Below are 62613 nucleotides of genomic sequence, written 5' to 3'. Positions count from 1 at the left end.
AATGGAAACCCACTCCAGTATTCTTGCCTGGAGAATCCCAATGGACAGAGGAGCCTGTCCAGAGGTGGGCTACAGTCCATGGGCTTGTAAAGAGTCAGACATGGCTGAGGAACTAACACGTGTTTGACTCCAAGGAAGGCGTGCTTATGCATAGAGAAAAGAAAAGAAAAAAAACAAGAAGAGGCATTTGAAAATAAATGTTTTTTTAATGCTAAAAATAGTACAAGCTCAGTAGAAAAAATCTGAAAAATGCAGAAGAAAACTTAAAAACTTAAAACCAACCATTCATCAAAAAGTTAAACATGTAATTATCACATAATCCAGCAATTCTATTCCTAGGTATATGCCCCCCAAAAATTGAAACCAGAGACTTAGATACCTGTACACTAATGTTAACAGTAGCATTATTCATAAGAGCCAAAGGGGAAAACAATCCAAAAGTCCACCAATGGATAGACTGATAAACAAAATGTGGTATGTAAATTGCATATAATGGAATATCAGCTATAAAAAGGAATGATATTTTGATGCATGCTATAACATGAATGAATCTTAAAAATATTGTGCCAAGTGTCTTAGTCCATTCAGGCTGCTAAAACAAAATACCATTGAATGGGTGGCTTATAAACAACAGAAAATTGTTTTTTACAGACCTGGAGGCTGGAAGTCCAAAATCATGGCAGCTGCAGATTCCGTGTCTGCATGCTAAGTTGCTTCAGTCACGTCCAACTCTTTGCAACCCTAGGGCCTCTAGCCCACCAGGCTCCTCTGTTCACAGGGTTCTCCAGGCAAGAATCTTGGAGTGGATTTCCATGCCCTCCTCCAGATGATCTTCCCAATCCAAGGATCAAGCACAAGTCTCTTGATTTTCCTGCATTGGCAGGTGGATTCGGTACCACTAACACACCCTGAGTGGGAGTCCAATTTCCTACTGATAGCCCCCTTCTCACAGTAACTTCACATGACTGAAGGGATGAGGGAGCTCTCTGGGGTCTAGGATAAATGCACTAATCTCCTTCATGAGTGCTCCACCCTATGATCTGGTCACCTCCCAAAGTTCCCATCTCCAAATATTACCACATCAAGGGTTAATATTGCAATATATGAATTTGGGGAGGGATCTAAACATTCAGTTCACTGCTCTAAGTGAAAAAAGCCACAAAAGGAAAATACTGTTTGACTCCACGTATATAATAAAGTACCTAGAAGAGGCAAACTCATAGAGACGGAAAATAGAACAGGGGTTACCAAGGGCTATGCAGAAGGCTGAGCGCCGAAGAATTGATGCTTTTGAACTGTAGTGTTGGAGAAGACTCTTGAGAGTCCCTTGGACTGCAAGGAGATCCAACCAGTCCATTCTGAAGGAGATCAGCCCTGGGATTTCTTTGGAAGGAATGATGCTAAAGCTGAAACTCCAGTACTTTGGCCACCTCATGCGAAGAGTTGACTCATTGGAAAAGACTCTGATGCTGGGAGGGATTGGGGGCAGGAGGAGAAGGGGACGACAGAGGATGAGATGGCTGGATGGCATCACTGACTCGATGGACGTGAGTCTCAGTGAACTCCGGGAGTTGGTGATGGACAGGTAGGCCTGGCGTGCTGTGATTCATGGGGTCGCAAAGAGTCAGACACGACTGAGCGACTGATCTGATCTGATCTGATCTGATGCAGAAGGGAGCATGGGAGCATAGGGAGTTATTGTTTAAAAGGTATAAGAGTCTCGGTATGAATTCTGGAAATAGTGGTGATGATCACACAGCATTGTGAATATACTTAATGCCACTAAGTTATTTACCTAAAGATGATTACAATGGTAAATGTTATGCTATATATATATTTAACACAATAAAAAATTAAAACATCCCAAAATCATGCTGCCCAGAAGATAAAATATCCCGGCTTATTTTAATCCATTTTTTCCCCTGCAGTTCTGTGTTTTATAAAGATTAGTTTATAATATACATGTAATAGTGAGCTTTTTGGTCTTAGATTTTACTGTGACTATTTCATTAATTAAATGGAAATCACCACCTTTAGTGATTTCGTAATGTAACATTACATGGTTGTGCAGGATTCCCCTGTTTTTGGACAGTGGTGGTGCAGTGGTAAGGAATCTGCCTGCCAATGTAGGAGATGCAGGATACGCCGGCTTTGATTCCTGGGTTAAGGAAGAGGCAGCCCACTCCAGCATTCTTGCCTGGAAAATTCCATGGACAGAGGAGCCTGGCAGGCTACAGTCCAGAGGGTTGCAAAGAATTGGACACGACTGAGCACGAGGATATTTCTAATTTGTCATTATTATAAATTATGCAGGAATGAACATCTTCATAGGTAAATATTTGCCTAAATTTGGTTTGTTTCCTTAAGCTAGACTTTTAGAAGAATTTCTTTATCAAGGGTGTGAATTTTAAATATCTATTTATACCTAGCCCCAGAATGCATTCTTAAAAATATAATTTAAACTTTGAACAGTATTATTGGGTGCATACAAGTTTTACTGTACCCTTATCTGTATTAAGTAGTATCACATGGCTAATTTGAAAGGCAAAATTGACCATCTTCCAATTTATATGAATTTGGTTACTAATAGGTTTAAACATTTTTTATGTTTACAGTCATGGACATTCTGTGAGTCTTCTGTTTGTGTTCACCTGATTTTCTCCTGGGTTTTAGAGTTCTTATATATTAAGAATAATGTCCACTTACAAACCGAAAAGACAACCTTCAGAGTGGGAAAATATTTACATATGAAACAATTGACAAGGGATTAATCTCCAAAATATACAAACAGGTCAAGCAGAACAATAAAAAAAAAAAAAAAAAAACAGCACAATGAAAGAAATGGGTGGAAGACCTAAATAGACATTTCTCTGAAGAGATACAGATGGCCAACAAACACATGAAGACGATCAACATCACTAATTATTAGAGAAATATAAATCAAAACTACAGTGAAGTATAACCTCACACTGATCAGAATGACAATCATCAAAAAAATCTACAAACAATAAATTCTGTAGAGGATAAAGGGAAAAGGGAACCCTCCTACACTGTTGGTGGTAATGTAAATTGGTACAGTCAGTATGTAGAACAGTATGGAGGTTCCTCAAAAAATTAAAAATAGGGCTGCAATGACCCAATAATCCCACTACTGGGCATATACCCAGAGAAAACCATAATTAAAAATATACCTGCATCCCAGTGTTCATTGCAGCATTACTTACAATATCTGGGACATGTAATCAACTTAAATGTCCATCAGCAGAGGAATGGACAAAGAAGATGTCATACATATGTACAGTGGAATATTATTCAGCCATAAAAAGGAAGGGAATAGTGCCATTTGCAGAAATGTGGATAAACCTAGAGATTGTCATAGAGGGAAGTTAGAAAGATAAAAACAAATATAGCATAATATTGCTTATATGTGGTATATGTGGTGAAAGTGTTTGTCACTCAGTCATATCTGACTCCTTGTGACCCCACGGACTGTAGCCCCCCAGGCTCTCTGTCCATGGAATTCTCCAGGCAAGAATACTGGAGTGGGTCGCCATTCCCTTCTCCAGGGCATCTTCCCAATCTAGGGATTGAACCCAGGACTCCTGCATTGTGGGCAGATTCTTTACTGCCTGATCCACCGAGGAAGAAAACTGGTACTGACGAACTTATTTGCAAAGAAGAAATAGAGACACAGAAGTAGAGAACAAACATGATACCACGTGGGGAAGAGGGGTGGGTGAGATAAACTGGGAGACTGACATATATACACTGCTATGCATAAATAGATCACTAGTGAGAATCTACTGGATAGCACAGGGAATTCCAGCCAGTGCTCGGTGGTGACCTAAATGGAAGTGAAATCTAAAAAAGAGGGGATATAGGTATACATAAACGGAGTCACTTTGTTGTACAGTAGAAACCAACACAACATTGTAAAGCAACTATACCCCAATAAAAACTTTTAAAAATTAAAAAAAAGAATAATGGTCACTTATCATGTTGTAGCAATTATATCTTCTCCTAGTTTGTTGTTTACCTTTTGGTTTTGGGTAAAGCTATTTTTTATGTTAGTTTAAGTTTTTTAATGTATAACAAGTATTGATTTTCTCTTTGGATTTTTCCCATCACTTTTATGTTTATAAAGTCCTTATTGCTTTTGGAAGCACACGCATTTTTCACCTATATTTCCTTTAAAAATTTAAACGGTTCTAATTTATACACGATGTTAGTTTCCTTGGGCTTCTGTAGCCAAGTACCATGAAGTAGGTGGTTCATTTTTGTTTGATTTTTTTGGCGTTCATGGCATCATGAACCATGCAGGATCTTAGTTCCCCAACCAGGGATTGAACCTGTGTCCCCTGCATTGGGAGCTCGGAGTCTTAACCACTGGACTCCAGGGAAGTCTCAAGAACTGTCTCACAGTTTTGGAGGCTAGAAGTCCGGTGCTGGTAGGGCCACACACCCTCCGAAACCTCTAGGGAAGAGTCCTTCCTCGCCTTTTCCTGTTTCTGGTACCCCAGATGTTCCTTGGTTTGCAGCTTTGCATAACTCCCATCTCTGCTTCTGTCTTCACATGCCGCCTTCTTGTAAGGATACCAGTCCTACTGAATTAGGGACCCATCCTACGCCAGTATTGACCTTATCTTAATTAATTACGTATGCAATGACCCTATTTTCAGAAAAGGTCACATTCCAAGGTGCTGGGGGTTAGGATATATATGTTCAACCCATAACACTGAACTCTTTCATCATCTGGAATTTACTTATTTGGATGACTGGTGTGAAAGAAGGTATAATTTTTCCTCCCGAATAGTTAGTTAACCAGCTGTCTCCATACTATTTATCAAATGATGCTGCCTCTTCTGACAGGATTGCAATCCCCTTGACCTGTCTTCCAATTCTTGCATTATTTTAGCTTCATTGTGTATTTAATAGCTGGTGGGATAAAATTCCTTTTCATTCCTCTACACATTTTTTTCTTAACTATTCTTGACTCTGTGTTTCTTCTGAGTAAACTTTAGGATAAGTGTGGCATGTTTAACAAGAAAATGACAAACGTCCTTGGACTTTTAATTGGATTGTGTTTAATTTATAGGTTAAGCCTATGGTACAGTCACTCTTCCCACTTAGGAACATGTCATGCCTTTTCTGTCTAACTATTTCATATGTGTTAGAGAAGTTTATATATTTTTAAGATCTAGTTTTCCTGTTTCCCACACTTGTTGGTAAGGTCAATCTCGGGTATTTTCATTACTGTTATTGTTTTTCAACTGATTTCTCTGCTCCCTCTATCCATCCACCCTCATTGTATTTTCTAATTGGTTGTGGCTAGTTGATGAGGAAGCTATTGAATTTTGCATGCAGCCACTTTATTAAATACGCCTGTTAGTTCTAATAGCTTTTCCATTTATTCTTGTAGGCTCTCTGGAGTCTTTTGCACAAACCAATTCAGATGAATAATTAACTCTGTAGCTGAATCAATGACCTTCCCTAAATTGGGTCTCTTATACATTTAAGAGTTTGACTGAAAGAGAATGCTGTGTAAATGCAGTGTGAATAGGGGTCTTAGAAAGTTCTGGTAGTCTCTAGAAAACTTACATTCTTTCATTCATAATGTCACTGCTCAAGATCTGGCCTAAAAAGTTATCAGAACTGCGAAGGAAAGAATTTAGGAATCAAGACATGCATTGCAACGTTTTTTATTTATCACCGTGAACAGGGAGACAACTAAATGATTAATATTTGCAGGTTGGTTAGGTCAATGCTTACTTTGTTTCCACCTGTCTCCTAATCCTCTCGTTCTACCCACTCCACCTCTTGCTCAGCTGCAGCCTCTCCAATCCCACAGAAAGCTCTGATTGTATTTCAGAGTCTGTCTACGGGGATACTTGCCCTGCTCAGAGTTCTGTTCCCCCTCGAAACTCAGCCTCTCCCTCCTCCAGCTAGGTCAGGCTGGTGGGAAACTCTTGAGACAGGGATCTGTGTCTGATTATTGGGGAGACTTCGAGAGCAGCATCTGCCAAGGAGTGAGGGAAGAGGAGTGAGCAGGAGGCGACTTGAACTGTGATATAGTTACAACAGAGTCACCAGCTAATCCCGTGGGGAGACCTAAAGCTGGGAGGGCCCTTCAGGGTTGTTCCAAGTAGAGGGAAGGGGGCTCTGGCATCCCCCACATGCACCAGTCATTGGGAGGGGGCTGTGCTTTGAGTGGGGGGGATCTTTGGGGGAGGATAGCTCCTGGTAAGACACCCAGCTGTGAGCAGTCACTCTGCCAGCTGGGAAACAAATGCCTTCATCTGGAAGGAGGCGCTGGATGCTTCATTTTATGAGTCAACTTGACTTAGTCACAGGGTGCCCAGATATTTATTTGGTTAAGTATTATTCTGGGTGTGTCTGTGAGGGTGTTTCTGCATGAGAAACATCACTGGATGTTAATTTCCAATTAACATCATTGGAAAAGCCCCTGATGCTGGGAAAGATTGAGGGCAGAAGGAGAAGGGGCCGACAGAGGATGAGATAGTTCGAGGGCTTCATGACTCAATGGATGTGAGTTTGAGCAAGCTCCAGGAGATAGTGAAAGACAGGGAAGCCTGGCGTGCTTCAGTTCATGGGGTCACAAAGAGTCAGACATGACTGAGCGATGACAACAAGAAGACTAAGCAGATTTCCCTCCCCAGGGTGGGTGGACCTCATCCAATCTGTTGAAAGCTGGAATAAAATAGAAGACTGAGTGATAAGAGATTCTTTCTCTGCCTTCCTTTGAGCTGGGGTATCAGTATTCAGCCTTCAGACTCAGCCTAGGACTGGAACTTGCACCACTGACTGGTCTCTAGCTTGCTAACTTCAGATCTTGGACTTCTCAGCATCCATAGTTGCATGAACCAATTTCTTACAGTAATTGTAAATGAGATAGATACTATGGCTGTATTTGTATCTATACCTGTGTCTACGTCTCCTACTGATTCTGTTTATCTGTGGTGCACCGTAGCACTCATACACCTGCTGTGGTGAATGCGAAGGACTTCCCTGGTGATCCAGTGGTTAAGACTCCTCCTGCCAAGGCAGGGGACATGGGTTCCATCCCTGATTCAGTAAGATCCCATATGCTACAGGCACCTAAGCCCATGTGCCACAACCACTGAGCCCATGCTCTAGAGCCTGTGCTGTGCTCTGGAGCCTGTGCTGTGCAGCAAGAGAAACGACCACAATGAGAAGCCTGCAGACCACAAGTAGAGAAACCCTCCTCTCTGAAACAAAGACTCAGCGCAATACAAAAAAAAAGTATTAAAACAAAGAAGGCTGCCAATTCTTTGCTGCTCTGTCCACTGAGAGGTGGAAAGTATTTTCATTTCTTCTATATGAGATGGCTCAGTGACAGCTTTTGTATTAGTCAGGGTTCTTCAGACTGGAGACAGAGATCTATCGATCACCAAGACGCATTACAGAGAATTGGCTTATATGATTATGGAGGCTGAGAAGTCTCACAGTCTGTAATCTGCAAGGTGGAGACCCAGGAAAGACGGTGGTGAAATTTACTTCAAGTCTAAAGGCCTAGGAAGCAGGGGAGCCAGTGGTATAAAGCCAGTCTGAGGGCAAGAGAAGATGAAATGAGATGTTCCAGCTCCAGTAGTAAAGCAGAAAAAAAGCACCAAATTCCTCTTTCTTCCTTCCCCCTTTTTTCTATTCAGGTCCTTTACTGAGTCCACTGATTCAAATGCTAACCTCATCCAGAAACCACCTCACGGACATATCCAGACATAATGTTTAATCTGGGCCCCCATGGCCAGTCAAGCCGACACGTGAAAGTAAATTAACCATCACACACAGCCTTTAAAACAACATTATGAAATGCTCAATACCATAGAGAATGTCTTATCTACTGTTAAGAAAAACAAGCAGGGCACAAAAGTAAGACGACAATATGAGCTCAACCGTATGAAGGCAAAGAAGCAGCAGAGAAGCTTGGAAGACAATATGCTGGAGGTTTACTAGTGGTCGCTTCTAGGTAAGGGACACTCCACAACCATTTTTGGTCGTCTTTATATTTTTTTGATTTTTTCATCTTTTCTACAATAAGCATGTATCATGATAAGGAAAAGATTTCAGAAAGCAAACTCTGAGGGCTTGGAGAGTATTGGTATCTCTTTGGTCCCCAGAAAAGTCAGTGTAAGGGGGCATCAGGTAGCCTCCAGCCATGACCACCTGGATGTCCCTCAGCTGGGCCAGCAGCCGAAGCCCCCTCCTCAGTGTGGAGCAGCCCCCTCAAATGGGAGAATCAAGCTGCTGCAGGGCCAGACTGGGGTGCTGGAGACTCCTATAGGGTCCCCCCTACTGTGACCCACCATAGGAGGGAAGGGCAGTCACAGGAGGCCTGGGCTTTGGCTCCCTCTGCACCACCTCCCTTCACACAGCTGAGGGGGATGCCAGGAGCTGCAAGGTCAACTCTGTGAACGCACCTGGGACACAGCTCCATCCTGTGCTCCTGTGCAAGCTGGGGGAGAAGCAGAGAGAGACATGGAGATGGTGTGTGTGTGTGTGCATGTGTGTGAGTGTGTGTGTGTGTGTGTGCGTGTGTGTGTGTGTGTGTAGGATGCTGACTCTGCAGGAGAACCCGTGCAGCACAGGAGGCCCTTCTCTGTGGTTAATTCCTGCAGCTGTCACACCAAGACCTGGCCTTCCTCTGGCTCCCTAAGTCTCCCTGATGCGGAGCTGCCAGGGAGAGCCACAGGCCGCAGGAGAAAGGCCATGGATAAAATCTAAATAAAATAGAACCCCAACCCCTCTCCTCTCTAAATTTCCAAACACAATTAAAAACCAAACACTTCTTGGTGACAAATACCAACCTTGACAAAAATGATCTGTGGGCAACTTTATTTTTAATTCACCATGGAATAATTTCTTTCTTTTTTTAAAATGAAAATGAAAGTCTCTCAGTCGTGTACTACTCTTTGCGACCCCATGGACTATACAGTTCATGGAATTCTCCGGGCCAGAATACTGGAGTGGGTAGCCGTTCCCTTCTCCAGGGGATCTTCCCAACCAAGGATCGAACCCAGGTCTCCTGCATTGCAGGCGGATTCTTTACCAGTTGAGCTATCAGGGAAGCCTATATTTTTTAAAAATATTCATTTGATTTTTATTTATTTGGCTGTGCTGGGTCTTGGTTTCCCACAGGCACATGGGGATCTTCAGTCTTCGCTGTAGCATGCAGATTCTTTTTAGCTGTGATATGTGATATGCGGGATCTTTTTTTTTTTTTTTTAGTTGTGGCATGTGGGATCTGGTTCCCTGACCAGAGATTTAACCTGGACCCCTGCACTGGGATAGTGGACTCTTAGCCACTGGACCACCAGGGAAGTCCCCATGGGCAACTTTGGAGTTACCTGGTTCCCAGTCTCAGACGAGTAAGAGTAGAAATGGTTTTCTGCACCAAAGGGGCAACCAAATGGGAAAGAAATTTCACTTGCCCCCAGGAAAGAGAGAGCAGCTTCTGGATGCTGCTGCTGCTAAGTCGCTTCAGTCGTGTCCGACTCTGTGCGACCCCACAGACGGCAGCCCACCAGGCTCCTCTGTCCCTGGGATTCTCCAGGCAAGAGTACTGGAGTGGGTTGCCATTTCCTTCTCCAGCAGCTTCTGGACTCATGTACAATGAATGAATACCTTTCCACCTTTCCCCTCCCTCCAGTCCCGACCTGCCATCAGGCTGTTGTCCTTCTACCCCGGCTTCCCAATGGGATCACAAGTGAATTCAGAAGCCCCAAGACAATACTCTTTAAACGAACATCATTGGTCTTCCTTAGGCCTAGTCTACTGGGGAAATAATATGAAAAATTTCTAGTCTGAGGTGTGGGATCCAGTTACTAGAGTATTAGTGCCTATAATATTTAGTGCCTGTGGCATTTAGTGTCCACAATATTTAGTGACTGTTGTATTTGGTATCTACCATATTTAGGGACCACATTATTGAGTGGCAGTAGAATCTGGTGACCTCCTGGAATTCAGTGATTAAGAATGCGCTCTGCGTTCTGACATATGACCCTGCAATCCCACTCCTGGGCATATATCTGGAGAAAAACATGATATGAGAGGATACATGCACTCCAATGTTCATTGCAGCACTGTTTGCAATAGACAAGACATGGAACCATCCTAAATATCTATCAAGAGAGGAATGAATATAGAACATATGATACATACATACAATGGAATGATCAGATCAGATCAGATCAGATCAGTTGCTCAGTTGTGTCTGACTCTTTGCGACCCCATGAATCGCAGCACGCCAGGCCTCCCTGTCCTTCACCAACTCCCAGACTTAACTCAGACTCATGTCCATCGAGTCAGTGATGCCATCCAGCCACCTCATCCTCTGTCACCCCCTTCTTCTCTTGCCCCCAATTCCTCCCAGCATCAGAGCCTTTTCCAATGAGTCAACTCTTCACATGAGGTGGCCAAAGTACTGGAGTTTCAGCTTTAGCATCATTCCTTCCAAAGAAATCCCAGGGCTGATGTCCTTCAGAATGACTGGTTGGATCTCCTTGCAGTCCAGGGGACTCTCAAGAGTCTTCTCCAACATCACAGTTCAAAACCATCAATTCATCGGCGCTCAGCCTTCTTCACAGTCCAACTCTCACTTCCATACATGACCACAGGAATAACCATAGCCTTGACTAGACGAACCTTTCTTGGCAAAGTAATGTCTCTGCTTTTGAATATGCTATCTAGGTTGGTCATAACTTTCCTTCCAAGGAGTAAGCGTCTTTTAATTTCATGGCTGCAGTCACCATCTGCAGTGATTTTGGAGCCCAGAAAAATAAAGTCTGACACTGTTTCCACTGTTTCCCCATCTATTTGCCATGAAGTGATGGGACCGGATGCCATGATCTTTGTTTTCTGAATGTTGAGCTTTAAGTCAACTTTTTCACTCTCCACTTTCACTTTCATCAAGAGGCTTTTTAGTTCCTCTTCACTTTCTGCCATAAGGGTGGTGTCATCTGCATATCTGAGGTTATTGATATTTCTCCCGGCAATCTTGATTCCAGCTTGTGTTTCTTCCAGTCCAGCGTTTCTCATGATGTAATCTGCATATAAGTTAAATAAACAGGGTGACAATATACAGCCTTGATGAACTCCTTTTCCTATTTGGAACCAGTCTGTTGTTCCATGTCCAGTTCTAACTGTTGCTTCCTGATCTGCATACAAATTTCTCAAGAGGCAGATCAGGTGGTCTGGTACTCCCATCTCTTTCAGAATTTTCCACAGTTTATTGTGATCCACACAGTCAAAGGCTTTGGCATAGTCAATAAAGCAGAAATAGATGTTTTTCTGGAACTCTCTTGCTTTTTCCATGATCCAGCGGATGTTGGCAATTTGACCTCTGGTTCCTCTGCCTTTTCTAAAACAGCTTGAACATCAAGAAGTTCATGGTTCACATATTGCTGAAGCCTGGCTTGGAGAATTTTGAGCATTACTTTACTAGCGTGTGAGATGAGTGCAATTGTGCGGTAGTTTGAGCATTCTTTGGCATTGCCTTTCTTTGGGATTGGAATGAAAACTGACCTTTTCCAGTCCTGTGGCCACTGCTGAGTTTTCCAAATTTGCTGGCATATTGAGTGTAGCACTTTCACAGCATCATCTTTCAGGATTTGGAATAGCTCAACTGGAATTCCATCACCTCCACTAGCTTTGTTCGTAGTGATGCTTTCTAAGGCCCACTTGACTTCACATTCCAGGATGTCTGGCTCTAGGTCAGTGATCACACCATCGTGATTATCTGGGTTGTGAAGATCTTTTTGTACAGTTCTTCTGTGTATTCTTGCCATCTCTTCTTAATATCTTCTGCTTCTGTTAGGTCCATACCATTTCTGTCCTTTATCGAGCCCATCTTTGCATGAAATGTTCCTTTGGTATCTCTGATTTTCTTGAAGAGATCCCTAGTCTTTCCCATTCTGTTGTTTTCCTCTATTTCTTTGCATTGATCGCTGAAGAAGGCTTTCTTATCTCTTCTTGCTATTCTTTGGAACTCTGCATTCAGATGTTTATATCTTTCCTTTTCTCCTTTGCTTTTCGCTTCTCTTCTTTTCACAGCTATTTGTAAGGCCTCCCCAGACAGCCATTTTGCTTTTTTGCATTTCTTTTCTATGGGAATGGTCTTGATCCCTGTCTCCTGTACAATGTCACGAACCTCATTCCATAGTTCATCAGGCACTCTATCTATCAGATCTAGGCCCTTAAATCTATTTCTCACTTCCACTGTATAATCATAAGGGATTTGATTTAGGTCCTACCCGGATGGTCTAGTGGTTTTCCCTACTTTCTTCAATTTCAGTCTGAATTTGGCAATAAGGAGTTCATGATCTGAGCCACAGTCAGCTCCCCGTCTTGTTTGGTTGACTGTATAGAGCTTCTCCATCTTTGGCTGCAAAGAATATAATCAATCTGATTTTGGTGTTGACCATCTGGTGATGTCCATGTGTAGAGTCTTCTCTTGTGTTGTTGGAAGAGGGTGTTTGTTATGACCAGTACATTTTCTTGGCAAAACTCTATTAGTCTTTGCCCTGCTTCATTGTGTATTCCAAGGCCAAATTTGCCTGTAACCCCAGGTGTTTCTTGACTTCCTACTTTTGCATTCCAGTCCCCTATAATGAAAAGGACATCTTTTTGGGGTGTTAGTTCTAAAAGGTCTTGTAGGTCTTCATAGAACCGTTCAACTTCAGCTTCTTCAGTGTTACTGGTTGGGGCATAGATTTGGATTACTGTGATATTGAATGGTTTGCCTTGGAAACAAGCAGAGATCATTCTGTCATTTTTGAGATTGCATCCAAGTACTGCATTTCAGACTCTTTTGTTGACCATGATGGCCACTCCATTTCTTCTGAGGGATTCCTGCCTGCAGTAGTAGATATAATGGTCATCTGAGTTAAATTCAGCCATTCCTGTAATACTGAGCCATTAAAAAGAATGAAATAATACCATTTGTAGTAACTTAGATGGACCTAGAGATTGTCATATTGAGTGAAAGAAGCCAGACAGAGGAGGAGAAACATTGTATGACATCCTTTAAATGTGGACTCTAAAAAGAAATGAGACAAATGAAATTATTTACAAAACAGAAGGAGACTCACAGACTTAGAATGAACTTATGGTTGGCTGAAGGAAAGGATGGGGCTAAGGAACAGTTAGGGCATTTGGGATGGACATGTGCACACTGCTAAATTTAAAATTGATAATCAGCAAGGGCCTGCTCTATAGCCAGTGGAACTCTGTTCAATGTTACATGGTATCCTGGAGGGGAGGGAAGTTTGGGGGAGCATGGCTATATGCAAATGTATGACTGAGTCCCTCCGATGTTCACTGGAAACTGGCTATATTCCCATAGAAAATAAAAAGTTAAAAAAAAAAAGGGGGTTAAAGTAAAAAAAAAAATGTGCTCTGAGTTTCCTTTGCTGCTTCTGAGCAAACTGCCCTCCCAGCAGTTCTTCTGTCTGCCTTGTCAGTTCACCCGCTCCCTGGGCCAATGCCCTCTGCTCATAAGCAATTTTTCATTCCCTTGGTACAGCTTCATTAAAAAAAATATACCTCTGTGCAGCACCCGAAAGATTTGTCTGCTGTTCTAAGTTCAGCTGTTTCTGAGTCATTTCCTCTACTTCTCTCTGCCTTCCACCCCTGCCTGGCCCCTCAGTTGAAGCTCTTCTGGCAGTGAAATCTGGATTTTTCCATCTCTGGCCTCAACCTCCAGAACCAGAATGTGATTTGGCACAAGTTTTGGGACAAGATGGGGTGAGTGTTTATCCAAAGGGTCACAGCAACTGAGCTCTGAGTTGGTGAGAGGAGGGCCACTTGCTGTGACTTCAGCCCTAGGGTTCATGGGGGACAGGTGTGGGTTGACAGGCTCCGACTCTGTGGGTGAAGGAGGGTGGGTGGCCCATGCCCATGCCTTGGCCAATGGTGTCACGCAGGGGCCTCTGGGAACCCAGAGGTCCTGACTGATACAGTGGACATAATAGCATCCCTCCCTCCAAGGGCTGTGGTGAGGTTGGAATGGGGCCCGGGGTCAGCTCATTGGACAGTGCTAGTTTGGTGGCCTGCATTCCTAGCTGCAGGATTAACTGAGCAGTGACAAGCGCAAGGCTCGTTGAACTGACCGGTGGAGCAGCCACGCCCCTTGGGGTAATTCGAGAAGCAAAGGAAAGGTTCTTTCCACCTTTTCTCCACCAACCAGAAAACTTTCCATTGAGAGCTGGAAGTCCACTGGTGAAGAGTTCACTGTGCTCATATCTCCTTCCCTTTCCCATTTGAAATTTAAAATCTATCTGGAAGGGAAACACATCAACCAACTGGTGGAAACTTTTTTTTATTAATAATTATTAGTAATTAACAAATAAAATATGCTTAATTCTACAAACACCGACTGAGCACCTGCTGACTTACTATATACGAGACACTGGGCCAGGCCCCATAAATTTGAGTGAGAAAGATATGGTTTCAGTGGGAAGGAGGCTCAAGAGGGAGGAAATATATGTATATTTATGGCTGATTCACATTGTTGTATGTAGAAACCAACACAACATTGTAACAACATTGGAGCAATTATGCTCCAATTAGAAATATATTTTAAAAAAAGAAAAATATGGTTTCTGCAACTTGACAGAACTTCCCACCATCCCTTCACTCCCAGAGCTTGAAGAGGGGGTTCCTGGGTCCCTGTTTGGGTCCTTGGAGGAGTCAGACTTGTCTCCTTGAGATTCCATCCCAGATCCTACCTTCTGGCTGATGCTCCCCTTTGAAGCCTCCTGCCTCACTGTAGCCCAGAGAGCAGACACTCATGCTTGGGAGGGGTGGTCCCAGTGTACCGATAGAATGGCCCTTTTCACTCTTCATTTTCTTGCTTATCCTTTGTCCTGTGGTTTGGGACACACTCAGAAGCGTCTGATAATTTCCGACTTCTATGACAACTTAAGAATTGCAAAGGCAGCAATTAAGCCTGGTCCCTGGGGTAATTTAGACTCTCAATCAAGCCTTTTAGGCTTTTTGATTAAAATAGAGACATTTAATATCATTAAATGATGCCCCCAAACATCCTCCAGCTTTACACATTAGTCTCCCTTTCTTGCCTTCTCAAAGAACACTTTTATTTCCTCTCTTGGGTCCTTTTCTCCCTCCCTCCCTCTCCATTTTCCTTTCTCCTTCTTCTTCATGTCCTGCCACAATCCTGGGAGACACCAGCGTGCAAGGAAATGACCTGTTGAACTCCTAGCCTCTCACATCCTTGACTCCTCACCCACAGGGCCCTCTCCTCCATTCCAGCCCCTGCTGTGGATCTTGGTTGTCCCCTGATAACACCTGCAGTCCATGTGGACCCTGGCTGCAGCCCCCACCCTTTCAGCTCACCTGCTTGGTCACCCGTAACACCCTGCTCCTTAGGTCCTTTGGGACCACCAGCCCATAATGCCTCCGTGCTGTCTCCATCCCCCGGTCCCCACTGTGTTCACATGCCTTCCTTTCCAGCTCAGATTCCACACTCCAGCTCCAAGCGCCAGACTCCCTCTCTCCCTTGTCCTTCCCTTGAACGCTCCTGGGAAAACTCAAACCGTCAACAAAGGTAGCCAACGACTTTCCATAACGCTTGGCAGGCAGGCCGTGAAGACCTGGTCTCACCACAACGGGGCCCAGCAGTCTCACTAGCCCATGTCCCCAGTCAACTGTTGCTTCTGTCCTCCAGAAAGACTACTTCACCTTCTCAGACTCTGACAAGCTGGCCAGCCCAGTGGTATGCCAGCAGCCTTTTGAAAAGGGGCTCTGGAGGGGGCGGGGAAAACCCTGATTTGTAGTGTTTCCTGACTCCTACGGTATACACACTCCCATTGTGGCCTATTTGAAGCTGCTGACATGATATCAGTTACCATAGATGTAATATCCTTAAGAGCTGAGTATGTGTGTGCTTAGTCGCTCAGACATGTCCTACTCTTTGCGACCCCATGGGCTATAGCCCACCAGGCTCCTCTGGCCATGGGACCCTCCAGGCAAGAATACTGGATTCCCTTCTCCAGAGGATCTTCCTGAACCACGGATCGAACCTAGATCTCCTGCACTGCTGGCAGATTCTCTCCTGAAATAGAGTGAAATAATTAGGAAGTGATGAGTTTATAGTATTTATCTTTAAAACTATAACTTATTTAATTGTAATATATATAATTTAATTTTTAATTATTTTAAAATCCACCTGTCTATTTTTTAGTCTTTGGTCATGCTGATCAGCAGATCTTAGCTCCTTGTCCAGGGATAGAAACCTTGCCTCCTACATGGGCAGCATGGAGTCTTAACCACACCCCCAGGAAAGTCTTGATTTAATTTTTAAAATATTTTATTTTGCAATAATTATACATTCATACACAGCTGTAGCAAATAATACAGAGAGAACCCTTATACCCTTCTGCTCTTCCCCCACCTTGGCCCTGCTTCTTCTTCTTCCTTCCTGTTCCGCATCCTGCCTCCCATCTGAGGCCAGAATACTGGATGCTATGAATTCTGGCACCGCCCAGTTCCTTAGAAATCTCTGCACAACTTTTATCTCTTGCCTCTTGGGGATCTCAGAATTCCCTACTACCCTTAGTCCTCTTTTGGGTTCTCCCTGCCCCCTCAAACAAACTTTTCCCAAGAATCATTTCCATGTCTTCCTCCTCCGTCTACTCCGGTCTTCAGGTCGTGGTGCCAACTCTGACCTTCTCAGGGTCACCTGTTACTGACCTCTCCCTGAACCCTGTGGATACATGCGTGTCCCCACTGGCTGGGCCCCCAGTAGTGCTCACATGGCTGATCAAGACATGCCCTCCCTTAGACCTCCATGTGCCCCTCACATCTAGTTGGCTTCTGATTTCTCCATCTCAGGCTCCCTGAAAGGTCTTTTCCTCATTTTGTGCTCAGGTACTGGGTTCCCAAAGGCTCTGGCTGGCCTCTCCCTCTCCTTGGAGTAGGGGGGCTCCCTCAATCCCAAGGCCCCAGTGACCTCACATGCTGCTGCCTTCAGGGTCTTCCTGCCAGCCCAGGTTGTCTCCTGAGCACTTGTCTCAGAGAGCTGGTCGTCCCCCCGAGTACCTTGCAGGCTCCACCTGCTCCAAGTGGATGGAAGACGGTTCTTCTGCCCCTGCTCCCCCAGGCTCCCTCCTCTCAATACATGACCCCAGTCTCACCTGCCCTGGCACCTCACCCTCAGTGCCATTTGCCTCCTCACCCTCAACTCCTTCCTCTCCTCATCCCTCCGTTTACGATCCCCAAGCTCTGTCAGCTCCCCCCCCCACTCCCCCTCAAATCCTGCTTTTCTCCTCCCTTGCTGCTCCTGGGTCAGGGTCCCACAGTCCCTTACCTGGGCCACAGCACCCTCCTAACTGGTCTTCCCAGCCTCCATTCAATGCATCCTCCACTGCAGCCAGAGCCATCTTCCTAAAGCACCAACGTGCTCATGTCACTCTCTAGCTTCAAACCTTTGGCTGATTTCCATGCTCCTCTGATCAAGCCCCTCTGAAGGAGGTTCCGCAGGCTCTGGTCTTGCCCAACTCCCCCTCTTGTCCCATGTGAGCTGAGCATCATTCAGGTGCTCAGTGGGCCTCAGGCTGTCCTCCTACCTTAAAAAAATGGAGATAATTCACATACCGTACAATTCACTATTTTAAAGTGTAAAATTCAGTGTCTTTTCATATATAAGTATCTCCTGCTTTTTGAAAGTTTGCTTTAGTCACCTCACTTTTATGAAAGAGTTACGTTAGTACCTGTTTTCACTAATGGAAAGCAATCCCAAGTGGACGAAAAGAGGTGGAAAACAAAAACGTGGCTCAGCACTGGTTTTGCAGCGGGTGGTTAGAGAGGAGTGTGCACCCTGAGCAGTGGGAGGGGCCCTGCCAACTCCCTCCTTGGCAGCTACACTCAGCATCAAGCTGCCATAGCTTCACATTGTGTCTGTGAGCATCTGTGCTTTAACCTGATTTACTCTATGCGTCCATTAGCTGGATGTGTCCTAAGGTAATCGTTTCTTTGCTTTATGCCATCTTGGCTAACAAAAGGTTTCATAGGAACACTTTACTTTTGGATGTTGGGGGACACCTGTATTCACAAGAGTGTGTGATCATCCTCACTGTTTAATTTTGCAACATTTTTATCACCCCAGAAAGAAACCTGAACCCCTCAGCAGTCGTTCTTTATAAGCCCCATCATCCCAACTGCTAATATGCTTTCTTTCTCCATGAATTTGTCAATTCTGAACATTTTGTATCAATGGAATCATACAAGCATCATGTTTTCAAGGTTCTAGAGCCTCTCTCCTGCACTGGGAATTTCAAAACACTGTTACTCTGTCTCCTCCTCTGCCTGGAGAGCCCCTGCTCAGCCTTTGGTTCTCAGTCCCCTCGTCTTTGGGGGAGCCCTTCTCTCTCTTTTATTTTTTAATTATTTACTTGACCATGCTGGGTCTTAGTTGTGGCGCTCAGGATCTTCAATCATCATTGCAGCATGCCAGATCTTTAGTTGCGGCATGAGAACACTCAGTTGTGGCATGAGGGATCTGGTTCCCTGACCAGAGGTCGAAACTGGGCCCCTTGCTTTGGGAGCATGAAGTCTTAGCCACTAGACCACCAGTGAAGTCCCTGGGGAGCCCTTTTCTGCCCCAGATACCAAACCCCTAGGTTTGGCTGAGACCCCTGCTTTATGCCACAGCAGTTTCCCTTCTCTTAGCATAATCCTCATCATGTTGTAATTATTTATCTGTTATGACCTATACTGTTATTATTACCTAATTTATTATTAGATTGTTATTACTTATCTGTTCTCACACTAGGACCACAGTAAGCTCCATCAGGGCAAGGATCGCTGTCCTGTTTACTCCTACAGCCCTAGGGCCTGGGACATAAAAGCCCTTAATGGACACGTGCTACATGTAAAAAGTCAGTCTAGGTCTCTGGGGTCTTTGGCAGAGTCTATTGATAAGTTAGCCTCACTGTGCAGCTGCTTGTTCTTACCCTGTCTTTCTCCTCCCTGACATCTGGATGGAATTAGGGGTGTGTAGGGAAGGGCTTTGGACAAGACCCCATATCTCAGAGAATCTGGGACAGGGGGAGGGAAAGCTGCCAGCCCCAGAGCTGGAGCAGGTTTTGTGGAGAGACGTTCAGGAGAGACAAAGCACGAGGGACCAGGCTGTAAGCTCCTGTGTTTGTTTTTGTCTCCCTGTCTGCTGTGATGGGAAGGAAGTGCCCAATATGTGTCTGGTGAATGAATTAATGGAGACAGACAGATCTCAGCTTTGGGATTTGCAGCTCAGAGCATCCTGATTCCCCCTGTGTTTCTGCAGAGCCAGGATGAGGTTCTACCCAGAGCCTGGCTTATTGCACTGTATTTCTCCTTCCTGTCCACACTGGCACTGTGTGGGCCTCAAGGCAGTGCCCCAGGAGGGAGCTGTACCCCGAGAGTTGTGTTGGGCCCAAGGAGGAGAGGATGGAATCCTACAGGCTGGGCTAAAGACTGCTGGATCCTAGGCTGAAAAGGCAGCCGTCACCCTGGGGAGGTTTACAGGATGCAGTCAGCCCCAAAAGCTGCCTTACAGGAGGAGGCATCTGCTCTTCACATCAGCAGTAGCTCAGAAAGCAAAGCTGGGGACCTTGTTTCCAGAAGGTTCAGTTCTGTGGCCCATTTGGATCTTGATCACTGTCATTTGGGGTTCTGTCAAATGATCACTGGGGGATATTTCTTTAAAAGGTATACATGCTGCTGAAGCAGTCCCTGAATTGGAGGGTGAGAGTGAGAAAGACGGGATGGTGAAGATCTGCATGTTTGGTCAGTTATTCATTCTTGAGGTTTGTATATCACTCTCACTCCAGTGGAGTTAGCTGGGTATTATCAGCCCTGTTGCAGATGAGGCAATGAAGGCTCCAAAGGCCTGGAGTTACTAAGAAGGCTGGGAACAGTATTCAACTGAGTGAGTGAAAGTCGCTCAGTCGTGTCTGACTCTTTGCAACCCCATGGACTATACAGTCCATGGAATTCTCCAGGCCAGAATACTGGAGTGGGTAGCCTTTCCCTTCTCCAGTGGATCTTCCTGACCCAGGACTCGAACCCACGTCTCCCACATTGCAGGCAGATTCTTTACCAACTGAGCTATCAGGGAAGCCCTTGTATTCAGCTGGTATGGAATCAAAGTTTCCAGACTCTAAGTCCTTTTCACTTCTCTCTAGCAGCCCCCTCCCAATGTTGCTATGAGAGGGGGGGACCCCCTTGTCTTCCAGTGGGGCAAGAAAGAGGGTCTTAGGAAGTAGCCCAAATTGCAGAAGTGCCAGCTGGAGGGATTGGTTTACTCAGCACCACCCCCACCCCCAGCTCCTTGCAGATTACTGTCTACTGGGCAAGTTGCTCACCTGGGCAAGTTGGGCTGGGGTTTTGTGAGCCTGGGAAGAGGCTGCAGCATAGAAGGAGGAGAAAGAAGAGATCCTAAGTGAGCCTACTCAGTAGAATGGGAGAGAGACAAAGCCCACCAGAAAGGGGGGTCCCCCACAGCTGGGGGTGCTGTGGTTGTGCCTGGAGTGAGCATTTCTTGGAAACGGAGGCTCATCTGCAGTCTTAGTTCAGGGCTCATGGGGCTAATATTATATACCAGATATAGCTGATAAAAAACCAGGGGGCCCAGTGAAATTTGAATTTCAGATAAAATGGATCATTTTTAACACAAGTATATCCCAGATAAACAATAGATAAATTTTTAGTATAAGTAAGTTCCCAATATTGCATGGGACATACTTATGCTAAATATACATACTGATAGACTTTTAGACCCGAGTGTAGGGTAGTATTTTTGTGGGCAGGATTCTTCCAAATGTCCCTTCAAATCTTCATGCTCAGATGAAAAGTCACTGGTTTACTGACTACTATTTTATTACTACTGCTTAGTTGGGCTGCTGACAGTAACAAGTCAGGTAACAGGACCTACTCAAAGTTTTAGTGAGAACAAAGCGTATTGCAAAGCACTGTGTTAAAGGGTCCGAAGTGATCCAAGTCCAAAGAGCTGGGAATGAGCTTCAGAAAAGGGAGCCATGGGCCTGGCAAACAGGCAGGGCTCTCAGGAGACCACAGGTGACTAGTGCCTGCTCTCCCCCGCCAATGCCCTTACACCAGCCCCAGGCAGGGGCAGATGTTTACTTGTCTGGGCAGAAAAGGGGGCCCAAAGCGCAGGTCGCCATAGCGCAGAGCTGGCCTGGGTGAAGGGAAAGTCGTTCAGTCGTCTCCAACTCTTTGGGACCCCATGGGCTCTATAGTCCATGGAATTCTCCAGGCCAGAATACTGGAGTGGGTAGCCGTTCCCTTCTCCAGGGGATCTTCCCAACCCAGGGATCGAACCCTGATCTCTCATATTGCAGGCCTATTCTTTACCAGCTGAAACACCAGGGAAGCTGGCCTGGGATATGCAGCTAAAGGGATCTGGGTGCGCCCTGGACAGTCTCTCTTTCTCTTCACTCCATCTGAGTCGCTGGGCTCAGCATCGTTGACTCAAGGGAAGAAGGAAAAAGAGAACGTGGGGGAAAGCCAGCAGACAAAACCAACAAGAAAAGGAAATTTGCTGATCGAGTGAAATTCTCTCCTGACACCCAGCAAGTTGAGCACGTGACTGGATGCCAGCGGGGGCCTGCGGCGGGGCATTTTTTTGCAGTAAACTTGGCTGTTCTCCTCATTGCCTCTCGAGGCCCAGGGCTGGAAACTGGAAGACCCCTACAGAAGATAGGCCTGAGACCCTCCAGGTCTATCCAGGATAGAGGAGGGATGATGGCAACCAGTCTCCTGTCTATGGCCAGAGAAACGGGCATAGGGTGGGCTCCCTGAAGAACAGGGGGCGGGGATCACAGAGGCATTTCTGGAAATAAATTCCATCCAGGACCAAAGGAAAACGAAAAGGGCAACTCAAAGTTTCAGGAGGATTTGGGGGTGGGCCGTCTCTTCCGACTCCACTCTCACCCTGTGAGGTGCCTAATCTCCCTCTGAGAGAAACAGTGCCCTCATCACCAGAAATGAGCCCTGGGAAGAGAGAGAGAAGATAACGTGTCTAGGAAAGCCCCTCTGTTTTGCTCCCCCTGCTTCCATGCCCACCCCAGGCAGCCCTGGCTCTTCCTAGCAGGGCACTGATTACGTACCAGACCCCATGAGAGCAGTTTTCCGTGCATTATCTCATTCATCAGCACAACCAACCCTGGGAAGCAGGCAGTTACCATCCCCTGGGCTGGGGGAGATGGAGTAACTTGCGCGATTCACACAACTGGCAAAGGCACCTGCCTGTGAGCCCAGCTTTTAACCCTCAACCATCCCGTCTCTTGTTGGACTCAGATAAGGCTTCAGCTTCCTTCTCAGCACAGCAGTGCGGATGGCCACTACCCACAGACCTAAGTTGGCACAAGAAATACAACTGTTTTCCAGATGTGTTATATTGGCGTGTTGGCTCAGACGCAAGTTGTGGCTGCTGGATGATTGGACCCGGGCTGTAGAAGGGCCTCACCTCTCACCTGTAAGTTTATGTATGGAATCCCGGAATAATAAACCGAGAATAGACCTAAAAAATGGACTGTAGCGTGTGGATTTTTCAGATGAGGAAGCTGAGGCCCAGAGACGCCCAGCCTTAAGATTAGAATCTGGTATCTGACATCCCAGTGTGGGGCCCTTGATTAACTCTTCCCGACGACCTCTGCACTGCTGTCGGTGAGCCCAGACCTCGCTTCCCGCCAGCCCCCTTTCAGCGGGGTTTGGAAGTCTGCAGGAAGAGCCGGAGCTCAGCGCCCCGAACCCGCGGCGGCGCGGTTTCTGGGGGCTCCTTGAGCCCGCGGCCAGGCGGTTTCTGGACCGGGCATTGGCCAGCGGGAGAGGCGGTGGAGGAGTTCCCGTGGCCGAGCTCGGGTCTTGATCAGGCTGGACGACCCCGGCCAAACGCCCCCTGGCGGTGAGAACCGAGAGAGGGCGCTGGGCCTCGTCCAGCCCCAGCATCAGGGCATGTTTGAGAGAGGAGAATGAGGCACCGTTTGTTGGGCAGCCACCAGGCGCTGGCCAAACATCCATGTCAGATCAGCTTAAAGGATTGACAGCCAGACAGCGGAGCCCCACGGCCTTCCCAGCCCAGGTCCCAGGGCAACCTGGTTCCTGTCTAGCCAGGATTAGATGGCCCCGAAGCTGCCTTTTCAGACACCGGATTACAAAATGTGGCAGGCCTCCCCTCCACTCACACTTCCTCATGAAAGCCCCTTCTCTGCTGTTTACCCTTATCAGATATTGTATTATTCAACAACTTTTTACATATAAAGAAATGTGAACAGTGATCATATAAACCTCAGTAGCAGGCATACACCTGGGTATGTGAGAAGGGGGTGCTCAGGCTTGGGGTGAGGATAGGAAAGGCTCCCACGGGTGGAACCTCCAGTGGTGACCAGGTCTGTGGTTTCTTCTTTCTCGCTACAGAGGGAGCAGGGAGTGGGCTGGAGAGCTGCTCTGACTTGCCCGGCTCACCCCAGCTAAGGGGAAAGGGCACCATGAACCAGATACCAGATATCCTGATTCAGGTCAGCCTGTGATTTACTGAAGGCCACTCCTCAAATTCCTCCCCCTAGATCTGTCAGTATTCCTAAAACATTGCTGTTATAGGCCCCCAACCCCATCTACTGCTGGAGGGTTTGGGGGTTCAAGAATGTCCTCTCTAATCACGCTGGAAGGAACTCTTCACTTGTCACGATTACTTGTGGAGGATTCTGGCACCTGCAGAGGTGAGGGAGTGGGGGAGTTCTGGCAGGGACACTGGGACCTCAGAGATCACCTTGATGTGTTTCCTACAGCTCTGGGAGGCTCTTCTTCCTTCTGTGCAGCTGTCTGCCCAGCTAGAGTAGGAGCTCCTCTGCTTGCTACTATTTGCTGTTGTTCCCTTGAGTCTGCAACAGTGCCTGGCACGTAGTAGGCACCAGGAAATGTTTGCCAAACAACTCCTTTTACTCCAGCTCCTCACATTTAATTTAACTGGGCTGACCCAGAACCTGCTAGGAGTGGCTAAAGAGCTGCCCTTCACATTCCTCCCCCAACCCTCCCACCCACTCCCCACCCACTCCCCACCCACCCCCCACCCCCACCCCAGACAGCCCAAGGATGAGCCCAGTGGCAAGAGAAGCCACAGGACTCCTCTAGAAATGTTTTTCATAAGTTAGGCTCCAGTGAGGGAGTTCAGAATTCCTGAAACAGCCAGTGTGCCTTTGGGCATAAACACTTTGCCTGCCAGCTCCCCGATGTGTCTATGAAAGGCATCCATCAAGCAGCTCTCCTGGCCTGGTGGGGCTGGGCGGGGAGCTTCACTCTTCCAGGATGCTTCCTAGAACCCCGTGGGGCTGCCTGTTCTGGGCCAGGACCGCCTTCTTCTCCGGGGCCCGCCGCAGCTGGCCCCTGAGACAGTAGCTGCTTGTCCTTCCTCCTGGGCTGGGAACACATCTGCGTTTGGCAGTGCCCAGATTGAGCCCTATTACCCTCCTTGCTGACCGTGCAGGAGCAGAACATTTTCTCCAGCCCCTACCCCACCTCCCCTGGGAAAACAAAGCTGATGTTCCCACAGCCAAGGTCCTCACTAACCAAGGAGATGATGGCCATGTCCAGTTCTTGGAAGAGCGAGGCCAGAGTGTGTTCTTAGGAGGGCAGGAAGGCACCGGGGGATCTCGAAGCTCCCCAGATGGGGCAAGTGGAGCGAGGCTGTGAGACTAAGTGATGCAACTGGAACAACAGGAGACTGAGAGGAAACTAGAGAGAGAAAGGGATGGGGGAGGAGGAGAAAAGTCTGATTTGCAGCTTTTATTTCTGTTGTCTTTGAAGTTAGACTTCAAGTGAAATCAAGAGCACAAAAGCAACAAAGCAGCAGGAAAAGTTAGAGATCAGGCAGTTGGTGTGTGCTTCAGGGACTCACAGGGAGACTTGCTGCATGCTCCACCCCACGCCAAAGGCAGAATACCAGGAGTCACCCCGCCTTAGGGACACCTCAGGAGACTGTGACAGAGGGGCTTCCTGGGTGCCTGCATTTTGCTAGGTGACAGTAACATCCTGGAAGGCAGGGACCTAGCTCTGATTTATTTCTGTATGTACCATGCCAAGTACCATACCAAGTACAGAACCTAGCATACATTAGTTGCTCAGCAATGTCCTGGGAGTTGTGCAAAGCCTTTTGCACATGTAAATTCATCTTTTCCTTTCACAAGGTTATGAGATAGATATTATTATCTTCGTTTTACAGAAAAGAAAATGGAAGCACAGAGAGGTTTAGTTACTTGCTCAAGGACACACAGTTCAAAAGCATCAGAGATGGGATTCAGAACCACGAAGACTGATTTGAAAGACTGCTCTTACTCACCATGCTCTACACTCTTGAAAGAAAAAGAGAGGAAAAAGAAAGCAAAACATCTTGGTCATGGAATTGAAAGAGATCCCAGGGATCACTTAAATTAAGCTCTTTATTTAATAAGTTAAGGTTTAGACAAGTGAAGAGACTTGGACTGGCCAGCTATTGGCAGAGTCAGAATTAGAACCTGAATCTCCAGACTTCTGGTCCTGGAGCTTGCTGCTGCATGGGCTTGTCTTGAAAGAGAACAACCAGTGTCTTTCAGGGTTTGTAAACCAGCTATTTAATAGAACCAGTGTCCACTAGGCTTGGGGAAACAGTGGAAACTGGACCCTTTCTCTCACTCCCCAGCCGTCCCCACCAACTTGTTCTGGCCAGGCTGGCTCCCTAGGTCACCCAGGCTGCAGGTCTCTAGGAGGCAGGCAGGAGGTGTCCCTGAGGGAAGATGCCCAGGCCAGCCCTTGGGAACGTGGGCTCTGTCTGAGGCACAATACTCCATGGCCCAGCCCGGGACATGAGGGTGTCCCATGTGGATTTTCTGTGCTTAGATTGCAGCATAAACTCCTAGTTCTCTGGCTCCTGACTGCTTACAATTTTCAGGGTAATTTTTCTCCCAGGGCATTTGTTCTGGATCCCTGTCTGATACATAAGATATCACTTTTGGTTCAACATATTTAAAACTTATTTTTCCCCTAGACAAGACAAATTGAATTTGTCTTCCCATATGGGGCCTTTCAAAAAGATTGGTGCTGAGACAGGCTGGGTTCCCAGAGTGATGTAGTTTGATTAGTCCTGACATTCTTTTCCTGCTTATGGGGGTTGGGGGGCGGGAAGTAGGTAATTGCAGATATTCCAGTTGGGAGAAGGTGTGATTGGGTTTTTCTCCTGTGGGGGAAAAACAAATTCTTTCACATGGATGAGTTTTTGGCATCTGCTGTATGTCTCTGCTGCGAGACGGAAACTTCTGGAATAGAAACCTCCCTCCAGCACACAGTCTGATGGTTCAGGGAAGCCTTTGGTTCAAGCTGGGGGTGGAGGGGCAGGGTGAGCTGGCTGGCTCCTCTTCTGGCCTGTGCAGGCTTTGTAAAGCCTTGTCCGGGACTTTCCTGGTGGTCCAGAGGTTAAGACTTCACACTCCCAGTGCCAGGAGCCTGGGTTCACTCCCTTGTCAGGGAACTGGATCCTACATGCTGGCAAATAAGAGTTTGCATGCCACAGTGAAAAGATTCTGCATGCTGCAAGTAAGGACTCCACATGCTGCAACAGAGATCTGAGATCCTGAGTGCCACAGCCAAGACCCCGTGGAGCCAAATAAACAAATAATTTTTAAAAATGGGGGGAAAAAAAGAAAAAGAAAAGCCTTGTCTTGCTCATCTCAGCGCTGGAAAAGCTTTCTGACATACTGAATCCCACTGTGGGGCCCGGGGTCAGCACAGAGTGGGTTTTCCGGATGCTCCTGATGCTGGGCTGCCTCCTCTCCTGCCTGCCATCCCAGGACTTTGACAATGAGTCCCAGGGACAGGGCTGGAAAGGCAGAGGCAGGGTCCGCAGGGTCAGGGGGCAGCCTTTATCCTGTCTGCCTGCGCTTTGCCTCAGACACCGGCAGAGGGTCTGGATGAGAGGGTCCCTCGAGGTTTCTAGGGGGCAGGCCAAATAATGGGGTGGGGGTCCCCAAGTCCCCAGAGTCTCTTCCTCTCATGTCAGGAGGCACTATCGCCTCTGGCCACCATGCCCCCTAGCAGAATCTATGAGTTGTGAGGAGGCCAAGGGGGATGGCTAGCTGTTTCTCTGAGGGGACTTGTCAGAGAGGAGAGGCCTTGAGGAAAAGGCCAGGGGGTGGATGGGAGGGGGAGAAGCAAGGCCTTCGACGAGAAGCCTCCAGCATATCAGGCTGAAGTTTCCACCCAGCCTGGGACTTCCCCAGCACTCCAGACCCTGCTAGACTTGTCCCCTCCTTCTCTGTGACCACAGCCCCAGTCCTACCCCTGGTCAGCTACAGGTCTCTTTGAGAAGAGGAGCTGGAAAGTTGTGGAGCAGTTCCACAGCAGGGCGGAACATGCTTGCGGGTGACCCCTCAGTGCTGACATGCTGGGCTGGGCTCTAGTCATTGCTCTTGAGGGCCCCATGACCCAGTGTTTGTTCTTGGGTCCTTCCGAGCTCCTGCAGTGTGCATACTGCAAAGTAATACTGCTGGGGTATTGGCTGATTACCTCTGCAGCAATGAAGTCTAATCTTGTTAAATAAAGGAAGCCTTGAATAAATGTCTGCTCATTCCTGCCAGTACTTTCCTGCTGCCCCAGCCAACATAGCTCTGTGACCTTCAGCCAGTCACTTAACCTCTCTGAGTCTATTTCCGTACTTAAAGAAAGTAAATACAATACTATACTCCTTCACCCTGGTTTTTGTGGGGATCAAACATAACAATGTGTGTGAAGGTCTTTTCCAGATGTCAAGATGCTATTCCCCTATACGGGATCATTACTGATCATCATGCTTATTGTAATGTGCCCAGAACCGCCATACCTTATAATATAAAGTGTCAGCAGCAGGAGTTCCATTATAAGGGAGGAAAAAAGGAACCAATTTTCCCAATGGAAAAGAGTGACCCCAGAAAGAGCAGAGAGACCAATAAAATAACCCCAACAAGAGGGATGACAACTTGGATCACTTCATGTCAAGGCTCAGTTCAGCACAGTTTAGTTCAGTTCAGTTCAGTCGCTCAGTCGTGTCGGACTCTTTTCGACCCCATGAATCGCAGCATGCCAGGCCTCCCTGTTCATCACTAACTCCCAGACTTAACTCAGACTCACGTCCACAGAGTCAGTGATGCCATCCAGCCATCTCATCCTCTATCGTCCCCTTCTCCTCCCGCCCCCAATCCCTCCCAGCATCAGAGTCTTTTCCAGTGAGTCAACTCTTCGCATCAGGTGGCCAAAGTACTGTAATTTCAGCTTTAGCATCATTCCTTCCAAAGAAATCCCAGGGCTGATCTCCTTCAGAATGGACTGGTTGGATCTCCTTGCAGTCCAAGGGACTCTCAAGAGTCTTGTTCAATAACAAAATGTTCCCCATTCTAATGAGGAGAAATTTTTAGTACCAAAGACAGTCATTCCACATTTTTCTAAGCCTGGGGTCAAAGGCTATTTTTTATCTGATGCTGTGTAATTGAAGTTAAGGGGCTTCCCAGGTAGCGCTAGTGGTAAAAAGACAAGATCCAGGTTCGATCCCTAGGTTGGGAAGATCCTCTGAAGTAGGAACTAGCAACCCACTCCAGTATTCTTGCTTGGAAAATTCCATGGACAGAGAAGCCTGGTGGGCTATAGTCCATGGGGCCACAAAGAGTTGGACATGACAGAGCACAGCACACAGTTGAAGTTAAGAGCCAGTCGGAGATGGTTTTAGATCTTTGTACAAAGAGTAAGGGGTCAAAGTGAGTCTCTCCTCTTCCCTTTCTCAGAAAGAAATCCTAACTGGAACAAGGCTCTGGAAGGCTGTCAGGAATCAGAGAAGCCAGGACAGAGATGCTCAGAGCATTCCTGGAGAAGATCATCTATTGTTTCTATCTTCCTAAAGTCCATTCCTCTTTCTCTTTTTGGTAATAGAACCCTCGTTTCTGGGGGGTGGGGGGAACTACCCCTTCCTCACTCTCATGCCAACTAAGATCGACCTCTTCCCCAGTTTCTGGAATGACTCAAATTTGACCAATCAGAATACTGTATCTTCTGGGCCACAGTGATTAGCTCAGCAAGGGGCACGTGATCCAAGCCAGGCCAATGACAGTAGGTCCTGAGACTTCTGTTAGAACAATTAGGAAGGAGATGTTCTCTTCTTTGGGTGGATCCTTCAAACAGGAATATAGAAGCATGGAGTTTTTGTGGTCGCCTTTGTTACCAATCTAAGAATGATGCCAATGTTGAAGGAAGCAGAGTTGAGAGATTGAGAACGATGCTTGGTGACATGGTTTGAGCACACTGGTTTAGCTGCACAGGAAAGGCAAGGCAAGGCAGGGTAAGGGAGATACATTCCAAGGTCCAGAGTGGGTGCCTGAAATCGCAGATAGTACAGGACCCTGTATATGCTTTTTTCCCATCCATACGTACCTATGGGAAAGTTTAATTTATAAATTAGGCACTGTAAGAGATGAACACCAATGATTACTAATAATAAATAAAATTTTAACAGTATAGTATAATAGAAGTTATATGAATGTGGTCTCTCTCATTATCAAAATATTAATATCTTATTGTACAAATTTAATGCCTTTTCCATCTTATCTAAGCACTGACCTTTCACTGTGGCCATACCTTTTGCAGTTTGAGGTATGCCAGCAAAACTAGCACATGTTTCTTTTTCCTTCTTCACTATTCCATGGGTAGAAGATTCATTCTTCCTGCAGATCTTAGCAACCTCAGCATATTTTTTCCCTTTCCTTATTAGGTCTAGAACTTTCACCTGAAGGAAACACTGTACGGCTTCTCTTGGGCATATCTGAATTGCCAGCATCACTACTTTTGCACTTTGGGACCAGAGTTAAGTAAAACAAGGGTTCCTTGAACACAAGCATTGAAATACTTGGACAGTGGAGCTGAAAACTGAGATTGCTACTAAGAGACTAATCAGAGGATACTTCGGACAAAGGGATGATTCATGTCCTGGGTGAGAGATTTCATCCCACTACTCAGAATGGTGAGCAATTTAAAACTTTTGGATTATTTCTGGAATTTTCCATGCAGTATTTTCAGACCCCCGTTGACTGAAAGTAATTGAAATCTTGGGAAACTGCTGAATAAGGGGCTGGGGGGACTACTATATGTATATCCAGCCTGGGTGTTGCAAGTCTGAAGACTCAGGTTCTACTCCTCAAATGGGAGTCTTGTGATACCTCTAAGCCTTGGTTGTTGTTATTTAGTTGCTAAGTCATGTGCGACTCTTTGCCACTCCATGGACTGTGGCCCACCAGGCTCCTCTGTCCATGGGATTTCCCAGGCAAGAATATTGGAATGGGTTGCCATTTCCTTCTCCAGGGGATCTTCCCAACCCAGGGATCGAAACTGTCTCCTGCTTGGCAGGTGGATTCTTTACCACTGAGCCACCTGGGCCTTGGTAGCATTTTCTAATACATGGGATAAATGACAAACACTCTGTCACACTGCCCCAAGGATAGGACAATCATCAATCCCTCCTTCCTGAAGTGTGGAGGGAGTTTCCTGTTTTCATGATCTCCAAATAATTGGTGGGTTTTAAAGGCCAGTTCCACATTTTGTGTTGACCAAGGTCCAAGCTCACGTGAGGAAGGGAGGGGGCTCCCCTTTCTGTGACTGGGGCTGGCGGGAGGGTGGAGTCTCTGCTTCCCATGCCTCATGCTGCACCTGCTGGGCCTCCTCTAGACGAATACATGCATTTTATACACAGAAGAGGTGAAGCTGTGAGGGTTGGTGTTCCCTCAGGAATTATGGCCAAAAAAGGGTGGGGCTGTCAAGGCAACTTCAGAATTGTTGGCGGTGGCTTTTTTTCCATTTATTTTGTTTATTTCACTGCGCAAGGTCTTATAATAGTTGTGGTGTGTGGGGTCTAGTTCCCTGACCAGGGATTGAAGCCAGGCCCCCCTGCAATGAGAATGTAGTCTTAGCTACTGGGCCACCAGGGAAGTCCCCAGGAATGGTTTTCTGACCTGTGATATTTCTGGAGGCCCTCTGCCTGGGATGAAATGCTGGTCTTCAACAGGAAGGCCCTGCCTGAGGTTTGGCAGCCCTGAGTACCCAGGGCCTGGCTTCGGCCCAAGGATGTCAGGAAACATACCTTCCAAACAGGGCCTGCCCAGCTCTGCGCTCCCTGAATCTCCTGAAGCTTATATGGAAGGTGTGGGTGTGTATTGGGGGGTGAGCTGCACACCGGGGCAGAGCACAGATCCAAAGTAAAAGTGATGAACCTTCCTGGGCTGTGACCTGATGCAGAGCCCTAGGGACAAGGTTCTGAAGGTTGGGATGAAGAATCTTTATGTTTGTTTGTTTTTTCTCAACTAGGAAAGAATCTACCTGCAATATGGGAGACCTGGGTTTGATCCCTGGGTTGGGAAGATCTCCTGGAGAAGGGAAGGGCTACCCACTTCAGTATTCTGGCCTGGAGAATTCCACAGACTGTACAGTCCATGGGGTCGCAAAGAATCAGACACAACTGAGCGACTTTCACTCACTTACTTGCTTGTTTTGAACAAGAGTTTATTCATTAGCTTTCTTGGATCGTTCTACATCAGTGACCCCTCAGTTGGCTTATATGAAGTGCCAAAATGTCTGAATCTCTGTGCTGGTGGTTTAGCCACACTCAGTCGTGTCTAACTCTTTGCGACTCCGTGGACTATAGCCCTCCAGGCTCCTCTGTCCATGGGATTTCCCAGGCAAGGATACTGGAGTGGGATGCCATTTCCTTCTCCAGGTGAATTTTTTTTTTTAATGATAATTTAATTGGGAAAGAGACAAGAATCCTGTTTCCTTCACAAATGGGCTGAGGGTTTCTCTCTATATAGAATGTTTAATATAGAGGAGTAACTGAACAGAGGGAGGACCATGATTTCCCTGGGGGAGGGGAAGGAAGGCTCACGGCTTCCTTGGGCACCCTGGGGCCCAGCAAGGAGGGGGCAGAGCTCACAGCTCTGATTTCTGCTCTTTTTTCTTTTTTTTAGCCAGCATCAGAACTTGCCTTGCCAGTGTCTTCAGCTGGTTCTTAACCACTTTCTCCTTGTTTGATTTGCTAAATGTCTGTTTTAGTTCAGTGTTTCACACCTGCTTTGACAGTCTACCATTCCCCCCATGCCCTGGGACATCTGCCAAGTGGTGACATCAACTGTGACGTGAAATGCAGCTCGGCTCCACGTGGCATCCTCACTCTCCCTCCTCCCTACATCACCTCCTTCCTTCCAAGAATGCAGATGCCCAGGCAGTGGAGGGGCTGGGCTGAGTGACCCTTCCCCTGCAAATATTTATTCTGGAAGTTTTACCCCAAAGTAGAGGACCTGGTAAAACGAACTCTTATGTACATACCACCCAGCTTTAACAATGAACAACATTGTGCTGATCTTATTTATTCAACTTCATATGTATATATATACATACCATACATATGTATGTAGATAATATATTATGATACATCTTGCTTATTTAACTTCATGTATATGTATATACATATTACACTTACATATGTATATATATACATAATAAATAAAAGGATATATTTCTTCCTGAAGTATTTTAAAATAAATCCCAGGTATCACTGTATTTCACCTTAAACTACTTCAGTTTGACTCTCTAATGAATAAGAAAACTTTCTTATTTCTAATGAATAAGAAAACTCTCTAATGAATAAGAAAACTTAGCTCTGCCATCATCAGAGCTAAGAAAATTAATAAGAATTCCTTGTCATCATCTAAAACAGAATCCACAGTCAGATTTCTGTCCATTGCCTCAAAGCAGTCTTTCACAGTTGGTTTGGATCTCTATCTTTGAACTCAAAAAGAAGTTTGCCGAGCAAATTCAGAGTGACCAGAATTCTAATGAAAATTCTAATTTAACGGCTAGGACTGTCTTCAGGTTTTTTGCAGAACTGGTTTACATGTAAATAATGGGCTTAATATACGACAGCCTCAATTTCTTTGGTCACCAAGCAGGAATGGGAGGCCTGCATTGTGCCAGATGCTATAGCCAGGCACTGAGCGGCCCTCAGAGGCTCACTACTCAGAGTGGGATGTGGCTGTGAAAGCCATGAAAAATGATTCCCTGTGAGCTAGTGTCTGGGAGCAAAGAGGCTGTGAGAGTTCGGTTGAAGGAAGAAATGCCAATATTAAGTCCTATTTTTGTAAGAAGACATTTTACACAGAAAATATTCAACAGTTGAGACTCCTTTGATTTGGCCTGATTGTCCCTCCAGTCAGCTATCATAAGGTGATGCCGTGGGTTGAATGTCTGTGTCCCCCCTCCCCCACATTCATGTGTTAAATCCTAATGCCATGTGATGGTGTTAAAAGCTGGGGCCTTTGCCTGATGATTAGGTCATGAGGGTGGAGTCCTCATGAACGGCATTAGTGTCCTTATTAAAGAGAATTCAGACAACCCCTAGCCCCTTCTGCTACATGAGGACACAGTGAAAGATGTGGTCTATGAACCAGGAAGGGGGCTCTCACCAGACACAAAATCTGCTGGCACCTTGGTCTTGCACTTCTAGCCTCCAAAACTGTGAGAAATAAATTTCTGTTACTTACAAGCCACCCAGACTATGTGGTTGTTTCGTCACTGAGTTGTGTCTTTTGCAACCCCATGGACCGAAGCCTGCAAGGCTCCTTGGTCCATGGGATTTCCCAGGCAAAAATACTGGAGTGGGTTGCCATTTCCTTCTCCACGGGATCTTTCCAACATAGGGATTGAACCTGCATCTCCTACATTGGCAGGTGGGTTCTTTACCACTGAGCCATCTGGGAAACCCAGATTATGGTACTTAGTTATAGCATCCTGGACATGCTAAGACAGGTGATGCTTAACTTTACATATTTCTCCTCTTTTCATTCCTCTCCTTCCTCCCTCCTCCCCTCCCTGCCTTCCTTCTTTCTTAATCTTGTAATCCTTCCCTCTTAATGGATTCCCCTTCCTGTCCATACTCTCTCAAGTCAAGCTTTCCTGAGGTGGATTCCCTTCTTCCTGAGGACCTCTCACTTAGCCTTGTTCCCCGGGGTGGCCCAGTGTTCTCTGAGTGCAGATGCGTGATTCCTGCACCTCTCCAGAACCTTGCTTCCCAGTTCTCCCAGGATCTGAGTCCACTCCATTCGCTCCGCAGCTGTCTTACTTTGAGTTCTTCCAAAAGCAGTGCCTGAGTTCTTGGTGCAGGAGGTGTACTTAATGTATTTTGGAGGCAAGAGAGGGGGGAGGGCTGAGATGTGGAAGGAGGGAAAGGTATTGAGAGTGCTTTATTGATGTGGTGACTGCTGGGAGCACCAGGGGCTCAATCCAGGTAGAAGGTAGTTCAGAATTGCTTCTGTGGACCCTAGGAGGCTGGCCCCCACCCAGCACTGGTTGTGGCTTGCTTATCTGAGGTCTTTACTGTCTTTTTCTTTCAGGCTGACCCATGTGAGCTGAGAAAGCTGACTAAAGCTTCAACGTGGAGTGATGTAGGGAGGGCCATGCAAGGCTCAGCTGCACACACAGCTGCGTTGAACTCAGAAGTGGGCTGAGGGCATCCACCGTGTCTGTTACAGCAGTCCTCATTCCTTTTTCTGCCCTGGCTCATTAACACGAATGACAGCAACGTAATTTATTGAGCACTCTTTGTGGAGCAGTCACTGGGGTAATAGCTTCACTCAATCTTCTAAAAATCTACGCAGACAGTGTTATTATGCTCCCATTGTACAGATGATTAACTGAGGCTGAGGCTAAGAGAGGTTAGGGCTTCCCAGGTAGTGCTAGTGCTAAAGAGCCCGCCTACCAGCACAGGAGACACAAGAGATGTGGGTTTGATCCCTGGGTCAGGAAGATCCCCTAGAGGAGGACACGGCAACCCACCCTAGTATTCCTGCCTGGAGAACCCCATGGAGAGAGGAGCCTAGCGGGCTACAGTTCATAGGGTCACAAAGAGTTGGACACGACTGAAGTGACTAACATGCATGCAAGAGATGTTAAGTAGATTGCCTAAGGGTTAAGCACCCCACTGGTGAACTTAACCCAGATGAATTTATGTGGTCAGATGTCACTAGACTCAGACCCTGCTGTTAAAAGCCTGGAATAAATTACTCTAAATTCCTTTTGGAAAAATAGGGTGTGATTTTTTTTTTTGGTTGTGTGCTGTTGTGCAGAAAGTTTCTGGGTTGGGGTCTTCAGAAGGTCCTCCTGGGTTGCTCTCAGGTTTTTCTCACTAGACTCAGCCAAAGTCTTGCCTTTGGAGATTGAACACGGCCACCAGACACTGCTCCCAGGCTCTGCCAGCTGTTTGGCAGATATGAGCTGCTGCCTCAGGGGAGCACAAGAGAATGCCTGAGGAAGGAGAATGTTCTGGAAGGACAGCTTGAAGAACAGGCCTTTCTTCTCTGACCCTGGGAGTCACTTCACAGAGGAGGGAGTGTGATCCCCCGGCCTCTGCCCGGAGACCCTTGCTGCTGCAGGCTGGCTTCCCCAGCTGCTGGCTGGAGGTGGGCGGACTTAGGCTGCATTTGCATCTCCCCAACCCCTCAGGCTGGAGGGGAGGGGCATGGATCAAGGCACAGCACCTTCCAGGTCCCTGAGCAAAGTGTTGTAAGAGATGGACTGAGGTCTGAACTTCTCAGCAACGTGGGCCAAAAAATTTCTTTTTTGTTTAAGTTGGTTTGCCTTAGGGTTTCTGTCATTCCCAGCTAAAGGACTCTTGTCCAGTCTGACCGGGAGAGGCCAGACACTTCCCTAAGCTGCCAAGCATCCCACTTAGGCTCCAGCCACATCAGGAGCTTTGCTTCCCCCTCTCCTCCCCCATCCAAGCTAGTGGAGGTGGGTTTGCATGAGTGTGTTCCCTGGGCCTGGATACTGACATTTAAAGCCTGCTGCTAACCCACTCCAGTGTTCTTGCCTGGAGAATCCCAGGGATGGAGGAGCCTGGTGGGCTGCTGTCTACGGGGTCGCACAGAGTCGGACACGACTGAAGTGCCTTAGCAGCAGCGGCGGCAGCAGCTAATTGTGATGTGAAGAGAAGAAAATTCACTTAAATCTGTTTTAAGGCTGACACTCTGCTAGATCATTATCTCATTAAACTCTCCAGAGAAATCAGAAATTTTTGGAGGAGCAATTTTTCACCTGTGGAAGTGACTGCCTTTGAGGGGCCGGCCCCCTGGGTCCTCCCTGGGGCTTGAGTTTTGAAACTCTTAGGTCCAAACGGCACCACAGAGGTGAGTGTTTGTGCTCTGTGTTCTGGACAAGACCAGTCCGGTCTCTTCCAGTCTGTGCACCTGGTCTGTTACTGGGCCACATGATTTTATGTATGGTTTCGTTGCGATTGCTCCTTTCTCAGTTTTTGTTTCTGGAATAGCTGGCTGCTTGGTTTTTCTCAAGGCTGATCTGTATAGCCTCTGGTGCAGCAAGTGCTCTGGGCTTTGGGGGAATCCTTTAGCCTGAATAACTGGTGGCTGGCTGTGGCCAAGCCCAGGCAGAGCTGATCCCAGGGATGGACTGGGGCCAGCCAGGCAGTGCCCTGTCACACACAGGCAGCCCTTCTGGAGCCCCTCCACAGCAGACAACCAAAAATAAGGACCAAGGGGCAAAGGTCATTTATTTGGACTTTTTGGAACAACAAAAAAAAATTGTTTTAAGTTACAGAAAAACACAATCATTTATATTTTGGAAGTTTCACACTCTGGGAACAAGCCCTAGTGCCATGCCAGGTTTTGTGAGCAAAAGGCTTAAAACATCCCGGTCTGACTGGGCTGTGATCATCAGGACTTATCTTCTCGAGCAGGTCTGACTCTGTCCATCACATGAGTCTCGTTCTAGAACTTTTCACCCTTATCTCTTTCAGTAGCAAATGTCTTGGCCCCTGAAGTCCTCTTCAACATAACCCTTCCCTCCCATCTTTGCTTCCTCTGCCTTTCTTTGTAACTAGCTGCTCACCCTATCACCTCCCTTCGGTGTCTCAGACCGAAGCTTCAAACAAAACAGCCTCCTCCCTCCAGGCAATTCACTTCCCTCACTGCCTGCAAAATTGGCCTCGGAACTCCTCTCTTCCAGCAAACACTCCTGCCCTCCCTGCCCTACTTTGTTCACATCTCCAGAGACTACCACCTGGCTCAAGGGGCACTCTGGAGGTCAGAGGACCAGGATTCTAGACTTGGTCCTGCCCCCTGTCTGCTGTTATGGTCTTAGGTATTTTCTTCTTATTAAATTCTTAGCTATCCCGCTTCAAAGGGATGTGGCATCACAGTAATAGATGCTGACGTGCCCTGAAAAGTAAAACTGCTACCAAGTGCAAGCACAGTTAGCCTGTAGGCCCCTGGGCACTGCCCTCCACAGCTCAGCATTTCCCACCTGCTGAGGACTGCACTGTCTCAGCTGCTCAGTTGCCATGGTGAAACGGCAGCCTTTGCATGCTGGTGAGTGGGATTCTACCATCTGGAATGCAAGGTCCCTGAGGGCAGGGCTTGCATTTTAATATTTATTTGGTGAGCTTCTCAGCCCATAGCACCAGTTGGGGCTGAGCACAAGTAGGTGCTCAGTCTTAAAATTGGTTGCTTAGATTCCAATTTCCTTGGACAGATCCACCTCCTGTTGTGTGACGGCTGCATCACAATGGCAGGTTGGTGGGAAACCCAAGCCTCCTCTTTTGTTCTACTGCACATGACCACTAGTGAGAAGGAGGCTCCTGGGGGCTGGTCCTGGGGTCTTGGGCCTCAACTGACCCATTGCTGACCCAGGTCGAGGGACCATCCACTGAAGTCCACACTGGAATACTTCCCTCTCCCACTGGAATGAAAATCCTTCCCAAATGGATGGGAAACATGGCCTTGCTTTGGGTGAGCATGCAAATCCCAAAGAAGGTCACGACCATGTTATCAACACAGTGTGGGGTCAACCCAGACCATTCATACCAAGGACCCCTGCTCTGGGGGTCACCATCTCCAGTGTGGGGTCCTCACTTCCTGATGAGCAAGACCACTCTCTAACAGTCAGAGAAGGCCAGAGCTCACCACTACCCCGACGGTCTTCAGCTTCAGTGCCCCCACCACTCCATCCATGGATGGTTGGCCAACCCCCACAATCCCCCTGAAGGAGTCATCTCCTCTTCATGAAAACCACAAAGATGAGAAGATGACCTCACCCCATCCAAAGAGTCCATCACACAAATGTTATTCAGAAAATACATTCTGGATCTCCCCCGCTCCCATCAACACATCTCCCACCTCCGGGTTATACCCAGTGATATATTACACTTGACAAAATTCATCTTCTTCTTTTTAAAACAACTTGGTCCTTCGAGATCCATTCAGAGCAATGCCATTGCAAACACTGTAATTTAAAGTCAGTCACAGTAGAAACAAAGCCAGTCCCTGGAGAACAAACTTGAGAGGCCTCAAGTCACTCAAAATGGGTTTGCCTCAGTGAGGCCTGTCGATGGGCACCCCAGGAGCGTTCCTCACCCCAGCTGACCCCAAAGAGCCTGGAAAAGCTGGTGTTTTGCTTCAAATTCATTCAGAATAAAATGCATAATAAATAAATAAATGCTTCCATCGTATGTTGTGTGGGAATATCCAGCTGTATGTGCTGTAGCCTTCATGATGCTCCCTGGATTCTCAGAGGGAATCTTGCTTGATGGTCCAAAGGCTCTGAAATCACCCCAGGTCACGCTGAAGCATGCAGTGAGAGGGAGCTGGAACAGGGAGGAAGACTGCTGTGAAAATCCCAGCTCCGGTCTAGTGTTTGCTGGATGGGCCCCCCTTCCCGGTGGGCGTGGAATCTGTATTTATATCTTTGGTTTCCTGCCTCGCAGTTTTCTGCCTTTGGAAGAGCAGCTGAGAGGAGCGAGAGAGAAATGGCCCGCTGGCCTGCATAAAGGATGCCCACATAGGCTCTCTTCTCCTGTGGACAGCCAGAAGCTCAGGTTTCTTCCCTGGACTTTGGGAAGAGAGGCCTTCAAGGCTTCAGCACCCGGGACTGAGGTCCAGCTGCCGCAACATGTCCTGTAGTGACCCCTGCAGCCGGCTCAGGGCCACCACCTCGGTGGAGTAGAGGGAAGCTTCCAGGACGACGCCCAAGCTCTCCAAGCTCTCCAGGGCCCTGACCTGCGGCAAGGGGCAGCTCTTGGAGGCGGCCAGCAGGTGGAGAAGGTCCCGGAGGTTCTCCAGGTCATTGGATATTTGGACCACATTTCTGGAAGGCAGACTGGTGAGGATCTGTTGGTAGATCGCCAATGTCTGGTCCATCTTGGACAAACTCAGGAGAGGGTGGAGCCCAGGGATGAAGTCCAAACCAGTGACCCTCTGTTTGGAGGAGACGGACTGCTATGCAGGAGGAAGGGGAGAGCAAGAGCTCAGTGGGAGAGAGGGCAGCTCCTCAGAGCTCCCCTGACTCCGCCTTTCCCTAGAGCGTAGAGGTGCTTCCTCCCCCGCTTCCACACCATCCTCCCTGGGCCCTTACTTCTTGTGCCCACGTGACCACCATGTTTCCAAGCTGGTCTCCTGGGCTCCTATCTTTCTGCCCTTCCCAAACCACCCTGCCCTTTGCCTCCAGACCAGCCTTTGCAGGCTGTTCCCTTTTCCAAATGACTCTGCTATAGAACCAGCCATGACTCCCTATTTCCTGCTTGAGTTTCTTCCCCAGGCATTGAGGTCTTCCGTACATTCCCCGTCCCCAACTCTTCCACCCCAAGCAGACTCCTCCCTCACAGTCAGATTCTCCAGGAAGTCTCACCCCCTAAGGGATTCAGGCCATTACCCCAGCGATGCCCCAGCTCACTGCTCTGCTCAAGTAACCCTGGTTACCAGGAGGGGCTCTCCCCTCCCCCGCCACCCACAGCAATCAATCCCGGCACCACACAGGTTGGGGCACTCTGGGTCTATTGTGTACAGCTTGCTGAATGACTGTTTTGAAAGCAATGAATTTAAGGGCTTTTCTCTAGGAAATGCAGACACTGTCTATTTCTGATCTGTCCCCGCTTCTGGCTACCTAACTGCTCTCTGGCTTCCCAAAGCCACTGTTAGAAATATAGAGTGGTCAGGAGATGTGGAAGTCTCCAGATTGCTCCACGCAGGTGAGCAAGTTGGCTTTTAAGGTGGGAAGCTATCAAAAGTCATGACTGAAAACCTTGAAAGAGGGCACACACAGTTCTGGTTCTGCAAGGGTATTCAGGGAGGGTCACTTGCTTTATCTAATTTAGTCTCATGAAGACCTTATGAAGACTATTAAGATAGTCTTGTTGTCTAGATGACTATCTTAATAGTCTTCACAAGGTCTTATGGGTTTCCCTGGTGGCTCAGACAGTAAAGAATCTGCCTGCAATTTAGAAGACCCAGGTTCAATCCCTGGGTTGGGAAGATCTTGTTGGGAGAAGAAAATAACAAGCCACTCCAGTATTCTTGCCTGAAGAATTTCATGGACAGAGGAGCCTGGTAGACTACAGTTCATGGGGTCTCAAAGAGTTGGACATGACTGAGCAACTAACACTTTCCCACTTTCATTTTCTAGATGAGGAAACTGGAGTTTAAAAACCTTGTGGAACCTGACTAGCTTAAGACTTTACAGACATCTCCCTCATTCTAAATACAGACCTCATCTATGGTTGCAGGTCTGAGCTTATGGACCTCAGAAAAAATGCCCCAAGAGACACTGATAACTATTTACAAAAGCACAGAGGGTTGTATCTGAAGAGGGCTTGACAGGCAGGGCTGGCAGTAATGAGTAATGAGCTCGCAGGGTCTAAGCTCAGTTACCAGGCAGGAAGAATGCCTAACGACTAAAACATTCTAGAAATGAGATGGAGGCCCAGAGGGACTGCTGCTGGGGTTCTGGCCACCTGCCAAGGGGACCCCAGGACCTCTGTGACTCCTTCTGGGCCTGGGCACTAGGATTCCGGTCTGGGAGGGAGGAGAGTGAGAAGGCGGGAGGCAAGGGAAGTGGAGGAGGAGAGGAGCTGTCTTTATGCCAGGGGGGCGTCCAGGCCACTGGGGCCCTGTGCAAGGCTGCACAGCCTCCTCCGCCAGCCTCTGGGGTCCCCCATGGGATGGCCACGGTTCTACCTCGTCTCCCAGTCCCTCCCTACCGTGTGTGAGATGTCATTGATCCTGGTGACAATTGTCTTGATGAGGGTTTTGGTGTCATCCTGGACCTTGTGGATGGGCACAGCCTCCACGTAAGACAGATAGGGCCAAAGCCACAGGAATCGATACAGGGGTCCACAGCGCATTTTCCTTCCCGGGATGGGCTTCTGGGGCCTGAAAACAGAAGAAACCACACGTGGCACATCGTCGATCTCCGAGAACACCCACGTGCTCCGTTACCACCCGCATCCACGTCTTCAGATGCGGATAACAACGAGATTTGCTGTCTGCCATGGCTATCATCTCCTCAAAGACAATTCATTGTCTAGAAATGACAGTAATGAAAGGCACTCCCCTGGGGAGAGGTGCGGTGGAATCAAGAAAACCACAGGAGGTGTGCTGTAGACCACGCAGCAGTGAGCCAGGGCACGAGCGGGTGGACGGCGGGCTTTCAAGGTCTGGTTTGAATCCAGACATTTAATAGCTGTATGACTGCAGGCATATCCCACAACCGCTAAAAACTCCCCCTGTATCCCCCACAATGTACCTATCTCCAGGGTTTTATGAGGATCAAATTAGATAATGTGCGTGAAAGAGCTTTAAAGGAGTTGTGAAAGGTTCTCTATTACTACCCTATTATTAGAGATTATGTGACTGTCCTCTTCATTACTCTCTCACAGCAGCGCACTGATACCTCCGTGATGGCATTTACCACTGGCTTTATTGCTTCCTTTCTCTCCCATTGGGAGCCTGACTCCGACGGGCACTTACAGAAGGTCTGATAATCAGACGCAGTGCTGGGCACCAAGGATGCCACAGTGAACAACGGATGTTTTTTTACTCTCAAAGTGTTTCCAGTTTAATAGGGGAGATAGTAAACAGGCCGTAGCAGCACAGGAGGAAAGAGCTCTGCAAGTATGGCTGAAACCAACACAATATTGTAAAGCAATTACCCTTCAATTAAAAATAAATTATATATATATATATATATTTTTTTTTTTTTTTAAGAAAGAGCTCTGCAAGAAGGACAAGATATTGCAGGATTACAAAGTGGCCTCCCTGAGAAGAGGTGTCGCCTGAGCTGGGTATTGAAGGCGAAGGGGAGGTCTTGGAAGAATACAAAGTGGTTGCCATAAGTGGCCAAGAGAGCAGCTGGTACAAAGACCTGAAGGCCAGAGAGAGCACATACACTCTCAGCCTACCGTGTTCACTCAGGATGTCTGAAACTCCAAAGTCATGGAACCGTGAATTCTAACATTCATAATATGCAGGTCCTTGATTAAGCTGTGAAGTTTTAATGAGATACATGAGGCAAAAGGTAATCAGGTTAAATGCCTGCAAGTCTGGCCAATGATCCATGCTAAGTATGTGTGGATGAGCCTGAAAGAATGATTATGGGTGTTAAGTATTAACATGAAGGTTTTGGAGATGGCAGAGAAGTTCATCTCTGCTTTTTGTGTTCTGTTTCATCTGGGTCTTGATTAAAAACAGGTAATGCATTTTCTGTCCATAGGTGGCTGCTGCTGCTGCTGCTGCATCACTTCAGTGGTATCCGACTCTGTGCGACCCCATAGACGGCAGCCCACCAGGCTCCCCCGTCCCTGGGATTCTCCAGGCAAGAACACTGGAGTGGGTTGCCATTTCCTTCTCCAGTGCCTGAAAGTGGAAAGTGAAAGTAGGAAGTCACTTGGTGGTGTCCGATTCTCAGCGACCCCTTAGACTGCAGCCTACCAGGCTCCTCCATCCATGGGATTTTCCAGGCAAGAGTACTGGAGTGGGGTGCCATTGCCTTCTCTGCCATAGGTGGCAATATTAGTATAATTCATATTCTGACACTATAATAGAAGTAAGCAGTCTTGGGAATTCCCTGGTGGTACAGTGGTTAGAACTTGGTGCTTTCACCATGGTGGCCCAGGTTCAATCCCTGGTTGGGGAACTAATATCCCACAAGCAAGAAAAGAAAATAAATAAGCTTTTGGAACTTTGTTGGTGATACAGTGGATGAGAATCTACCAGCCAATGCAGGAGACACAGGTTGGATCCCTGGTGTGGGAAGATTCCACATGTGGTGGAGCAGCTAAGCCCATGAGCCAGAACTACTGAGCCTGCGCTCTAGAGCCCTCAAGACACAGCTACTGAGCCCAGGTGCTTCGACTACTGAAGCTCACGCATCTAGAGCCTGTGCCCTGAAACAAGAGAAGCCGCTGCAGTGAGAAGCCCGAGCACTGCAACGAAGTCGCCCTGGCTCCCCGCAACCAGAGAAAGCTCACACACAGCAATGAAGATCTAGCACAACCAAAACTAAATCCTTAATTCAAAAAAAGAAAGAAGCAGTCTATTTCTATATTATAATGCTTGATCAAAAGTATGGGGTTTTTAAAATCTGAATTTTATCAATGGGGAAATGTGAAACCCAAGAAAACATGCGGACTTGTCCAAAGTCAAACAAGTAAGCTGCAAAGCTAGGATTCATAGCCAAAGGTGCCACATCCAGAAAAGCTGGAACACTTTCTACCCCACCCCACCAGTTTCCCCAGGCTTTAAGGGAAACCTGGAGAAAAGTCCAAGTTATAAGCCACCCCGATGTCTGACCAAGGGCAGCTCCTGGGACTGTGGCACTTGGGAACAAACACCCTGCTCTATTCTAGGATGAAGCTAAGAGATTGTACCCCCATAATTATTTCATGTATGAAAAATATAAGTAATTTGAGAGAGGGTACTTCAAATGGTTTTGTGCTTGTTTTGGCTCCTAAAAATTCAGTACTACCTCTATTAACTCCTCATTCTCTGAGTAAACATTTCAACCAAATGCTTGAAGAATGGAATTAAATAGTGCTAATCCCTCAGCATGAGTCCAGGAAACCCTAGCAAAAGTGGAAGCCAGTGGTTAGACACCAAAGCTTCATCAGTGGGCTCCGCCCTTATTCACCGAGTGTCTCTGGGCAAGATTTAATTCCCTAAAGCATCAGTTCCCTTCAGTGAAATGGAACACATAACATCACTTGGCTCTAAGGGTAATTGAAGAGCACCTGTAAAGTCCCTGTCTGCTGTGTGTATGTGTGTGTGTGTAAGGGTGTAGGTGTAGGATAGGGGTGGGGGACAGGGGGAAAATGTCAGCTTTTTTTTTTAATTGTGTAATTATTTGGCAGAACTTGAAATGCTTCAGCAACACTACCTGTAGCCAACTCTGAATCTAGCATTTGGCCCCTTGCCTTCCCTGGGCATCTCAAGAGGGTGCCTGGTATTTTGGGGTCCTCCCCCTGAGGCACAAGATTGAGTGGTAACCTTTTCTAGGATTTATGTATTAATGATACCCTCCTTCCCAAGAGAATTTATTACCAGATTAACTCTGATCATAGTCACTCGCATGTCATGGCCACCTTGTAATACCTGAGTGGAAAAACAGTTTTACTAGCCCCCTCGATCACCATGGATAATACGCTTCAGTGGGCACTGAAAATAAATCACAGTTCCTTGAGATGTGGAACTGAGAAGCTGCTGCTGAGTAAGCCTGCCTAAGAGGACAGGCCAGGGTTAGGGGAGCTCCCTGGGGGCGCTGCAGAGAGAACTCGTAACAGGCCCATCTGAGATCAAAGTGATGAGGAGACGCCGGTCCACCACACACACAACATGAAACCACTTGCTCACATGTAGAACACAGCATACTCAGGTGGGCACACACACACATCAACTCATCTAACCCTTTAAATTAAAAAAAAATTTTTTTGCTGCACTTTGAGGCACATGGGATCTTAGTTCCCCGACAAAGGATCAAACCTGGGTCCCTTGCATTGGAAGCATGGAGTCTTAACCACTGGACCACCAGAGAAGTCCTATCGCACATCTAACCCTTTTGCTAGAGGCTGGTGATTCGTCTCCAGGATCTATTCCCTTCTTCCCAATTAACAGAACATCCAAGTTTAGATAGAGAGGTGGCCATTCAGAATAAATACTTTATTTCCCAGCTGCTGATTCTGGACAACTGAATACAAGCAGAAGTACGATGTGGCAGTTCTCGCACCGTGTGCCTTTGCTCCTCCCTTTTCTGTCCCCTCCTCTATCCTGATGCCTGAATTATGGATGCGGTAGTCTGTGTTCCTGGGCTTCTTAGGTGGCACTAGTGGTAAAGAGCCTGCCTGCCAATGCTGGAGATGTGAGAGATGAGGGTTCGATCCCTGGGTCAGGAAGATCTCCTGGAGGAGGGCATCACACCCCATGCAGTATTCTTGCCTGGAGAATCCTATGGACAGAGGAGCCTGGCAGGCTACAGTCCACTGGGTTGCAAAAAGTCAGACACAACTGAAGCGACTTAGCACGCATGCACATCCTGTGTTCTTGTGCCTGTTGGATCATGAGGATGATGGCTTCACTGTGTGAATGGTGACGTAGGGAGCTGGAGGTGGCCAGGTCTCTGAGCACTTCCTGGAGCTGAGATGACATACTTGTGTGGACCACCTATCCCTGGACTTGTGCTGAGTGTGTGAGAGACGTCGCCTCTGTCTTGGTGAAGCCACTGTTATTTTGGATCTCTGCTAAACGTGGCCAAACTTAACGCTAATTAATTTATTCACCTGGACACAGACATCAGACTTGATCAGACATCAAGTCTTTTTTGGTTCACTTCACTGTCACTACCAGGGTGGGGCCTGGCCGTGGCCTGAGATTTTCAGTTCGTGGGGAGTGGCTGGTAAGAGCAGGACAGCAATTACAACTTCACTGAGCACAGCGCTGGACACATAATAGTTCTGCTGTTGTTGTCCAGTCACTGAGTCGTGTCCAACTGTTTGAGCCCCCATGGACTGCAGCAGACCAGGCTTCCCATTCCTCACTATCTCCCAGAGTTTGCTCAAATTCATGTCTGTTGAATCAGTGTTGCCATCCAACCATCTAATTCTCTGTCTCCTCCTTCTCCTTTTGCCTTCAATCTTTCCCAGCATCAGTCTTTTCCAATGAGTTGATTCTTTTCGTTGTGTGGCCAAATTATTGGAGCTTCAGCTTCAACATCGGTCTTTTCAATAAATAGTCAAGGTTGATTTCCTTTAGGATTGACTGGTTTGATCTCCTTGCTGTCCAAGGGACTCTAAAGAGTCTTCTCCAGGACCACAGTTCAAAAGCATCAGTTCTTCAGTGTTCAGTCTTCTTTATGGTCCAACTCTCAATCTGTACACGACTGTTGGAAGCATTATGGTTACTCAACATCTATTTGATGGTTGACATCTAACATGTATGGATGGTCCACTGTGGGCCAGAGGCAGAGATGAAAGAGACATGCAACCACAGGAAGCTGGGATCCGGAGTGGGGATGGTTGGGGCTGAACTGGTGGTTTTCCCAGGAAGCCCAGGTAGTACAACACAGTATTCAGCATTGTCAACTACTTACATGTGTTATTTGTTAAAAATAAAAGTAAAGAACAAAACTGTTGTGCTCTTCAACAGGTTTAAGAATTTACCTAATTAACTATCAATACAATGCAAGGAAGAATGTTTAAAGAAATAAAATGCCTTGGATAACTCAAGGGAGGGACTCATGAATAAAACTACGAGCTCTAGAGCTCAGCAGAACTATGTTTAAGTTAGAGCATGTGAAAGTGAAAGTCACTCAGTTGTGTCTGACTCTTTGTGACCCCATGGACTATAGAGTCCATGGAATTCTCCAGGCCAGAATACTAGAGTGGGTAGCCTTTCCCTTCTCCAGGAGATCTTCCCGACCCAGGGATCAAACCGAGGTCCCCTGCATTGCAGGCGAATTCTTTACCATCTGAGCCACAAGGGAAGCCCAACAGGGCCTTGGGAAAGTTTGCTGATCTCTTGGAGACTCCGTTTGCTTGGCTGTAAATTGGGGATGAAACAAATCATAATTCCTACCTGTGGCTGTTAGGTGATGGAGAATTCTTGCTCTGTGCCTGGCACATGGTCAATCCCAATACATGTTAGCCGTTGTCACTGTTATTTCCAGTGAAGGAATGGAGGAAGCATTTTGGAGGAGGTTGCATTTAATAAGGGCCCTGAGAATGTGGGGGCTTCCCTGGTGGCTCAGATGGTAAAGAATCTGCCTGCAATGCAGGAGACCAGTGTTCAATCCCTGGATTGGGAAGATCCCCTAGAGAAGGGAATGGCAACCCACTCCAGTATTCTTGCCTGGAGAATTCCATGAATAGAGGAGCCTGGCAGGCTCCATGGGGTCACAAAGAGTCAGACAGACTGAGCGGCTAACACACACTGAGAATGGAGGAGTAGGATTGTGTCTGTGAAGGTGGAGGAGTGGGGAAGCCCCAGCAGACGGCTCAGAAAATGGTGGCTCCAGGCTGGCATGGGAGGTGTGATGGGAGGGGTGGAGCTGTGAGTGCTAGGCAGGGAGGCCAGGCTTCTTTCTGTGGAAATGAGGCACTCTGATCATTTCCAGGCTTAGGCTTGCAGCCCAGGTGATAAGAAGGAGGCAGCAGGAAATTGGGAAAGGTATGAGGAGAGGTTTGATGAACAAACATTCATGCTGATTTGCTAGTATTGGTGGGACCTCAGGTGGGCCTGTCCCGCTGACAGCTGGAACTGGGGGGGGGGGTCTCAGTTCAGGAAAAAAAAAGGGGAGGGGGTGCTGCAGACAGAGACCCAGGAGTGCTGGCTGGAGCCACTGACAAGAGTGAGTAGAGAGTGGAGGTGGGAGGAGCCATGAGGGAAAAAGGCAGGTGTCAGCCATCTGCCTGGGCTGCAAAGCCTTTTCCCTCTAGAAGTTTTAAATGTTTAAGGAGCTGTCTTTTTCTCAGAAGAACTGCTGAAATGTTGAGCCTGGAGAGGAAGGGGGCACTACTGGGAGAGGGTAGGGGGTAGCTGGACTGTGTGTGCTGCTCATGAAGGGGGAGGCTTGCTCTCCACCCTGAGGTCTCCCCTCCACTCCGCTGGCTTCCCCACCACCCACTCTTCTGTGGGTCTGTGCATCCTCTAGATGCCCTGCCAACTAACTTGTGCTTCAGACTGCCTTTCCTTTCCTTGAATTAAGACCTGACCATGCCCCATCAGGTCTACCAGCATCCCCTGCCACAGGGGCACTGGAGAAAAAAAGAGAAAAACCAGTGAATGAGCTCCACCCCCTACCCCCAGGGGAGCACTAGAAAATGAAATGTAATCACAGAAAACAGGCTAAAGGCTAATGGAAGAGGATCCTGTAACCTTGCCATCAACCCTGTCACGACCCCTGCTCTGACTTCACCTGGGTCCTGGGCACTGGCCCCCCTCCCCCCCGCTACTCATCCAGGGTTGACTGCAGGCCTTGTTCCCCCACTTGGCAGTTCCTTGCAGCGTCCCCTTCTCCACAGACAAGCTTGCCTCTTGGTTCCCCAAGAAGCTGGTGGCCTCCAGACATAAGCTCCCTCACCTTCCCTCTTGTCCTGGGGGATGCAGCAGACCAAGTGGGAGCCTCCATGTTAAGGTAGGAGGTGTTTCTCTAGATCACACACACACACACACACACACACACACACACACACACACTAGAAGTTTAGCTGGGCCCAGGGCAGGCCTACCCTGGGTTCTAGCAATGGGGGGAGTGGTGGGGGAGATAGGGAAAGCTCCCGGTCACAGACATTTGCTGGTAAAGGCCACTAGCTTTGAGCTATGCAAACTCCTCTGCCTTCTCCCCGTAGAAGGTACCAGAGGTAAGCAAGGGGCCTGGTACAGCTTTCTCTCTTCCTTCTCCAGCCAGCAGCTTTTTATACCCCTCTCTCCAGTAATCTCTCTCGAGAGTCCCTTAGACGGCAAGGAGATCAAACCAGTCAATCCTAAAGGAAATCAACCCTGAATATTCATTGGAAGGACTGATGCTGAAGCTGAAGCTCCAATACTTTGGCCACCTTATGTGAAGAGCTGACTCATTGGAAAAGACCTTGATGCTAGGAAAGATAAGGACAGAGGATGAGATGGTTGGAGGGTATCACTGACTCAATGGACTTGAGGTTGAGCAAGCTCTGGGAGATGGTGAAGGACAGGGAAGCCTGATGTGCTGTGGTCCATGGCATCACAAAGAGTCAGATCCAACTGAGCAACTGAACAACTCCAGTGATCTTTGGTTTGTTAGTGCAAATTAAATTCAGGTAATGTGGTATTTGACAGAGGACGATATGGTTGGATAGCATCGCTGACTCAATGGACATGAGTTTGGGTAAACTCCGGGCGTTGGTGATGGACAGGGAGGCCTGGCATGCTGCGGTTCATGGGGTTACAAACAGTCAGACACGACTGAGCAACTGAACTGAACTGAACTGAATGTGGTATTTACTATTCATTTTAAGGAAAAAGCTTTGGGTAGTCTATGCCTTCTCTCTCCCTGTAGAAATCTTTCCTGTTGGTTCCCTTGCATTCTTCCCTCTCAGCCTTCCTTCATTCCTTTCTCCCTAACTGTCAGTAGGAAGGGACTTGGGGATGAAGAAAGGACAAAGGATGAAGGAGACAGAGAAGTCTGGGTCCTCTGAGTTCTTCAGAATCCAGTGGAACAGACAGAAGCTTAAACAACTCATTTTAATACAACCTGGTGAACGTTATAAGGGAAGGAACCTGGATCTGGGGGAGCACAGGGAAAAGGGCTGACTCTGGGCAGCCGAGATAGCTTTGCACAGAGACCTGAAGGACCGGAGTTCCCCAGGGGGAGGGAAGCAAGCGGAGCATTCCAGGCCAAGGGGACAGTGTGGAGTTGGGATATACCATGGTGGGTTTGAGAGAATTCAATATGGAAGAAGAGTAGTGTATGTGAGGCTGGAGAGCTAGAATGTCCTGGGCTTGATTCTATGGGTGGCCGGGACCTTCTGGGAGATCTGCCCTATGCAGGACACACACACACACACACACACGAATCCTGGAGGCGATGTTTGCATTAACAGTAGTGGGCAAGAGAAGCAGAATACTCTTTTCTCTTCCCTTTCCTCCTCCAGGTCCTGACTGGGTCAGTTAACATCTCTCCCAGGAATTTAAAGTATGCTCTGAGGAGTCCAGTTTGCCTCTGATGAAGACTCAGAAACTCAAGGGTAGCCATGGCTGACATCACATGCATGGAGTAGTTAAGAGAGACCAGGGTCCATCTACCCACTGCGGGGAGGGGGGCGTGTGGATTATGGTCAATGCTTGTGCTTTTTCTTGACCTTCTTTCTGGTCCTGTGCTTGTTGGTTCTAGGCTCGCCCTGTCCTTAGCCTCAAGGGTGAGATACTTTTTCACATATACTGCTCACTTGAGTAGTTTTCAACTTTCTGAATATACATTTTTTTCATCCAGGAGACATATAGATACACACCTGTAAGAAAAACAAGTGTCAGGAAATAAAATTCATCTTCACTATGGGTGATGCATACTGGAGAGTCTCCATCCTGGTTTTAAGTGTTGGTTGCAATATGCAGTTGAAAACACTGAGCTAGCATGAGTGATTTTCTCTTATTTGCAAGTAAGGAGCCTGGTTGAGAAATCAGGTTAACATACTTAATTGGTAGCCAGAATGTGGGTGCAAGGGTTATAGTTTTTCTGTTCATCAGAAACTACCCTTAGATTCGATCTCATCAGGGACAACAAATAGGTTTCAATTCCTGTGGCAACTCTGATCAGGTTTTGTGGTTCCTTGGAGTGCTGAGTGGAGAGGAATCTGAAGCCCCCTCCAGTATGAGAGGGATAAGGTGCTGTGATCAATCACTGATGTCTGCTGGGTCCAGGAGTGGTGAATATGTCACTTGTTCAACATCTCCCCCAAGGCCTTGGCACAGAGTAGGTCCTCACTGAATGTTTGTGGAATGAGTGAATGAAATATTTCCCATCTCTGGTTTTCATTATCTAATGAGGTTAACCTACCTCTAGATGGTTAGGCTGCTTCCATTTTAAAGTCCATCTAGAATTCAGTTTTGCCCAGCAGGAATTCCTAAGAAGCTTTCTTAATGAAGACAGAAAATGCTGCAGAATCCTGATCTCCTTTTCACGGTGTCTTGTACCCCACAGGTGTCCTCTAACACCACATGGGCCCCTATTCCCATTCAGCTTCCTGAATTCTGTTCCATCTTAACTATTGTCCCAGATACTCCCTGTCTTGGTCCCATTCATCAGCCTGGCTCCTCCTACTGTGCTCTGGGCCTCCTGCCCTTCTCAGAGGTCTCTGCTCTGCTCAGACTCTTCCCTGTGGCTTCTCCACTTCTTTGGCACACCCAGTCTGGAGTACCCTAGAGTATAAACTCAGTATGTGCAAGATGGGAATGAAATCTTCTGTGGGATGGATGAGATATCAGCATCGACACCGATCATTCCAGAGAGCTGATGGATGAACGGAGCAGGAAACACTGTAAAATGCCGATTGCTGAGAAGCAAGGTACATCTGTTGTCACACATGAAGTGCAAAGGATTCTGTGGGCCCAGGTGGCAGGTGTGTTGTTTTTAAGCCGAAACATCCTTTCTACTTCTCTGAGACAATTGTGTGGACAAAGAAGAATTCCAAGACTCTGGCTCACAGGCCAGGAGGGCGCTGTCGCCACTGGACTCCTACTGCTGGTGGGAACAGGGCCTACTGACTGACTGACTGCAGGAGAAATTGGCTCAGTTTTCCTTTCAATTACATGCATGTGGTTGAAGGATACACACACTATGAGGATTCCCCATCGCTGGAGCCCTAATCTCTCTCTGACTCCCACTGACCACCACCACCACGTCCCCCTAAGTGGCATTGAGGCTAGAGCGGGGACAAAGACCCAGGTTCTCCCAAGCGGTCACCTCCACACCCTGCACAGGCCACTCAGACGCGAGAGGCATCCGCCTGCGGCTGACGGGCAGGAATTCATTGCAATCTCCTTGGCTCTGTCCTTGGCGCTTGGAGCCATTTCCTGGAATGGAGGGGGAGGAAAATATTTCCCCCAAATACCAAGAAGAGTTATTTTGGGCATAAGATGTACAAAATACGAGAGGGATGCTCCTTTGGCCAACATGGAAACGTTCCTCTCAGCCCAATGTCCTCAACTGCTTGAAAAGCAAAGAACTGAGCCACACCCACTGCTTTTCTCATGCCTTCTCCCCCTGCCTGCATGAGAGAAAAGATCAGCAAGACCTTCCTGCTCAGGAGGGCATCAGAGTGGGAGCGACTGTGGTTCTGCACACCGTCCCGGTGGGAAGAGCCTGGATATCCTCTGTCCCACCTGGTCCTAGCTGCCTACTGCACTGCCACCTTAGGCTCTACAGAGCAAACACCAGAGGCTGGACAGAGGACAGCGTGGGGAATCTTTGAGCTCTTGCATCTTGCCTTCCAGTCCCTGCCCTCTGCCTCGCCTCCCCTGCAGACTACCTTCCAATCCTCTCCAAGGCTGCTATTCTCAAATGACAACCAGGTCACCATTGAGTGTCACTTGGATCAAACTGTATTTAAGAATTCACTTTTCCAAAGTGCCACATGTTTAAGCTATAGAAACTGGAGTGTGAAGGCAAACCCATCCACCAAGAAATCGAAACCAAGTCAGGAGAGAAGGCAGGCCTGGCAGGTGTCACCGGGGGCCCACCTGCCAATAGTGTGCATTTATCAGTTTTGGCTAGAGAAATGGTTACAGTGGGAAAAGTTTAACAGGCCTTTCCCATGATCCCCTGTTTGGTCGCCCCAAAGGAAACCTATTTTATCCACAGTGTAGAAGGCAGTTCTCATGACTTTGAGGACAGATGGAGTGAGATCTTCCATAATTTCTTTGGGAGATTTGGGTTCTCCCAGTTTTTCTGCTCACCCCTACTTCCTCATCTCCATGCTATGGCCTGGGTTTTATACAGTCCTTCGCATTCACAAGTCAGGAACCCTGCTGGAAATCGTTGCCTGAATTCTCATCTGCAGACCAAGACTCCTTTACACCCTCAGAACTCACACTCCTCAGAAACTCAACGCACATCCTCTGCACATGGGGGCGAGGTATCCTGATCTTTGGGGGTGTGCTCAAGACCGTTTCCAAAGCATGTCAAAGGCAGGGCTGGAGGCTCTGGCAGTCTCCTGGGGCCCAGGCTGGCTCCTGGAGCGCTGATTCCTGGGCAGGCACAGCCCAGCCCCAAAGCTAACGTTCCCCGGCTCCCAGCCGTCTTCCCACCGGTTAGAACTCTGGTGCAAAGTTACCCCAATCCAGAACCAAGCCGTCCGCCCTGCCCTTCGCCTGCCTCAGTTTCCCCGGGATCCCGGGTGGGCTGGGCTGGGTGGCCTGCCAAGAAAGACCGGCGGAGAAGGAGAAAGGAGAGAGCCGGGCACTTACCTCGCCGCTGCTGGCGCCGCGATTCCTCGATCCCTCCGGGGCTCCATGCCTGCCCGCCCCTCTTATAGCCGCCGAAGCACAACTTGCGCAACTGCCCGGCTGGCCGGGGCGCACCCGCAGCGCCGGCTCCCGCCCTGCGGGGCGGCGGGGCAGCGTCGGGCCGGGCGGCCGCGGTCGGGGACTCCAGGGAGGGACTCGGATGCGCCAGGAGCCCCACGCCCACCCTCCGGTATCGCCTGAAAAGCTGGGGGTGGCTGGGCAGGTGTGAGAAATCCTCGAGGTGGCCCCAGGATCTGACCCTCGGGCCTCGGGGAAAGGCCGCCTGGGACAGGGTGGCGGTGAGGGGTTCCTCTGAGCCGGCTGGGGGCGGTGGCGCCCCGACAGTGAGGCCGGAGCAGCCAGCTCCGCTGGGCGGCAAGACCCGACGGCTCTGGGCCCCCGGGGAAACCCGGCCGTAGGCCTGGCCTGGAAAATCACACCTGCCTTGATGATGGTGTGGAGGGGTAAGGAAAGTCAGTCTCACAGGTCCTGAAGGCACCGGTCGTATTGCATCAGAGACTTCCTAACGGGAACGTGCTCCCGCAAAATCTGTGTGCTCCGCCGAGTCCCACACTGGTCCGTTTTGTTCACATCTGTATCCCACATTGATAGCCCCGTGCGTTGCACGAAGATTTTCATTTTTAAGATATATTTTTAAATGAAAATCGCAAATTTAGGTTTAACGTACTCTTTTTGCATATTTGCATCATTAATTCTTTTGGCTAAAATATTCTAAAGCAAATTACAAACATCAGGGCGTTTCATCCTTAAATACTTAAGTGTTTATCTGAAAAATAAGGAAGCATTTCTATCTCTATCACAAGACCATTACCACACAAGAGTAATTCTTTAACATCATGAGCTAGTCTGCATTTGAATTTTACCCAATGTCTTTTTAAAGATATTTTATAATTGCTTTGTTTGAGCCTGGTTGTTTTGCTTTTAATAATTATCTATTGAAGAAAGGAAGGATATTGTACTATATGTTTGTGAGGTCAGAAATTGTTAGCATTGACCATGATTTATAATTACATGGCCACTAAAAAGGTTGGACAACAACTAAATGTTCAGCATAGGAAATTAGTAAGTTATTGAAAATCACATAGCAGCAATATGCACACATTAAAAATTATGTTGTAAAGTAATATTTAATGATGTAGGAAAATAACTTTATTTTGTGAGCTGGAAAGAACCAGATTATAAAATGGTATGTGTTTTCTGATCACACACATTCCAATCAATACACACACTCTCACACCAAAATATACATTATCACTATTGGGAGTAGGATCAGGAATCTTTAAGCTCTTCTTTGTGCTTTTCTGCTTTTCATAAAAACATCTACAGGGGACTTCCCTGGTGGTCCAGTGGCTAAGACTCCCTGCTTCCAAATGCAGGGGCCCCAGGTTCGATATCTGGTCAGGGAACTGAACTGGGTCCCACATGCCGCAGCTAAGAGTTCTCATGCTGCGACTAAACATCCTGCCTGCTGAAACTAAGGCCTGGAACTGTCAAATAAAGAAATGTTTCTTTTAAAGAAGTGTCTACAATGAAATTACATTTTGAAGAAAATCTTTCCTCCTCTCCGCCTCCCCCCGCCCCGGAAATGTTTGTGTTGTTTTTCAAATAGAGGCAGTAGCATCCACTACGACCAAATTTTTCTTGTCTGCAACATCTTTGTAACTTGGTTCTAAGCAGAGTCTTAGCTCATAGGCAGGGGCCCTGGCAGCCTCAGGTTACTTGTCTTACCATCACCTTTTTAAGGGTCAGAGGTCAGATTGGGACCAGAGTTATTGCCTGAACACCAAGTAGCACTTGAGACCACATGTGAGTGTGTGGACTGCCTGTCTGCCTATCTACCCATCACCTACCTATTTTTTACATTTCGTGTTGATTAATAATTATTTTAAAATAAATTATTATATATTACTATGAGTCTGGGTGAACTCTGGGAGTTGGTGATGGACAGGGAGGCCTGGTGTGCTGCGATTCATGGGGTCGCAAAGAGTCGGACACGACTGAGCGACTGAAGTGAACTGAACTGAACTGAATGTTTATATTATATTATAATTATATATTATTATATAATAAAGTATTTTTACTTTTAATTTTTTATTGAAGTATAATTGCTTTACAATGTTGTGTTAGAATAATGTATTATTTTTCTTAAAATTCAAAAGGAACAAAGATATGAAAACTCAGTCTCTCCCCAGTCCTTTTTTCCCTAGAAGTAGTTGTTCTTCTCAGTTTATGGTGTATCCTTCCATGGATATTCTTTTTCTGTCCTTCATATATCCATTTCCTTAAAAAAAAAAGTGTGCAGGCCTTCCTTGGTGGTACAGTGGATGAGAATCTGCCTGCCAGTGCAGGGACGCGGGATCGGTCCCTGGTTGAGGAAGATTCCACATGCTGGGAGCAACAAAGGCCGTGTGACACGGCTCCCAAGCCCAAGCTCTAGAGCCTGTGTGTTGCAACCGCTGAGTCCCTGGGCACCTGGAGCCTATGCTCCACAACAGGAGAAGCTGCCACAGTGAGAAGCTTGCACATTGCAATGAAGACCCAGCATAGAAAAAATAAATAAATTAATTAAAAAATATATATTTAAGGGCATTTAAATAATGTCATATTATTCACACTAATGTTCTTGCCCCCTGCCTCCACATTTTTTTTTTTGGAAAAATTTATATCTCCACAATACACTTATAAGGAAAAATGGCATTACAAATGTCCATGTACCATTGCCCAATTTTAACCATTATTAATCTCACTTCTTTCACCTAGTATATCTAGAATACAATTTCTTACCAATACACAGGATTGTGCCAATCATTTTAGAGTCAGCGTATGTTTCATTTCACAGATGCACCATAATCAATCTAACCATAATGTTAGATACATAATGTTGTTAATTAATAGACTCAAAAGTACTTATTGGAGCACAGTGTGAGTATATTTGTGGGAGATTTCTTGATAAATAGAATTGTTGAATTCAAGGGTATGTACATTCAAAATAGAAATACATTGTCAAGCTACGTTCCTCAGAGATTGTACTGATTTACATATGCAGTTGGCAGCAAGTAACACTGACTCAAGCATTAAGGGCATTTCATTGTCTCTTATACCTGGAGAAGGACGGTTGCAGTAGCCTGGAGACATCATCAAGAATCCTGTTTCTTCTGATTCTCTGTTCTTGCATTGTGCCCTTGCGCTCATTGCTTCACGGTTGGAAGACGGAAACTGCTCCTCCAGGCACCATAGCCTCACAAAGGGCAGGGCAGAGGTAAAAGATTTTCTCTCTCTCTCTCTTTTTTTTTTCCCACCAAGCCATGTGGCATAGGAGATCTTACTTCCCAGACCAGGGATCGAATCTGTGTCCCCCTGCAGTGGAAGCTCAGAGTCTTAACCACTGGACCACCAGGGAAGTCCCTCAATTTTCTCCTCTTGAGATTGTGTTTCAAGTTGGGAAAGAGAAGTCACAGTTTCCCTTATTTCTCATTGACTGGAACTGGGAAATATCCTTAAACCCATCACTGGCCAAATGGAAGGTGATTGCCATGACTGATAAGACAAATCATAGGTCTGCCCCTGGGTCTGGGGGAGATCAAGGCACATGAAAGGAAGCTTTGTTCTTTCCTGAAAGAATTGGGGTTCTGTGAGCTCAGAAGAAGAGGAGAAATGGATCTTGTGTATACAGTGAACAATGCTTGCTATACTTCCCAGGTGGTTCAGTGGTAAAGAATCTGTCTGCCAAGCACGAGACCCAGATTCAATCCCCATGGTTGGGAAGATCCCCTGGAGAAGGAAATGGCAACCCATGCCAGAATTCTTGCCTGGGAAAGCCTATGGACAGAGGGGCCCAGTGGGCTACAGTCTATGGGTTCACAAAGAGTCGGACATGACTTAGTGATTAAACAGCATACTCAACTATGGTGTTTTATCAAACTTCTGATACACTTGACTTCTTTATTAAATAGTAAAACTTAAAAATCCTTTTTGTTTGAACCTTGAAAACCCTCACAGTTAAAATAAAAAAGGTAATTCTAACCCTTTGAATTTGAATATTGCTTTTTCTTTTTCAAAGCACTTTCATGGTCTCTTGATTGACAGTAACCCACAGAAAGAGATAAAATGGGTCTTATTTCCCTATTATATATGACAGCCTGCGATTCAGCGTGGTCAAAGGACAGGCCCAACAAGTGGCATTATTAGAGACCGCAGTTCCCAGCTGCCATGGCCCCTGTGGTTTTGCACTGAGATCAGTCACAAGCTGCAGGCTCACGTGGGCGCGCCAGGGTCTGAAGGTGTCCTCACAGAGCTCTATGCTTTGCAGAGTCACTACTGGTGCCCTGTTGAAGGAGGAAAAAGGCAGACAAAGGTTAGATCTCCGTTCTGATCTTAGGCAATCCCAGGCACCTTCTCTTGTGTGAAATGTGCCTTTCAACCCACAGTGAGGAGGAGCAACAGGATAATTTGGTCAAATAATGGGCTCTTTTTCTCTAAGTTAAATATTTGTGTGAAGGTGGGAGTGGGTGGGTGGGTGGACCGGATTGTTCTCCTGGCATGTATGTGGCTTCTCAGGAGTGAGCTCCCTAAGGGAAAAGACTGTATCTTATTCCCCTCACTGTTGCCTGCCCCGGCACAGCTCCTGATGCCTAGTGAGGGCTCCATAAATGCCCATCAGATGCATGAATGCTCTGAGTTACTTCTGCTAATGACTGATGTCCTCCCTGTTACCATCTGTCAGAGCACCATGTTTCTTTCTACATAGCATGAATCAAAAACTACAATCAGTTAATTACTAATTTGTCAATGATTTTATCTTTGTTATGAGAATGTAAGTTCCATGAGAGTCAAGACTGGGTCTGCCCAGTTCTAGCCCAGGTAAACATAGTAAGGACTCTAGAAACGGTTAAGCTTTGAGCAAATGCTTTTAGCAGTGTCTGGCACATAATGGGCCCTCAATAAACATTCCTGGAATAAACCCTGACTACATACCACAGAGACTTCATGATCACACATCTCGGACAGCTGAGCTGAAGACTCCAGTTTGAAAAAGCAGAGCAGGGCCAAGGAGCCAGGCTGCCCAGCAGTGCCCGGGATGGACAGACAGCCCACCTGAGGTCCACTGGCTTCCACAGGATCATAGCTGGAGGAGAGCCTCAGGGCGCGAGATAGCAAATTCTTTAAAAAAAAAGGGGGGGGGGCTGGAGTTTTTAAAATTAATTTTTATTGGAGTATAGTTGCTTTACAATGTTGTTTTAGTTTCTGCTGTACAGCAAGGTGAATCAGCTGTAGGTATACATAAATCCCCTCTTTTTTGGATTTCCTCCCCATTTAGGTCACCACAGAGCGTTGAGTAGAGTTCCCTGTGCTGTATGCACAGGGAAGTCAGTTCTCATTAGTTATCTATTTTATACATAGCATTGATAGCGTATATACGTCAATCCCAATCTCCCAATTCATCTTACTCCCACACCTTCCCCCTTCATACGTTTGTTCTCTACCTCTGTGTCTCTAGGGGAACTGGATTTTGAAGGAGCTTGCAGAGAATGGGAACCATTGAAGGCACCAGAGGGGATTCACATAGTCAAGTCACCATTTGGGGAGATTCAACTGCAAAGCAATATAAGAAAGATTGCAGGGAAAAACTAAAAGAGACAAGTTATAAAAGATTTCTTTTATACCCATTTATTCATTCATTCAACCAGGAAAGCGTACATTGTGTTTATTGTGTGCTGAGGACTACGTTAGATCCTGGAGATGCAAGAATGAGTAAGATTTGGGTTTCCCTGGTGGCGTAGTGGTCAGGAATATGCCTGCCAGTGCAGGGGACACAGATTCAATCCCTGATCCAGGAAGACTCCACATGCTGCAAAGCAACTAAGCCAGAACACCACAGCTATTGAGCCCGTTCTCGAGACTCCAGCACGCACAGCTACCGAAGTCTCCACTCCACGCCAAAAGAAGCCACCGACTAGAGAGTAGCCCTTACTCGCCACAACTAGAGAAAAGCCCATGCAGCAACGAAGACCCAGCACAGCCAAAAATAAAAATAAAATAAAAGATGTTTTTAAAAATGAGTAAGAATTAGTCCCGGACCTCAGCCATAGTTCAGGAGCATGAGTGAGGAGACAGAAGAAGGAAAGACCCAAGAGACGTTTTGAATAAAAGAACAGCAGCCTTGTTAACTGATTTTTCTTCTGGGAAGAAACTAAGCATCTGTCAAAGTTCCATAAGCTTTCCTACCTAGAGCTCAATGATGGTGTCACTCACTGGCAGAGACAGAAACTGAGGGGGTGTCTGCATGTGGAGGGCAGCGATAAGAGTGGGACTAAGGTATGCTGCCAGTGGGGTTGTTTAGAACCTCTGCTTGCAGATGTCCAGCAGTTAATTGAGGCTGAATTCCAGGTGGAGACATGGTTCTAGGCATTATCTTCAAAGACAGGAAAGATGACTTCTCATGAAACCAGGGTTTGGGGGACCAGCAGCCTCAGGCCTGTGAAACACTATGTCATTTACAAGGTTTTGAGTAGATTAGTGTGCAGTGGAGGGTGTGGAAGAAGATGGCAGTGATGGGAATTTGTTGATTTGAAGGACAGAATGGGCTTTGAGGAAGCCACATGTAGTAGAGAGCACCTTGAGATAGCTGTCTATAGACGGCTGGGGAAAGAGTCCTGCAAAGAACAGAATAAGCACAGTAACTTTTGCTCCCTTTAATAATTTAATTGCCCAAGTAATCATGTTCATTTCAGAAAATTAGAAAATGCAAAGAAGCAAAGCTGTGACAAAAAGTCATCTTTAATTCTACCATGTGGAGATAACTTGTTAATATGGTTGTGCTGATTTGCCCAGACTTGGTAATGCCTTCTCACATCCCAGGCTGGAATCCAGCCTGGAATCTCTGAAGAAAGAGATGACAGCCAAGAGACTGACTTCAAGAGGCTCAGCCTCTGGGCTGCATGCTCTTTCTCTGTCCTAATCTCTCTTCCCCACTGGAGTGGAAGGACGCGGGCCATGATCCTGTGTAGAGTTGGACCCTCCCCAGGTTCCGGGGGCTGAACAGGCATTTGGGAAGATGCTGTGGAGAAGCAGAAAGAAGCCTTCAATCCTACAGAAAACTCAGATCTAATGCATTCCGAGGCTTCCCAAGTCACCAGCCCGATTTTGTCCCTAAAGGTGTTTTATCAGACGACTTGCACAGTCACCTGTAGATATGGTGGCAGCAGCTGGAAGCTAGCTCCATAGGCTACCCCTGCTTCTCCTGTAGTTAGAATAGTAACAGGGTATCCAGCACCTTCTCAGTGACCCTGGAGGAATTCAGTCTTCCAGGAAAAATCTGGGAACAACTCAAAATCACCATGGAAACATGACTGTGACATCAGTCATCTGCCAGAGAGGCTATAAGGTGTGGCATCTCTGAGGGTTGGCTCTGGGGTCACACTGTCTGAGATGGAATCCTGGACTTGTGATCTAGAAGCCTGTGACATTAGGGAAGGGGCTTCCCTGGTGCCTCAGATGGTAAAGAATAGGCCTGCAATGCAGGAGACCTTGGTTCGATCCCTGGGTTGGGAAGATTCCCTAGAGAAGGGAATGGCAACCCCACCCCAGTATTCCTGCCTCGAGAATTCCATGGACAGAGGAGCCTGGCAGGCTACAGTCCATAGGGTCGCAGGAATCAGACACGACTTTAGGGAATGAGTTTCTCTCTGCCTCTGTTTCCTCATTGGTAGTGAGATCCTTATAGTACCTTCTCACACCTTATCGTCAGGGTATTCAGATTGTTACAAGTAAACACCTGGTAACCACTCTACAAATGTTAGTTAGTAATTAGAGAAGGGGACATTCAGGGTACACTGCATGGTGGGGTTAGTCTGGAAGTCTTCCTGAAGAAGGCTCTTGGCTTGTATGGGCTGAGCAGTCAGGGAGGGGAAGTTCGAATATGCCTGCTCAGTGGAGTGGAACGCAATGACCAGAAGCTCCATCCATCTATCCTTCTTTTATGCAACCACCAAGCCTGAGTCCTGGTTTGTCCTATCATGGCCTGTGATGAAGCCAAGGAGTGGGCAGATTTGTTTGCCCAGGGCTGAGGCCAGACTTCCAAGAGCACTTTTCCTGCAACACGTTGCATAAGCAGAGGTTTCTCTGTGGCACCCTGCATGGTTGAGGCATGACCTGGGGCACCCGGAGGTCTGGAGGATCCTCTCGGACCTGGGTATATCTCAGATGAGAGACACTGCCCATAGCCCTGTGTCTGGGAAGATGTCACTTTAAGAAACAGAGTATCTTTGGGACCTCCCTGGTGGGCAAATGGTTAAGACTCCATGCTTCCAATGCAGGGGGTGCAGGTTCAACCCCTGGTCAGGGTACTAAGATTTCTTCATGGGCAATGTGGCCAAATAAATAAATAAAAAGAAAGAAATAGGTATCTTTTATTCTTATTATGTAAGTACTGAACATTCTTGTAGACAACATCCAGAGAAGATGCTTTAAATTTCTTATAATTCACTATCCTGAAATGTTTTATGTTTTTCATGCATAGCTCTTCTCTTTTGTGTCTCTATAGATGTGTATGTGTGTGTGTGCAGTTGTTCAGTTGTGTCTGACTCTTTTTGATCCCATGGACTGTAGCCCACCAGGCTCCTCTGTCCATAGGATTCCCAGGCAAGAATACTGGAGAGGGTTGTTATTTCCCTCTCTAATAGGTGTGTGTGTGTGTGTGTGTGTGTATACTTTTTTCTATCATAAATAGTCATAAAGTAATACCATTTTGCAATGTGATATTTTCAATTGTCTTCAACTTTCTTTTCACATTATAAAATATGCTTCTACCATGTAATTTATAATGCTGGCAATGTGCAACTGTCCCATAAATTATTTAAACAATTTCCTATGGTTGAAAATTTAGATTGTTTTCACTGTTTTTTTTTTTTTTTTTCTCATGAACAATGTTCTCATACCTAATCTTGTAAATAAATCAAATATTCATGCTTAGTTCCTTAGGCTCATTTAGAAAAGCTAAGTCAACAGGTGTGTATATTTTAAGGCCTTGGATGTCTACTGCAAAGACTCCCCAGCTGAGACCCCCAGTGGTGGCTGTCCTACCTGTGGCCCAGAGAAGGGAACCACCTGCAAGGAGCTGGGCAGATGTCACCAAGCATCTTGGAAATTCCCCCAAGGCTGAAGGGTGGTGGCTGGGGTAAGGACCTTCGTAGGAAGTGGACTG

General features: G+C 47.1%; 1 protein-coding gene across 2 annotated transcripts; it reads right to left on the bottom strand.

The window, feature by feature from the left end:
• Window positions 1–36621: 36621 nt before the first annotated feature.
• LEP (leptin) lies at window positions 36622–53382 on the bottom strand. Of its 2 annotated transcripts, none has more exons than XM_061414619.1 (3): window positions 53352–53382; window positions 41126–41297; window positions 36622–39368 (listed from the first exon to the last, which is right to left on the bottom strand). In XM_061414619.1, the coding sequence occupies exons 2-3, from the start codon at window positions 41267–41269 to the stop codon at window positions 39009–39011; spliced, it is 504 nt and encodes a 167-aa protein (XP_061270603.1). In that variant the 5' UTR covers window positions 41270–41297; window positions 53352–53382; the 3' UTR covers window positions 36622–39008. The 2 variants fall into 2 exon arrangements, with proteins under 2 accessions (XP_061270603.1, XP_061270604.1); XM_061414620.1 differs by having other exon boundaries at window positions 36622–39365.
• Between the last annotated feature and the right edge of the window lie 9231 nt (window positions 53383–62613).

Source organism: Bos javanicus, chromosome 4 (genome assembly GCF_032452875.1).
Source record: "Bos javanicus breed banteng chromosome 4, ARS-OSU_banteng_1.0, whole genome shotgun sequence".
Classification (NCBI taxonomy): Eukaryota; Metazoa; Chordata; class Mammalia; order Artiodactyla; family Bovidae; genus Bos; species Bos javanicus.
This window is presented reverse-complemented; position numbering and strand designations above follow the sequence as displayed.

What these genes read in the sequence shown, in the direction of transcription:
- LEP (XM_061414619.1), bottom strand. Translation starts at nt 41,269, where the DNA reads ATGCGCTGTGGACCCCTGTATCGATTCCTGTGGCTTTGGCCCTATCTG. An exon ending in TCAATGACATCTCACACACG is followed by an intron (nt 39,369 to 41,125) that starts GTAGGGAGGGAC and finishes CCTCCTGCATAG; the next exon opens with CAGTCCGTCTCCTCCAAACA.